This window comes from Neltuma alba, unplaced genomic scaffold (genome assembly GCF_004799145.2).
Source record: "Neltuma alba isolate B1F8T4 unplaced genomic scaffold, ASM479914v2 tig00003664_pilon, whole genome shotgun sequence".
Lineage (NCBI taxonomy): Eukaryota > Viridiplantae > Streptophyta > Magnoliopsida > Fabales > Fabaceae > Neltuma > Neltuma alba.
Genome location: NW_021633376.1, coordinates 1 through 66,196, shown reverse-complemented (window position 1 = coordinate 66,196; position 66,196 = coordinate 1). Strand labels below are relative to the sequence as shown.

The 66,196-nt window shown below is 32.3% G+C and overlaps 4 protein-coding genes across 6 annotated transcripts; 2 read left to right on the top strand and 2 right to left on the bottom strand.

The window, feature by feature from the left end:
• Positions 1–5,278: 5,278 nt before the first annotated feature.
• On the bottom strand, positions 5,279–7,993 carry LOC114742150 (TSC22 domain family protein 1). The gene is made up of 2 exons (XM_028930412.1): positions 6,725–7,993; positions 5,279–6,534 (listed from the first exon to the last, which is right to left on the bottom strand). Exons 1-2 carry the CDS (start codon positions 7,903–7,905, stop codon positions 5,568–5,570), a joined length of 2,148 nt encoding a protein of 715 aa, XP_028786245.1. The 5' UTR covers positions 7,906–7,993; the 3' UTR covers positions 5,279–5,567.
• An 18,340-nt stretch (positions 7,994–26,333) lies between these two features.
• On the bottom strand, positions 26,334–29,073 carry LOC114742147 (pectinesterase-like). The gene is made up of 2 exons (XM_028930406.1): positions 28,818–29,073; positions 26,334–26,440 (listed from the first exon to the last, which is right to left on the bottom strand). Exons 1-2 carry the CDS (start codon positions 29,071–29,073, stop codon positions 26,334–26,336), a joined length of 363 nt encoding a protein of 120 aa, XP_028786239.1.
• A 5,358-nt stretch (positions 29,074–34,431) lies between these two features.
• LOC114742148 (lipid phosphate phosphatase 2) lies at positions 34,432–39,165 on the top strand. Of its 3 annotated transcripts, XM_028930407.1 has the most exons (9): positions 34,432–34,512; positions 34,801–34,918; positions 35,611–35,835; positions 36,184–36,271; positions 36,366–36,478; positions 37,421–37,511; positions 37,790–37,978; positions 38,090–38,149; positions 38,666–39,165. In XM_028930407.1, exons 2-9 carry the CDS (start codon positions 34,856–34,858, stop codon positions 38,884–38,886), a joined length of 1,050 nt encoding a protein of 349 aa, XP_028786240.1. In that variant the 5' UTR covers positions 34,432–34,512; positions 34,801–34,855; the 3' UTR covers positions 38,887–39,165. The 3 variants fall into 3 exon arrangements, with proteins under 3 accessions (XP_028786240.1, XP_028786242.1, XP_028786241.1); XM_028930409.1 differs by lacking the exon at positions 34,432–34,512 and having other exon boundaries at positions 34,678–34,918; positions 35,614–35,835; XM_028930408.1 differs by lacking the exon at positions 34,432–34,512 and having other exon boundaries at positions 34,680–34,918; positions 36,369–36,478.
• A 14,736-nt stretch (positions 39,166–53,901) lies between these two features.
• LOC114742149 (lipid phosphate phosphatase 2-like) lies at positions 53,902–57,547 on the top strand. Its single transcript, XM_028930411.1, has 7 exons — positions 53,902–53,910; positions 53,948–54,035; positions 54,148–54,257; positions 54,385–54,478; positions 54,943–55,131; positions 55,229–55,288; positions 57,053–57,547. Exons 1-7 carry the CDS (start codon positions 53,902–53,904, stop codon positions 57,199–57,201), a joined length of 699 nt encoding a protein of 232 aa, XP_028786244.1. The 3' UTR covers positions 57,202–57,547.
• Positions 57,548–66,196: the final 8,649 nt, after the last annotated feature.

Genomic DNA, 66,196 nt, shown 5'->3' with positions numbered 1-66,196 from the left:
AATAAAAAGCACACACATACACATCTTCTGAAAATACAAAGCATGCATATGTATGATTTTAATAAATTTTTATATAATATAATAACTTTATCTTTATTATGGGCAAATTTTTAGTTCGAGTAAATTATGGTGAGTCTCTTATACAATGAGATATTTATTTATGACTTACTATATTTAAAATAGTTATTGGACTGAGCTTTCGGCGCGGGCTAACCACGGATGAACTTACGAGGAAAGGGAACAACAAAAGACGCAAGGAGAACCTTGAATGAAGGTCCTGTTGAGGGAATCATTTATTTTCTACGCCATTTCATGTTTATCCTATTAATGTCATGTCATGCTTGCAAGGGTGGCGTTATTTTCTAGGCAAATCGAAATGGAGAAGGTGATAAGCTAATATATTTTTAAAAAAATACTATGTTTGATTCTTAATATAACACAAGAGTCTGTTTAATTTTTATTTTGATTTTAAATATAAATTTTAATTTATTTTATTTTTTAATATTTATATTTTTTTAAAGAAAGTCTTTATAATAATAATAGTTTTACTCTATACACTTGATTAGCAATGATATTTTAAGAAAGACATACATATTTATTACAAATAACTAACTTAGCTGATTTTTTTAATCTACTTAAATTAGTCAACTAGCTCTTATATTAAAGACCTGAGACAGTACTTGTTTTTGCTGGCAAAAAAACTTGTTTAAAAAATTTTAAGAATTTAAATATTTTATATAAAAAGAAGCAAATAGTCATAATATTTTTAACTGGTGATACATTATTTGTTCTTCGGTGAGAAGTCCATTTATAAATCTTTCCTCATTTAATCTAACTACTGTTATTAATTTCAAATTTGTTTACTTCCTTAAAGAATATTACTTCAGATTTTTATATAAGAACTATTGATTAATTAGATAGATTAAAAAACTTAGTTAAATTAGTTATTTATAATAAATAGGTATTGTCTTTTCTAAAATGTCCTACTAATCAAATGAAATGGCTAGAATTATCATTACTACAAGAACTATTTTAAGAAAAATAGATAAATATAAGAGATAAATGGATTGTAGTCTTATATTTAGAATCAAAATAAAAGTCAAATAAACTCTTATATAAAGGACCATGGTCTTAATAAAGCTAGTTAGATATTCAATTTGGTTATAAATATAAGACTTTAATCTACTTTGTCTCCGATATTTCTCCATTTTGTTCCCATGTAATATATGGTGATTGCATATGTTAAGAAGTTTTTGGTAATTCCAATGCACATAATAATAAAGGTATTTTAAGAAAGAGAACATCCATTTATATAAATAACTAACTTAATTAATTGTTTTAATATCTACAAATTAATAATTTAGCTCTTATATTTTCAGTCATGTTCATGTGCTTACAGGGAGAATGACTACTACAGTAAATTAATGAAAGCAGGGGTGTTCACGGGACTAGACGGAATCGGGACAGGCCCGTCCCGATCCCGTCTCGATGAATAGGGATGGGACAAGAATTTTGTCCCATGTCCCATCCCATCCTGCTTTCCCCTTTTTTAAACAAAAAAAATACTATAATTTTTTATATGAATTTTTTATGTTATAATGCTTATTTGTTATTGGGCTTCTAAAGATAAAAAACATCATTAAAAAAATATTATGTAGAAAGCTCAATTATATAGTATAAAAAAGATGTTAAAAAAATACAAGAAAAAAACACTATATAATGTCTTTATGAATTATTTTATTGAGGAATGAGATTTTGTTAAGATAATACTACAACTTAAGAGATAAAAATCACTATAAAAATAATAATTATTATTAATAAGTAAATTAAATAATTTAATAATAATTGTTAATAAATAATTTTTAAAAAAAAATACCCCGGGACGGGATGGGACAGGGCAACCCTGCTTCGTGTCTCGTCCCGTCCTTGTCACTATTCCCGTCCCGTCTCGTCCCGAACTCATTGGGACCGGAACGGGACAAATTGAATACCTCTAAATGAAAGTAAGGTCTCCCACAAATTTTCTTAAAAAATGAATTGCAAATATCATTCAAGCAGCTGCAAATTTAAGAGTTTCAATTGCAAATATGACTTGCGGGGTGTTTGGCTATTATCAAAAGCACTTCCTAAAAGTATTTTTTTTAAATCGAGATAAACTCTTCCATATATTTATTTTGTATACCATAAAGTCACTTTTAAAATTATGATTTTGTTTCTATCTAAATCCCCTCCTAAAGGTTTCAAATGCAACTCTCTATCCGCAATCAGATTCCTATTTACAATTAACTGAATCAATATTTGCAACTCATTTTTTCAGGACAATAAATTTGCCGAGATCCTAATTGTCTTTTTTTTTTTTAATATGAGCACCGTATACCGAGTCAAACTCTCATGAAATCAAACTAATTCGAATTGGGTCATAATAGGACTCAATGCAGCCATCCTACTATCTTTGCTATTTTGTTCCCAAATGATTGAACATGTGAACTTTGTTTAAACTGAAACAACTACCAATTAATCCAAGTTCGATAATAAATCCTAACAATCATTCATTTAACTTTTTATAGAACAAATACTCTTCCGGTTATAAATGTAAGACCTATTTTTATAGTTAAGATGGGTTTTACATTTAGAAACGGAGAGAGTAAATATTAAAAAATTATATTTTTTTCCCCTTTTGCAACAAATTTTGGTTGACATTGTGACATACCCAGTTTGAACAGCTATTCAACAGATCAAAGCGTACAAAAATTACCTTCATTCAAGAAGATCCATCCCTTCAAGCTAAGGAGAGTTTGAATAGTTGGAGAAATGAAGAACGGATAAAGAGTGGGCCAAGTAATACGCAAGCATGGGGGGAGGTCCCTCAGCACGAGGCTGTGGCGTGACAAAATCAACTTCCCGTGCGCGTAGTGGGACCCCTCTAAATCCTTTGACTAAATTGTTTTGGAGGACCATCACATTATTAATAAGCAATAATAATGTGAATAGTGGGTAGCATCTTCTTCCCCATCACCCGCAACCATGTTTGAATCTCTTTGTTTTTCTTTTTCTTTGTTTTTTTATAAAGAATACATGAGGCAGGAAAATTTGAAAAAAAAATTATGTTTAGTTTAAAGTTTGCAAAATAGACATTTGTTAAATTGAACTGAAGTTCACCAAAAACTACCTTAATTGGCGTTTATAAACAAGGAAAATTGCCAAAAAAATCTTTCATTATATAATTTATTGCTCAAAAATACTAAATGAGTGAAAATCTTTTGCGGTTGTGTGAAACGCACCTTTTAACTGTATGTAAAAGTTTTTTGTTTTGCACATAGACAAAAATAGGTTGTACACAACTAAAAAATAATCACAAATGTTAAAGATAGGCTGTAATTGGGTGTTTAAGTAAATTTAAACTATCAGTTAGAATAAAAGTCTGGTTTATAAAAGCTTACAAAAGATAGGCTGTAATTAGGTGTTAAAGTGTTATGTTTGTCTAAAATTCTATCAACCCAGCAGTAAGAGTTGAGTTTAGTGAAAAGAATTGGTTACTTGAACTAAAATTCAAATTTCTACAGTAAGAAATACTTACATTGAACACTGATGGTACCTAAAATATGTTTATAATAAGAGGATACCCATGAATAATTAAGAGAGAAAAAGTCAATCAACCCTTCATAATGGTAAGTTGATTTATTACTAATATAAAATGATTTACTTATGCGTTAAGTTTTTGGATAGACATTTTGAAGCTTGAGGTTGCTCCCAACTCTGAGTCACAGCTGCCCCCACCATATTGTGGCATGTGTGACGCTTTGCCAGCAGCATCACACCCACTTTGTTACTAAATCTCAAACTGGCAATCCCGTGGCAACGTAGCTGTTTGGATCAGTTTAAAATAGATACTTTTACGCTTTACCAAACAAAATTCTTTTTATATATTTTTTTCATACAGCACAAAATCACTTCTCTCTATTAATATCCTTTCTAGTTTCCCCTCTTCTAAATTTTGACAGCATTTAAATTTCAATGGACAATGAGGACTATCATCTTAAGTGTTTCCTAACACATTATCAGCTCTAAATTTTGCACAAGGGCTTGGGTGCTTGATAACAGTTTACAGTGGACCTCATACATTTGTATCATGTTTGAAATTAACTTTATTATGATTTACAAATACTGCTGGGTTTTTTGGCCATAATACTTCTAGTTTTTATAAATTATTTATATACTGATATTGATAATATTAATACCAAAAAATCTTTAATTACGTTCATTTTTTTCTCATAATTTTATTAAGAATACTTTTGAGGTGTTACAATGACTTTTGACAAATCAAAAGCTTTTAATTAATTCGAACTATATTCCTTAATCCATATGATTCGGTTAAATTTTTCAACAAAAAAGATTAGAGGGAGTATTGATGCTGAGACTTCGAATATTAGGTAAATAAATACTATTAATTAGACCAAGATCTTTAAAAAAGTTAAACACCAGATGGGAAGGCTACACGTTTTCTTTGGTCGCTTGTTTTCGCCAACAATGACCAATTTTATCAACCAGAAAACCCTTGGATCTTCTTTCTTAATAAATAAAACACTGAACCTAAATGAACTTGCACTGAATGTCACGTGAACTAACGTGCCTCTTGTGAGCAAGTTTGATCGTATGTATACATATCTTAAAGTTCACCGTACGTCAAAATTCTCCATCTGAACATCTTTGCTTTGCTGCTCATGGTTTTCGTTGTTTTCTGATGTTGGTTGAGTTGAGTACCAACAACCATTCTTAACAACGTCGTATTCACGAAAAAGCAAGGAGACATTGAGAAATGGCTCAAAATGAAGCATAAGGAATTGAACATCATTTATGAAAGGGAACAAACCAACACACGCATCATATGGAACCATCTAGTTTAATCCCCGGATAACGTTATAATCTGTTGCTTGAAATGCCAAAATAAACTAATAGCAATTCTTACGCAGTTTCAACTAGGCACCTCTTGATAATTCAAGGGTTAGTTTCCATCAAAGATGGTCCGATTCAAACTTGGCAACGACAAACCAATCCATCAGTTGGCAAAAATATATGATTTCCTATTGAAGACAAACTATGACCAATGTAAAGTCTCGATAAACGCGCTAATTCATTATGTATGCCCAGGGTAAACTAGTGGTCCTTTAAGGTCCAGGATGCTAAAGGGACCAGGGACTAGTTCCTAGGCTTCTAAGGACATACCCATTGTGATTATCAATGGGAGAAGCATATGCAAAAGGAAATTATTAACAGAAAAGAACCCAGGAACAATGCCTGCTAATTTACACAACAATAATTCATGAATCAATATTTGGACTTGACAAAACAATTTTGAGTCTTTGACCTTTTACAGTATAACCTTGGACTATCAATTTGTATAAATTATGACATAGAAGAAGTACAAGATGAGATGAGTTTTTAATAATCTATCACAAATACAAACCCACAAACAGGTACCAATAACACAACAGAAACAGAAAAATTAAAGGGAAAAGAATATATCAAACCCATTTTTCTTCAAAATTGTTTCTTTACTTGGGACTGACTTACTGTGGCTGTGATGTTCTTATCTGCTGCTTCATGCTGTCTGAGGGTGGCTGGGCAGAAACATCTGGATGTCCTGCAGCGGCAGCACCCGTCATAGTTTGGTACTGTGAAGGCATTGTGGGTGCCAGAGGCTGAGAGAAGTATATCTGGGCGTGAGCAGGATCTGCATACTCGTAAGCATAACTAGCCGAGGCAGCAGAATTGGGGGCAGCAGCCTGAGATGGATGATGATACTGGGAATAGGCAACAAATTGCTGCTGAGGCTGACCAGAAGCAACTTGAACCACTTGAGGGGTGGCCGAATATGCTGTTCTATATGCACCTGCTGTCATTTCAGATTTAGGCACCGGAGCATTTCTGATGGGGTTATAAGCTGCAGATGGCTGAACCAAAGCAGGATTCTGTGTTGTCTGGGCGCGGTTAGAAGGAATTGTTGCAGGAGGTTCACTAATATTAGGCTGCTGTGAAGACAAGTTGTAAGGTTGGGTCTGTCTGCTGGGAACATAGTAAACCTGATACTGCTGTTCAAGCTGATGATGATGCTGGGGATGAATCTGCTGCTGGGAAGGATATACAGGATAAAATGCAGACAGTGGCGCAGCACCAGAAGGGGCATGGTGAATGAAATGTGTGCCATGTATAAATTGTTGCTGTTGTTGATCAAATTGAGGTTGTAATACATATCCTGCTTCCTGTACTTGTTGCTGTGTTCCATGTATAAATTGGTGCTGCTGTTGAGGTGGTTGTTGTTGTTGTTGTTGATGATGATCAAATTGTTGTTGCAAAACATATCCCTGCTCCAATACTTGTTGCTGCATTTGGATCCGACCATGAGAATCAGACATCAGTTTCGGATCAACCTGATTACTAGGAACCCTCGCAGCTCCTGAGGGAATTTGGAGCTGGGCTTGGTCTTGATAGACCATAGGTTGTGGGCGCGACATTGCATTTTTCATACTACTGTCACTGAAGAATTTAAACAAGCAATCAGCAAGAAGCACCTAATACAGAAAGCTCTAACAAGTAACCCATTAATATGATCGAACCAAATTAAGCACTAAACAACTCAATGTCGTATAAAATTAAGCATGCAACACCAGAAAACCGGTTGGACAAAATGAGAAAGGCAGAAAAACAGGAAAGGGTTTGAAGATACCTTGAAACTGAATCTGGAGAAGGCAGATCAACGCCTCCAGTCGGCTTCTGCTGCAATTGTGTATGCAGAATCTGAGGCTGAGGCACCGTCTGTGGCTGCGGTGGGGGAGGTTTCCTGTAACCCCCAAGGACTCCATAGTCTGATCTCTCATCATCAGAGACAACACGATTCTGGTATTCGCCGGGAGGGACCGAGGAGCCAACAGGCACGCCGGCCGGGACGGTGGATGCCGGCATAGTAGGAGGTGAAGACATCAGAAAACCCTCATCTTGCTTCTGTCCGCCACCCACACCCATTTGAGCGAGCTGATCCTCAATCCCCACCGCCTTCTGATCCTGTACCCTTGCTCCCCCACCACTACCATCATCAATATGAACCCGAATTGGCGGCAAATTCGCCACCGACGGCGATGAAGAAGTGGACCCAAAGGAAGATGTGGTTTCCAGCATAGGTGAATCGGGCACAGAGTGAACATCCTGACCATGCTGCTTCGCACTCTTGCCATTTCCAAAAGATCCAGAACTCACAGGCTCGACATCTTTCGAACCCCCATCCAGATTGCCCGCACCAAGCTCATCATCAAAACCCATCAACAAATTAACAGAACCAGAATCCGAAAACCCTCTATTAAGCATACCCAGAAACCAATCCTCTGACTTAGCGGAGCTGTTAATTATGGGTATCGATTGGGTCGAATCGGGCTTCGCCGTGAACAAGAAGAGGCGGATTCTAGAGGGTTTCAGTGACGAATTAGAAATTCGATCGTACTCGTCGATCATGTTATCGAGGTCTTCATCGGTGGTCACAGAAATAAGAGAATCAAGGTCTTCAGTGGGAAGCAAGTACTTGAGAGTAAAGGGACGGCCGTTGAGGAAGGTTTTAGAGAGACGAGAGGAAAGGTCAGAAAGGGAGGTGTTACGTTCAACAACAACGATACGCGTTTCCCCACCAACGTAACAGAGGGACTTATCATGGGGACGAGGGACGATGTGGCCACCATAGCTGCACATGAACCGAAGTTTGGAGGAGGCCGCGGCTGCGGCGGCCGGAGGGACAGGCTCATCCCATGAATCAGTGTTCCGGGATCGAGGAGAGGAGTCGACGGACTCGGGATAGTTGAGATGAGGGGTTTGTGGCGGTGGGGCGGATGAAAGGGGCTGAACGGCGGAGGGAACCTCCATGGGCGGTGGCGGAGGAGAAGAGGTTTGGGGGAGGTTTTGAGGGATACTTGCTGCTGTGCTGCCTCCCTGGCAGGAGAGAGAGAAGGAAAAAAGGGCAAAGAACGTGGATTTTGACGTTATTATAGTTACTTGCAAAGCCTCCACAACTGGACTGGCCCTCCCTTGCACCTTCTTTTTTTCCTGAAAAGAATTTACAAGAAAATGATTAATACCTCCGTATAAAAACTAGATAAAAAAAATTGGATTTGATTGTTTCAATCTATCCCGTCTTTCATGTTTATAGTCTTTTTTTTCAAATTAATTTATAATGTATTTAACTTATAAATTAATATATAATTTAATTTAATATATAAATATTTTAAAAGGTTTAAAATTTTTAATTTAATTAAATTACCTGACTGATGTTCTTATATTCAGAATTAGATACACAGATATTAATATTATTAACTACTATTAATAATTCATTAATATATTTGCATATCTCAAAATTTATTAGCTGAAATCACGAAATAATAGAATATTTTCTCGCTTTACCCTTTTTTCTAATTAAATACTACTTTCGATCTTAATTATAATATCTCATTTATAAACTATAAATTAAGTCTTATAATTAGAACCAAAGTTAGTATTTCATTATTGCTTTCCTAGTATTATATAAGCCAGAAAAAATGATAGGTGCGTATATTAAGATTGAGAAATTGCTGTATCAAAAAATGATTAAAAAATTGTTTTGTATGTTAAAAAAAATATTTTCGCGGTTTTTGTCGCTTATAAATATTCAGCATACATCACTATGGCACAGAAAAATATGCAGCAAATATGAAAAAGCTACAATCATAAATATCAATTTTATGGTTACCTCAAAACAAACACAGTTGCTTCATAGTACCTTTAATCAAGGCACAAGAGATGCTTCGGATCTCTCTATTATCTACAGACACCCTAAGGCTTCGACTCGTCGCATCCTGTGGCAGCAACTCGAGGAAATAGAAGAAAAGGTTGTCAGCAGATGGTGCATTGGTGGTGATTTTAATGCCACATTAAGAACTAATAACAGAAGCACGAATGCATACTATATGGTTGGCCCTGACCACCTGTTTAATAACTAGATCAACAGAAGCGGGGTTACAGACATTGCCTTCCAAGGTCCTGATGTTACCTGGTGTCGTGGTAGGTCTTTTAGCAGAATTGGTTGCTTTTTTGGTAACCCAAACTGGTTCGAACACTTCTCGAATGCATCGGTTCTTCATCTTCCCAGAATGAAATTTGATCACTGTCCCCTGCTGCTGAGTATGGGAAGAAGAAACCACCAAAACTGGGCAAATAACTCTTTTTGCTTTTTCCCTCCTTAGTTTGCCCACGACAGCTTTACAGAGGTGGTTAAGCAAGCCTGGAATATTAATAAACAATGGGAACAGAATGTTGATAATTTTCAAAAGGAAGTCTTAAAGTGGAACAAAAAGACATTTGGTAATATTAACAAAAGAAAGTATGATTTGCTGAAAGACATGGAGTATATGAATCTAAATAGAGGCAAGAATGAGTATTGGGAAAGGAAAAAAAACAGGAAAAGTGGAGAGAACTCAAACAGTGTCTGGTTCAAGAAGAGATCATGTGGCTCCAAAGATCATAGTGTAATTGATATACCCATTGTGACAAAAACACTAGATATTTCCACATAGTTACAAACTGTAGAAGGAAAAAAAAATTTTGTGGAAGCCTTACAAGATGAAAAAGGTGAGTGGTGTTATGACCAAGAGGAACTTAAGAAAAAAGGTACGTCCTTCTTCCAAAATCTTTTTCTTAAGGAAACTAATGCTCTGGCTTCTGTGTTATTTGGTAGTTCTTTTCCACAGGTTGATGCAGGGACTCTTGATGCGCTAGGTCGTGATGTTTCTGCTCAAGAAGTCAAACAAACCATCTTTAGCATAGGCCTCCTCAAAGCTTTGAGACCGGATGGCCTTAATCCCCTCTTTTACCGGTCTCAATGGGAAGTAGCAGGTCCCTCAGTGGTCAAAATAGTGGCACATATTTTCTCCAACCCTGATGAGATTAGACGTATTAATAGCACCAATATTGCCATCATTCCCAAGATAGATAATCCGTAAAGTCTTCGAGATTTCAAACCTATCAGCCTCTATAATGTTATCTACAAAGTGGTTATAAAAATTTTAGCCAACAGACTTAAGCACGTGCTTCCAGATGTTGCGGCTCCCAATCAGTGTAGCTTCATCCTAGGCAGGCAAATTTCAGATAATATTATCTTGGCTCAAGAGATATTTCATTCGATGCACACTATAAAGAGGGATAGGGGATATATGGCTCTAAAAATTGATTTGGAAAAAGCTTATGATCGTGTTAATTGGAGCTTTGTCACTAAGTGCCTTGAGGAGCTGGGCTTCCTACAAAATTTATAGAACTAATACATCACTGCTTATCCTTTGTTGAGATGCAAATCTTATGGAATGGCTCTAGGGGTGAAAGCTTTAATCCTTCCCGTGGCATTCATTAAGGAGATCCCATATCTCCCTACCTGTTTGTGCTTATGATAGAGAAATTGGCACACCTCATCTAGAATGAAGTTTTAGAAGGACAGTGGCAGCCTTTTCAACTTAAGAAAAATGGTTGTCAAGTTTCACACCTCCTTTTTTGCTGATGACCTTATCCTATTTGCTAAAGCAAGCATAGAACAAGCTGGTCTATTAAAGCTTGCTTAGATGACTTCTGTTTGGCCTCCAAAGAGAAAGTCAACGAAGCAAAATCTAGGGGTCCGATGGCAAATTTGGGGAAGTATCTAGGGGTCCCTTTGAACCACCAAAAGGTTTCCAAGCTGACATATAAATATGTTCTTGAAAAAATAGACAAAAGATTGATAGGATAGAAGGCTAATACTTTATAGACACATCCTTGTATCTTCTATTATTGTGGCTATTCCTCAATATACAATGTAAACGGTGCTATTATCTCTCCACATCTCTGATGAAATTAATAAATGATGTAGGAACTTTATTTGGGGCAGTACTAACTCCTCGAAGAAAATTCATCTTGTGGCTTGGGATGATATTTGCAAATGCAAGGAAGAAGGAGGATTAGGTCTTCAGAGTGCATGGAAACGAAATAAGGCCTATATGATGAAGCTAGGTTAGGGACTAATGAAAAGAAGAGATGCCCTTTGAGTGAAATTTCTGAGAGAAAAGTACAAATGTGGCAATGACATTATACCCAAAGTTGTAAAAAAGAAGGAGGCTGCCCAAACGTGGAGAGCTATCCAAAAAGCTTGGGATTAGACAACGAATTGGGTGGAATGGAAACTGGGCAATGGCTCCAAAATTCGGTTAAGGATTATTGGCTACCTCACCACAACAGACTCATTAATCATGAGGTTAGAAATGGCCCAGAAAACCTTTTAGATGATATAGTTGCAGATTGTAACAATGAATCCGATGAGTGGATCTGGCAAAATTTTTCCTATTTCATTCCAAGCTCGGTTACCTCTTACATTGAGCGATTGTATCTGACTGTTCATCGCGTGAACCTGGATTCAATAAGTTGGAGAGGTACTTCAAATGGTGAATTCTCCATCAGATCAGCTTATTCCCTTGTGTGTAATCAGAACCCGTCCCCGGTACGTATGGGGTGGGGTAGACTTTGGAAGCTACCCATACCACAACGTTGCAAAACTTTCCTCTGGTTGTGCGCTCATGGCCGCCTGCTTACAAATGAGTTAAGAGTGGTGAGAGGTTTACAATAAGAAAATAGTTGCACTTTCTGTCCAAGCAAAAAAAAAAGAATATCCTTCATGCCTTAAGAGAATACGATCAAGCGATAATCTACTGGAAAAGAATAATGCCTGCTGAACTTAGCGAGAAATTCTTCTCTTTCACTAATGCTTCAACCTGGATCTCCTGGAACATAAATCAAAGGTCTAAGTATATGGGCACTTCATGGTGTATTTGGTTTGCCATAATGAGCAGAAGGCTGTGGATTAACAGAAATGAGGGGATCTTTAATGATAAAGCTAAAGGGCCGATCCAAATCGTTACTCAGGTACGTGCTATGGTGGACTGGTCAGAGTTTAGACTGTGTGGAAACTCAGATGGGGTGCATCATCACTTCAAGTAGAACTCGCCGTTGGTGGGGTTTGTTAAATTCAATGTGGACAGATCCTACGACCCACTTAGGAATAACTCTGCCTGTGGTGGTGTTGCTCGCGATCACAATGGCGAAGTTCTGTCAGGGTTTCTTCTCAACATCGACAGAGGTAACAGCTTTCTAGCTGAGGCTTGGGCGATGATGATGGGCTTGCGTTGAACTTGGGAGATGCAATGGAAGAAAATAGTGGTGGAGACCAATTGCTTGGAAGTGGTCGAATGCTTAGCAAATGGTTGGAGCGAGGAGCATCCTGACTATCATCTGCTTACAAAAATTCACAAACGGCTGGAGAAGGAGTGGGAAGCTAGTCTTGAATGGTGCAATCGTGGTTCCAATTATGTTGCGGATTGTCTTGTGAAGAGAGCACAAGAAGTAGCCGAAGGATTTGTTTGCTTCAGTTCACCTCCTGATTTTCTTAGGTGCCTTCTGGATACTGACGTAAACGCTTAAAGCGTAGTTCGTTTTAGTTTCATTAAAAAAAAAGATAATAAAAAATATTTAAACAATGCGAATATTAAATATTTTTAAAAATTTTATTTTGAAGTCTCAACTCTCACACAACACCCTAAGTCATTTTTAAGATCCTTTCAAATAATTAAGTTATTGTGGAGTCTCGTAAGCCTTAATTATAAATAAATTTTGGTGTGCATTTATGAAAAATATTCTCAAATTAAAAAAAATAAAAAATTTCCTCCGATGAACTCACAGGTTCATAGCCTCTTCTTTCAAAGTGAAAACTTATCTGTTACTATGTTATAAGGTGATTAATAAATAGTAATAATAAGTTAGTATTACTTGTGAATATATATATATTTTTTACACCAAACTTGTGGATATCTAATAGGTAGTTGTTTTTATTATTTGCTCCAACTTTTTTTTTTTTGCCAACTATTTACTCCAACTATTACTCATATAGTCATATATAACATTCTACAACATGATGATAATTAATAAGATGGTATTAATGGCCCATTTTGTTGACATATTTTTGGGAAACAAAGTCTTGGATCTATACCCACCAAGGCTATTGTAGGGATTATGAAAATGCTTTATACGATACATAAAAATGAAATATATAGATTATGATTGGGGTTAAGAAAATCTATTAAAAAAGTGCTTAACATGAAAGATTGCTTGTTATATGGGGATTGGACAAACCCCTGTATGTGAGATTGAAGAATATCATCCCCTCATAGTATTTTCCAATTCGACATATATGGATTTGTATAATTTCACATAACAAACAATTACTTATGTTGAAGACTTTTTTAATGATTTTTCTCAATTGCAATCATAGTGTCTATCACTTATTTTCAATACATGGGATGTTAAAGTAATTTCCCCAATATTTATCACAAACTGGTTTGTAAATTTCATAAAAACAATTGATAAATAATTTAAACATTATTAATCTTCCATGTGCCTTTCAAGTTTCAAACATTTTTTAGCTTCATGTTATTCATGGACTTGTTTGGAATGGTTTAAAAATAACTTTTCAATCATGATTTGTGAAATACAAACTAAATATTAAGTGTGTAAAGAGAGCTACTTCTCAACTTAATCTATTCAAATCAATCTATTAGGCTCTTATATTAAGGAGCGAATTTAATATATCATATGTGTACAATTTGATAAATTTGAGAAAAATAATAAATTAAATTAATTAATTTTTATTAGTTAATTTTTTTGAAAAAAAAATTAGATTATTAGGTTAAGATTAAGACCCACTTAAATACCACTTATTTTTCTGCTCATCTTCATTTTATCTTCTCTTTCCATGGTGGTAATGGGCAAAAAAAATAAAAAGTTGGATGGGAAAAAAGTTGATCAAAACGACACTCCATCTCTAATCACACCACCGACCAACGTTTTGCAGTTTCCAATACACTTTTTCATGTTCAAACAGTGGCCAAACATACTCTTAGAGCTTGTTTGGCTAAGCGTTTGAAGGCAAATAAGCTATTTTTTTTTCCAAGTATAAGCCCGTTTGAAGAATTTGTGCTGTTTGGCTTGGTAATTGAGCAATTTGGCTTTTACTTAAAAAGCTACAATAAGCTATAAGCTAAAATTAACAGCTTATGACTTATAACTTTTAAAACACTGAGAGAGAAAAAATTAAAAAATTTATTGCCTCATTTAGTTCTTATTATAAGTCTCAAATAACTAATTTGTGGATAATAAAAAATCAGTTAGAATTAGTTGAAAGTAATAAATAAGTTAGAAATATATTTTTGTTTTTAAATATGCTCCTAGAAATATTCTTTTATTTTCAAATATGTCCTTATAATAAATAATAAAAATAAAAGAAAATATATGAGATCAACAAGAGCTTATAAATGATTTAAAATTATTATATTATGTAAATTGATAATTTTTTATTTTTTATTATTTAATAAAAGTCTTACTTATTTTGATAATTTTACAAAGTAAAATTACTTACTTAATCATTATTAAAATATTTTTTATAATTTCTCTAAATTTTTAAAATTTAATTCACTTATTAAATTCATTTCTTTATATTAAATTAATTTAAATTTATTGTATTATGTAAATTTATTTTTTGATCATGTTTCACTTTATATTTAAAATATTTTTTATGATTTCGTTAAAGTTTTAAAATTTAATTCACTCACTAAATTTCACTTCTTTATATTAAATTAATTTAAATCCATTGTATTATGTAAAATTTATTTTTTAATAATGTTTCATTATTTATTAAAACTCATAACCATTTTGATAATTTTATAAACAAGTTTACTGTTACTCAATCATAATCTAAATAACTTTTTACCAATCTCACTTTTTACAAACTAACTTTTCTTAACTTCAATTCAAATATAATTCAACTTATCTAGTTTAACTTTTACTCAACTTTACTTTTTCAAAAATCAAATTGATAATAAACTACTTTTTCAATCGCTGATCCAAACGGACTTTTAATTGGTTGGACTTCCTTGGTTAGCCTATACCTTTTCTTCTTCTTCTTCTTTTTCATTTTTTATTTACTTTATTTCATTAGTATTTTCATTAAAAAAATTATTCCGCAAATCCTTATAATTTCACCTAAATTTTAACTATGTCCTTGTGATTTTTTTCCTTCTTATCAAGTTCTTACAGCATTATCTGATATTCAATTAGGTCTCTATATTTTTTATCAAGTCTTTAAAACTATACAAACTTAATTAAAAATTTAAGCAGGGGAAATAATAGCAACTTACATATTAATTTTTTTGATCAGATGGATTTGGTTCGTTGTGTCTGCGGGAAAGAAGGAAGGATGCAAGTTGGTAAAGAGAATTGGTATCTTTACCAAAACTGGAACATCTGATCTCCTTCGGCAATTGGGACCACTTTAAAAAGATATTTTTTATATAAATTTTTTAAAAATATATATATAATATCTCTCACTTTTATTATTTTTTAATAATTAATTTTATTGTTTGTATTCAAAAACATATTTATATTTTTCATTAGGAAAATTTTAAAAATTATATTACCTCATATTCTTAATATAAGATCTTGTTTATAGTTCAAATTTTATTCTTTCATAACATAAAAATTGTCCGGTGTAAAAACAAAAAAGTCTATGACGCTGAAATAGGCTCCTATAGATTAGATAAAATCAAAAATACCTATTTTCTCATATCACTCTTTCAAAACATAATTAAATACAAACTAGATCTCTTTTTTTTTTGGGTGAAAAACTAGATATCATATTAAATATTGGAGGTTGTGTAATTATAATTTCAAATAGGAAATGAAATATGCGATTGAAGCCTTAATCTAGTAGTCATTAACTATGCTTTACACTTGAAGTTATAATATATAAATATGAAAATTTGGATGACATGAGAAATATTCTTTAATAATGCATAAAATATGAAGGATAAATTAAGTTATTTTATACATAAAATTCTAATTAAACCTTAATTCCTTGTTTCGAATAACAATATTTTATAAAATAATATTTTGTTTATCAAATTATTAGCAAATTTAATAAATTTTACTTATTAAATTTAATGTAAAATATTTTCTTGAATTAAACTTGAACATAAAAATATATAGAAATTATTTTAAATAGTGCTCCTTCATATTCTTAAAACAAAAGCTAATTAGAAGGTTAAATTTGATTCTAACAATCCACTTGTCTTCTCTATTTATTATTTTTCTCCAAACTTTATAAACTAATATACAATTTAATGTTACACATAAATATTTTAGAAGGATTATATTATATTTGTTATAATTAACTAATTTATTTAAATTATTTAATCTATGTGAATAATTAAGTAGCTTGTGCTGCATTGAGATGATCAAATTTTAATTGAACTATTTAAGGAAATAATTTTTAAAAAATTAAAGGAAAAATGGCAATTAAGTCCCACTCAAGGAAATTAAATACAAAAAGGTCCCTTGAAATCATGAAATTATATTAAAGTCCCAAAAAAATTTTTGCATTAAATTTTATTTATTCACTTACCAAATTACTCTTCTTTTTTTAAAAAAAAAAAAAGTTTGCATTGACAACTGAAAGAGCAGTGGTTGACAACTTAGGGTACAAGGATTGACAACTATCACGGCTGGTTTGACAATACATTTTCTCAGCATATCACACCATAAGTTGTCAAATTAGTCACGATAGTTGTCAATCCTTACACCCTGAGTTGTCAACCACTGCTCTTTCAGTTGTCAATACAAATTTTTAAAAAAGAAAAAGGATAATTTGGTAATTAAACAAATAAAATTTATTATAAAAAAGTCCCTTGAGATTTCAGAATAATTTCATGATTTCAAGGGACCTTTTTATATTTAATTCCCTTGTATGGGATCTAATTGCAATTCTCCCAAAATTAAACCTTTTTGGTCCTTTATGCTGCCCACACTCCACATCATAAGGCGCGTTTCTTTGGACCAACCACGAAGCAAAGAAATGCAAAGCGCGGCCGCCATGTATACGGCCACGAAAATCTAGCCGTCTCAGGTTGCGGCGCCGAGAAGGGGCGCCTTTTTGCAACTGCCACGACAACGTTTTTACCTGACGACATTACGTTTTACAAGGTGGCAGAGAATCAGGTGCTTCCGAATTAGTTCTGATCTGCACTTTACAATTTTTTTTTAATAATTACAATAAAGTAATATTCCCATGCAATAATTTACATATTGCATGTTTCAGGGGGCTTATAAAAATCATCAGCATTGATATAAATATCTAAATGAATGATTAATATAAATTGTCATAAAGTTGCGAAAAAGCAAAACACAAAATGTTTCAAATAGGTATCTATACATAAAAAAAATTTGTTTATCAATATGAGGTCATATCATGAATAATTTATAAGCATTTTCTAAATCATGAAATTAGTTTTTCTTTTTAATAAGATACTCCTCCGGTCCTTAATATAGGACCCAATTCTTGAGTTGGTTTTGGTCCTAAATATAAGACCCATTTATCATATTTATCAATTTTTTCTAAATTACCCCTATGGATACTCCCTCAACCATAATCAAGTAGAAGAGGGAGAGGAGGTATTAAGAAAGATGATTATGGTGTTTTAGGAAAAATGTGTCACTTTTTCTATAATTAACTAACTTACCTAACTTCCTTAATATAATCAAATTAGTTAAATGGGTCTTATATTAAAGACCGGAGGAGTATCATTAAATAAAAAAGTCACGTGGTGAATATTGCCCCATTAATTTTCAATTCCCATTCAAATGTACAAATCCCACAGTTTCAATATGACAAATTTATTTAGAACTGCATTATTTACAAGGCATCAATAATATCGTCTGTCACTCACGGATTTCTTGCAATTTTTTATCCTTACAATTTTCTTCAGACTCTTCCTGGAATTTGGTACAACTTTATTTTTATTCTTCAGTATTTCTTTATATATTTCAATGAAATTCAATGTTAAAGAATTTGCCTTGAAATTCAAACGTACCTGAGAAGGGAATAAAATCGTTACAATTTTCTTAATACTTCTCGTGTCAAAATATAAAAGCTAGTTAAAAAATAATTTTAATTAATTTCATTTTTCATATTTAACATTTTTCTCAAATTAATTTTTGTAAATTATAAATCAATATAGTATATTCTAATATTCTATGAGAGTATTTTAAGGAGATCAAGTTATATTTATTATGGTTAAATAATTTACTTAATTTTTTTAATTTACTCAAAATTAATTAAGTAAGTTTAAAATATTAAAAAGAGGAGGAATATGTAATATTTAAAGTAAGGAATAAACTTTTTTTTTGAAATGATTGACAAGTGATGGATATTCTTTTTTTTTTTTTAAGGATTGGAATGGATATTTTATTCTAGCCCCGGGGGGAGTACTTTTCTCTTTCTTTCCCCTTTCAAGATGCACCTTTGCTGTCCCAAAAATAAAGAAGAAAAACAAAGAAAAGGGAAAAAAACAGTCAATTGGAAATATTTCAATACCATGTTCCCCTATTATAATTAATATTACCTCCAATTATTAATATAAAAACAAGTTAAGAATTAAATTTGATCATAAATACAAGACATTAATCTATTTTATCTCTCAAATTTATAATTTTCACCTCAAAATATTTCTATTGATTATAAAAGATTTCATAAAGAAAAATTACTAATTCACATAATTAAGCAGATAGTTTAAAAAAATTAACATGTATTTATTACAAATAACAAACTTAATTAATTTTTTTAAGATCCTCAAATTAATTATTTCTTTCTAGGAATAATATCAAATCATAGTTGTTCTTGGAGGATGCTCATTTTGAAATCAAATCTTTTACTATTAAACAATCATATATCTAAAGAAAATGGTGGGGACTGACGGCCATAAGAATTAAAAGCTTTTCAATGCTTAATCATCAATTATTTCATTATTCAAGCAATTAAGTTGAAATAAGATGATATTGTGGAACCCACACTCATAAATACACTGATCCTTTGCCTTTCTTCTCTGTCTCTATTTTAACTAAATTGCTAGATGAAAAATCTCGGATACCATCACATGATTATTCGGCTGGAAGAAAAAAAAAATCACATGCTAAAGTTATTGTGCATAGAAAAATGAGGGATTCTATAGTTTTTTTTTTTTCTTTTGCCAGCAGGGATTCTATAGTTTAATAGTAGTATGTAAGGAAGAGATAATGTAGGATTTCAATAAAATTTTTAATGATTCGATTTTTCACAGTTGAAGATAGAAAAGTTTATCCTCACCTGAGGGTGGAAAATGGATTGACTCTTGATAGGCTTAAGTTTATATTACCTTGATATAAAATTCTGTTTGATTTTTATTTTAGTTCTAAATATAAGACTTTAATCTATTTTGTCTCTCACATTTATATATTTTTTTTAAAGATAATCTTTCTAATAATAGTATCTTTAGCCAATACATTTGATTGCCAAAGATATTTTAGGAAAGACAACACATATTTATTACAAATAACTAACTTAACTTATTTCCTTAATCTCCTCAAATTAGTCAACTAGCTCTTATAATTAGGACTGGAGGTAGTATAAAAATTAGTTTGACTTCTATTTTGTTCCTAAATATAATACTCCTCCGATCCTAATTATAAGACCCAATTGACTTATTTGAGGAGATTAAGGAAGTAAGTTAAGTTGGTTATTTATAATAAATAAGTGTTGTTATTCCTAAAATATCCTTGCTAATTAAGTATATTGGCTAAAACTATCATTATTAGAAGGATTATCTTGGAAAAAAATGCATAAATATAAGAGAGAAAATGGATTGGGTCTTATAATTAGGACCAAATAAAAAATTAAATTGGGTCTTATAATAAGGATCGGAGGAGTATTACAATTCACTTTGTTTTTTATATTTATTCTTTTTTAAAGGTAATCCTTGTAATAATAGTAGTTCTAACCAATACACTTGATTAGTAAGGATATTTTCGAAAAAATAACACCTATTTATTACAAATAACTAACTTAACTAATTTTCTTTATCTACTCAAATTAGTCAATTAGCTCTTATATTAAGAACCAGAAATGATATAAAAAATGATAAAATTTACAAGTTTGAATCATGAGAAGTATACTTGTTTAAAGAGGTGAAAACTCTTTGCACTCTAAGCATCAAAAGAAAAAACCCTTAATCAAATAATAAAATAATAAAATTTATGCCAAGTTTTTCAATCCATGTATCCTGTTTTTTTTTTCACATGGGTTTAGGATTAAATGGTGATATATAAAAATAAAATAAATGATAAAATATGATTAGAAAACTTAATATAATGATTATAAGAAATTTGATTTAAGTATTATCTGATAAAAAATATCTTGATGGCAAAGCTCTTCTCTCATTCTTATAAGGCCCCAGGCCTTAGGAGCCTTGGACCTTTTTACATGTTTTCAATTTCATTTCTTTTCAATAAATACACACACAAAAATCTCATAAAATTTTTAATTTAGATTATACATATTACTATATTAGCAAACTAAAATACTTAACCATTGGCCAAATGTTCAAAACCAGACAAACCAAACCAACTCCATTATGTTAATAAGCCGTTGTTCAGATAAACCATTGTCAAAGCTAAAATAAACCGAACATTTCTTCTCTAAATACCTATAAGACAATAACAACTAAACATTTTTCTTTTTTTTTTTTATAATTATGTTTTCTATACTTATCTCACGTTCAGTCTTATTTTTTATTATATGTTAAAAATCTTGCCTCACAAGCAAACTGGGATACAAGTTGGTGTCACTGGTGGAAAGTAGCTCGTTTAGGTTTCCACGAAGAAGACGAAGTTCAAATTCAAATTCATGACGCTCCATTACAAAAGAGCTGCTTACCAGCTAAGCAATAAAGCAAACTCATATTGGGATTTTGAATATCTTCCCCAACTTATGGTCTGTATATAATCATGTTGAATCATACATTTCTTTTCAAATTCAAGCCCAATGGGCTCAGTCCAGAATCAAAGAAGCCCATATAAACCCACCAACTCTTACTGCTCACTTTAATTCAAATTCCATGACAATCAGCCAATATGAGTTGAGTCTAATAAAAAAAATAAGTTTTTTATAATGTGATAAATTAATATTTGAATTTTTGCTAAAAAAAGGTTCCAGCTATGTGTAAGAGGGGGAAAAAGTCACTATCAAATTTGAACTACTAACTGGGTGGAACATACTGGAGGGCTAGGTACTTGCAATTTGTCAAACAAAGGTTCAAATCTCGCTAGGAGAGGTGCGGGTGCTCATTGCTTGCATTTAGTGTTAAATAATACCGTAAACAAGATTGCCTTTAATAATTAAGAAGATACCTATACTTAAAAAAAATGAACAACTGGAGAAAAGTTATAAAATAAATAAAAGTAATATTTACAATTAAAAATTATTCTTTTGTTTTTCTTTTTGGGGCCTGCAACAATTAAAAATGATTCAGTCAGAATTAATGTGAATTAGTTGAACGTTAAACAGGTTCCCTTTTTGTGAGTGATTATGATTGCACCTACTAATAATGGACAAGTTTGGTAGGCATTTAATAACATGTTTTGTCAATTATTTAGAGCTCATTTAAAACAATTTATAAATAATTTTTTAATAATAATTTACAAAATATAATGTAAATATGTGAGAAGAGTTTTGTTTTAATTTATATAAAATATGTATATAAGTAATTTTAAACATGAAGGCCAACGGGCCTAGTAGGCGTCTCTTAAATTAAAGTACGATGATGAGTGCAAGTAAATAACAATATCCTTCCGTTATGTCTATCCTGATGAATTCTTTTTTAATATAAGTCATTTTATAAATTTATTAAAAATATATATAATTTTTTTGGCTAGTTTATTGTTTTTGCTTAAAATTCTCATTAAAATATGTATATGCGAGTATTGAAACAGAATAAAGTTAAAAAGTTTTACTTTTTATAACAAAGTTAATAAGGTTGAAAAGCTATTTCTATTTCTAATAGAACATGTTGAAACCTGAAAGTAGCTTATGATTAGAATTATAAAAGAAGTCTTAAATTTAGATTTTATATATTTTTAATACGACTATCTTATATTCTATATTATCAGTTATAATTTGAACTTGTCAGCAAAATTGGGAGATAACTCTCCTAATATTTCTTATGTATTAATTTATCCGTTCAATATAATATAAATCTTCTCATGTTTTATTTGTGTGCTTTTAAGCTTAATATAAGAAATAGAGGGAAGAGCAAAAAATGCTTTATCTAGGAATTATTAAAAAAAAATAAAGTGTTATCTTTAGTCCTTAATATAAGACTCAATAATATCATAGCATATATTAAGTAATTTATCTAAAATATTTATGTGCATCATTAAATTATAAATCAATTTACTAGTTAGGTAAATTAGTTTGAAAAAAATAATAAATATAAATACTTTAAGTTAATTTATTTAGTTTTCTTAATCTTTTTAAATTAATTAACCAAGTTGAAGATTAGAGGTAATATATAAATTATAGTGAGCGATGAGCCATAGAAAAAGTGGTTTTGGAATTTGGATCATGAAATGGTTAATAATTAGTGTGTTTGTTTTGGTGTAGGAAGTCATAGCAGGAACCAATCTTGAACAAGGGATGGGACACCACTGGGCTTCCAACCTGTCCCATTCTCACCAACTTCTTGTTTTCTCACTATTAAATAGTGGCATTTGATTTAATTTAAACCCATATGAGATTAGCCAATGCACCAATGAATCGGTAGTTCTGAATCAATTGATTAGGTTAAGAAAGAATAATATTTGATATACATAAATATAATTAATGTTTTTATTATATATAAATATTTTACATATTTAAATTAAATTATATTATTTTAATTATGATTGAGTTGAGTTTAATTTAAGATTACTAGGACTCCGGTAAAAAAAAAGTTAATATAATTTTTGGTTCATCAAGTTTCAAAACATAGGTTTTAGTTTCTTTAGGGACAAAATAATCCAAGTTTTTATTGAATTATAGGGACTAATATTTTTTAAATGAAAAGAAATTTGAGAGATCAAAACCAAAATAAAGATAAACTTAAAAAACTATAGTTTGTATTAACTCAAAAAAATAATACTAGGACCATTGACCCTTGGGCACTACTTCCACCATTGATCAATCTAGTTTTTAGAAGTTTGCATGAAATAGAAGTTTTTACTTCTTGCCCAAAAAAACGGTTTTTTTTTCACTACTACTTCTGATCTATAATATAAGAGTTAGTTTAATATTTAATTTAATTTTAAATATAAGACCTCAATTCGTGTTGTCTCTAATATTTATTTATTTATTTCTTAAATAATCCATATAGTAGTTGCATATGTTAAAGAGTTACTATTAATGAGTAATTCAAATATACGTAATGAATAATGATATTTTAAAAAGAAAAAAAAAGCACTTATTTACCACAAAAAATAAACTTAACTAATTTTTTTAATATAGTCAAATTACTTAATTAAGTTTTATACCAAAAACTGAAACCGGAGGTAGTATAAATGTATAATTGTAGTCTAATTAATGACGCACTATGCGGAATTATTGAGCGGTGTGAGCTAAGCACCTTTATCCCAATCAAAATCAACATCTGAAAACAAGCGGATATTATTGATTATGCTTTTGCATTGTAGCCGGCCACAATTGGAATTTTCAACGCTTCATTATGTTCATTAATAATGTGATTGTATTCCCACGCATAATTAACAGTTTATAGATAAGGATTTAAGTATTGAACACTTATCCCAACACTGCAATAGTGCAATTGGACTTGTTTGAGATTGATAAAAGTAGTATTTATAAAAATAAATAATAAAAAATTGGGAGAATCCCAATTAATTCTACCTTAAATACCGAAGTCTATATTTAAGTTTACATTATTAGCAAATTCCTAATCAGGCCAAGAGATCTAATCATATTGTCAAAACACCAAAGTGCCTCTTTATAATTAAATTTAGTTGAGATTTTTAAAAAAAAAAAAATTGATGAGCCTAGCGCGATTTGCGAATTCATAACTTAATCTTGATATATCCTATCTCCAATCCTAATTATAACACATCGTTTATAAAAATAAGATCTTATAATTAGGATCAGAAGTAGTATATGAGAAATCTTTGAATCTTTAATCCGTTTTTTAAAAAAAAATTTCAATCCAATTAATCTTTAATATTCGAAATTGTAAACATTTTTTATTAGCCCTAGTGTCTCTGTAATTCCATGAATCCCTAGAAATTTGGTATTTTTTTAATCTTGTTTTTCAATTTTTTTTTATTGGCCATAATTTTTTTATTTATAAAAATTTTAATGATCTAAAGAAGAACAAAATATTATTTAAATCCAATTGAAATAATTAAAATTGAAATTAGGCATGCACCTACTTTCATTTTTCTTTTTTTAACTATATAGGGACATTAGGTCTTTTAACAACATTAAAAAAATTCTAATTAAGTCTTTTAGCTTGATTAAGAATTTGTTAAAAGTGTAGACTTGAATTTGAATTTTGATATTTTAATTAGATTTAATCAGGATCATTAAAAAATTTGTCTAGTAAATCTTATATAAATTTTTTACTTTTTCTTTGGCCGACATAAATTCTTTGCTTGTTTGGCTATGTATAGTAATTCATGAATGTTGATCCTCAGTAAAGGGGTTTTGGCGAGCATCAAATTTAAATTTATGTAAATGCAAAAAAATTCTTTTAAAAGATGTTCCCCGGTTGAACTGGACAGTGTTCAAATTTGAATCAGTTTTATACTGCCTCCGGTTTCTAATTTATAAACTAGTTTAATTTTTATTTTGGTTCTAAAAATAAAATCTTGATCTATTTTATTTCTCATATTTGTCTTTCTTTTTTAAGATAGTCATTGTAATAATAGTAATTCTAGCCATTACACTTGATTAGTAAAAATATTTTAAGAAAACACATATTTATTACAAATAACTAACTTAACTAATTTTTGTAATATCCTAAAATTAGTTAACTAGCTCTTATATTAAGGACTTGAGGTAATATATAGTTCTATAAAAAAAATTGAAAATAAAAACAAAAATTTGCTTGAGAAAAAACTAACATATAAAACAAAAGGAGGGAATGAAAATTGGAAAAATGACAAAAAAATAAGTTGAAAATTATTAAATTCTAAATCAGGTTTGCTAACAATACTTCATTTGGTATTGACAACATTAAATTTGTAAATGACAACACATTTTTGTTGACATACCTTATTTGGCATTTACAAATTTGACATTTATTACAAATAACTAACTTAACTAGTTTTTATAATCTACTAAAATTAGCTAACTAGCTCTTATATTAAAGATTGGAGGTAATAGTTCTATAAAAAATTGCAAATAAAAATAAAAATTTGCTTGAGAAAAAACTAACATATAAAACAAAAGGAGGGAATTATAATTGGAAGAATGACCAAAAAAATAGTTAAAAATTATTAAATTCTAAATCAGGTTTGATAACAACACTTCGTTTGATATTGATAATATTGAATTCACAAATGACAACAAATTTTTCTTAATATTCCTTATTTGGTATTTACAAATTTTTAGTTCATTTTTTTCTGGTCATTTTTTCATGATAATTTGTATATAAACATTAAACAATTAATAATGAAAAAAGTCACTCTCTAGACCTTCGGTTATGAAAGTTAGAGGCATTCAAAAATTGAATTTCAGGACGTTGGCAAGCATTAATGCATGGAAAAGGATTGATGAAGGGATAATCCTGATTTAACGAGAAATAAAACTTTCCCAACATTGAGTAACCTTTGGCTAATTCAAAAAATAAACTAATAAACAAAGATTTTCTGTTAAGCTCTCTTAATATAATTTTATAATTTATTTTTACAAAAGTATTTTGTAAAAAGGGAAATCGTTAGTTTTCAACTGTGTTTCCCTTTGGTGATCCTCCTTCTCCTCTAGCTAGGTCCATTCACTAACTCAATAATATAAGATAATATATATACTACTTCCGGTCCTAATTATAAGACCTAGTTGACTAATTTGAAGAGATTAAGGAAATAAGTTAGGTTAGTTATTTGTAATACATAAGTGTTGTCATTCCTAAAATATCCTTGTTAATTAAGTGTATTGGTTAAAACTATCATGATTAGAAGGATTATTTTGGAAAAAAATATATAAATATGAGAGATAAAATGAATTAGGGTCCTATAATTAGAACCAAATAAAAAATCAAACAGAATTTTATATTAAAAACCGGAAGTAGTACATTTGAGCTCCTTTTCTCTTGCACAACATGCGACTTCACTTTTAAAACACTCACTTGTATTCACAAGAAGGCAGAGGTGTCGGCGCCGTTTCTGAGGGCCACCACCTGGTGCTTGCTGGGCCCCGCCGGGTTCTCTATGGTTATCCCTTCCACTATGAATCCGTCTCCTACCACCGTTATCAGATCATTATCATGCTATCATCATTTTTTTTTAATAGAAAGTATTACTTGTCACTGTCAACTTTCCAATTTAGAATGCCCCAAGTACTGACTTTTAAAACCATGAAAGACTGCTCGCCACGGAAGACTTCTGATGGGATGCTTTTTGATATCAAATGTTTCTGTGGGATGTGGTTTTTGATTGGGTCAGATTGAAAGCCATGAAAACAAATAAGAAGAAACAGAGAGAGCCGAGATTGGCGTTCATGATGAAAAATAAGGTGGGTCATTTGGAAGATGGGTACAAATGGAGAAAGGGAGGTGGATCCAAGAACACTGAAAAGAAAACACAGATATCGGACTCTTGGTGGGGGAAAGAGAGACGGAGAGAGATTGAGAAAAGCAGGAGAAAGCGGAGAGCTGAACTGGACCAAGTGGCCCCGTAAAACACAAAAAGTGACGGACGTTTGGAAGAATTAACAGAATATTTTTGCACCATTTTAAAATGTTTAAATGTATTTTGCTTTTTTTTATATTATAATGGGTAAATTTACTCATTCACCCACTTATGTATATAAAACTTTTCTAAATTTGGAATTATAAACAAATAATAACTTTTAAAAATTTAATAATAAATTACCCTAAACTTTGTAGATAATCCCAAATTTATCAATTTTATATCTTTAAATTTTATTGTTATATGTATATAATCCCTTTAAACTTTTTTTTTGGGCCACATAATCCTTTCAAACTTTGAGTTATATATGCGTGTATAAAATAGATCGAAATTTTATATTTAAAATTAAAAATAACGGACGTGTGTGTATATATAAAACACTAAATTCCGGTTTTACAACTACCAATCAAAGAAGCATAGCTACAGCCCTTCCTAACAGACAAAGGAAACACACAGCCCCCACATTGTCCATAACTGAGACTATAATTCAGAAAAGGGATTTTGGAGAGGCCTCAAATTTAAATTTATGTTCAAGGTAAAAAAAAAATTTAAATTTATGTAAACGCAAAAAAATTCTTTTAAAAGATGTTCCCTAATTAAACTGGACAATGTTCGAATTTGATTCATTTTTATATTACTTTCGGTTTTCAATATAAAGGCTCATTTGATTTTTATTTTAGTCCTAAAAATAATATTCTAATATATTTTGTCTCTTATATTTATCTATTTCTTTTAAGATTGTCTTTGCAATAATGATAGTTTTAACAATTACACTTAATTAGTAAGAATATTTTAGGAAATACTCCTCCGGTCCTTAATATATGACCCAATTTTTGAGTTGGTTTTGGTCCTAAATATAAGACCCATTTCTCATATTTATTAATTTTCTCTAAATTATCCCTATAGATACTCTATCAACCATAATCAAATAGAAGAGGGAGATAAGGTATTAAGAAAGGTGATTATGGTGTTTTAGGAAAAATATGTCATTTTTCTTATAATTAACTAACTTACCTAATTTCCTTAATCTAATCAAATTAGTTAAATGGGTCTTATATTAAGGACCGGAGGAGTACAACATCTTTTTATTATAAATAACTAACTTAACTAGTTTTCTTAATCTACTAAAATTAGTTAACTAACTCTTATATTAAGAACCGGAAGTAATATTTCTATAAAAAAATTGAAAACAAGAACAAAAACAAAAATTTGCTTGAGAAAAAACTAACATTAAAATAAAAGGAGGGAATGATAATTGGGAGAATGACAAAAAAAAAAAGGTTAAAAATTATTAATTCCAAATCAGATTTAGTAACAACATTTTATTTGGTGTTGATAATATTGAATTTGCAAATGACAACAAATTTTTGTTGATATTTTTTATTTGGTATTTACAAATTTTTAGTTTCTTGTTTTTTTGTTATTTTTCCATGATAATTTGTATATAAACACTAGACAATCAAAAATGAGAAAAGTCAATCTCTACATTTCGGTAGCTGTGAGTCAGCAGATCATTCATTCGCCTAGAATAATAAAGTCAATGTCTTTGATTTTAAAAAAAAACATATTCATAAATAAAAAATTATACTCATAGTCCTTTCGGGTTCAAAGGAAGAAATCAACGGTATAAACTGAGTGTCTGACCGGGTCTATTTTTGACAGACTAAATTATTCAGGACAAAGGGCCAAATTTACGTATTGTAATATCGAAATAGTGGTATCATAATAAAATGTTCTCATTCTCTTAAACGTTCTTCATTTTTTTTGGGACCCACTTTGTCCAGTCAGCTATATGCTCTCTCCTACCATTCTCAATCTCTCTCTTATTCTTCCACCTCTCTCTTCTCTCTTTTTCGGTTTTTCCACCCCAAGCGTTCAATATCTGCCTTAAGCCGTGAACAGGTTCTTCTACCTGTCATTGGGCTTGCCTGCGTACAGGTTACAGAGCACGGAGGTCGCGTTGTTGCCAAAGATGAAGTCGACGTTGCAGTAGATGTCGCATTCACGGTAGAACGTTAACTGACGGAGGGAGCGGACGTAGAGGGTGTCTTCATAGCCCACAAAGATGCATTGATAGAAGGCGGAGGTGTCGGCGCCGTTTCTGAGGGCCACCGCCTGGTGCTTGCTGGGCCCTGCCGGGTTCTCTATGGTTATCCCTTTCACTATGAAGCCGTCCCCTACCATCGTTATCAGATCATTATCATACTATCATCATATTTTTGTAATAAAAAATAATTCTCAATATAAGACATATTTAACTAACTTGATTAGATTAAAAAAGTTAGGTAAGTTAGTTAATTATAAAAAATATGATATGTTTTTTTCTAAAACATACAATCATCTTCCTTAACATCTTCTCTCCTTCCCTCTTCTATTTTGTTATTGTTGAGAAAATATCCATAGGGATAGTTTAGAAAACATTAATAAATATAAGAAATAAGTTTATATTTAGTATCAGATTTAACTTAATAATTAGATTTTATATTAAGAATAGAAAGAGTACTTGCCAACTTTCCAATTTAGAATGGCCCAAGTACTGACTTTTGAAACCATGAAAGACTGCTCACGATGGAACACCTATGATGGGATGGTTTTTGATATCAAATGTTTCTGTGGGATGTGGTTTTTGATTGGGTCAGATTGAAAGCCGTGAAAACAAATAAGAAGAAACAGAGAGAGCCGAGATCCGCGTTCATGCTGAAAAACGAGGTGGATCATTTGGAAGATGGGTACAAATGGAGAAAGGGAGGTGGATCAAAGAACACTTAAAAGGAAAACAGAGATATCGGACTCTTGGTGTAGGGAAGAGAGAGGGGAAGGATGAGAGGGAATGAGGGATAGAAATTGAGAAAAGCAAAGAGAAAGCAGAGTTGAACTGGACAAAGGGATGTTTGGCAATACTAATAAGTGTTTTTAAAAAGCATTTTTTTTGTAAAACAAGGTAATATCCTCAACATATTTATTATTTTCAGTCTTAATTATAAGATCCAATTGATTAATTTGAGAAGATTAAAAAAAGAAGTTAAGTTAGTTATTTATAATAAATAGGTATTACTTTTCCTAAAATATCATTACTAATCAACTATATTGGCCAGAACTACAATTATTAGAAGGACTATCTTGGAAAAAAAATACATAAATATGAAAGACGAAGTGGATTGGGGTCTTATATTTAAGACCAAAATAAAAGTCAAACAGGGTCTTATATTAAGGACCGGAGGTAGTACGTCGTATACTGTAAAAGTACTTTTAAAACTATGGTTTGATTCTTACTCAAACACTCTCAAAGTGATCCCGTAAAAAACAAAAAGTGACGGACGTTTGGAAGAATTAACATAAATAGTATTTTGGCATCATTTTGAAATATCTATATGGGTTTTTACACACAATATTTTATTGATGCTTCTTTTTGAATTATAATAGGTAAATTTGTCTATTCATCCAATTATATATATAAAAATTTTCTAAATTTAGAATTATAAACAAATAATACCTTTTAAAAATTTAATAATAAACTACCCTAAACTTTGTAGATAATCCCAAATTTATCAATTTTATATCTTTAAATTTTATTTTTACATGTATATAATCCCTTTAAATTTTTTTTGGCCACATAACCCTCTTAAACTTTGAGTTATATATATATATATATATAGACAAAATGAATTGATATCTTATATTTAGAATTAAAACTAACATGTGTGTGTGTGTGTATATATATATATAAAACACTAAGGGGGTGTTTGGCAATTTGGAGAAAAGTGATTCTTGGCCTCAAACCATGGTTTGAGTCAGCTGACATCCAAACACCCACATTTTTCTCAAAACCTTGGTTTGGGTCAAAACCAAGGTTTTGCCCGCTGAAACCTTGGTTTGCAAAAAAGCCAGAATTTTTTGCTTTTGAGAGTAAGAAATTAACTGTTGGAGTGATATTTGACCAAAACAACCATGAGAATGGTCACAAGCTTCGCCTGTTCTCCCATTCCTTCACCGTCCTCCATCGTCCCTAACCTTAATCGCAGCCCCCTTCCTCCATGACTGTCACCATTTTACTGTTTCTCCTCCATCAAGCTTCATTGCAGCACACAACACCATCAAATCTGAACCTCGTTTCCTCCGTGATCGTCCCGTTCTGCTTCTTCTCCTCCATCAAGCTTTGCTGCAGAGCACAAAACATCTAAATCTGAGCCTCGTCTCATCTATAGCCATCACCATTCGAATCTCATCTCCCACATCGTCGTCGGTTGAATTGGGGTTTTGTGGTGTGCGATTTTCAGATATGAAATTAGTTCTTGTAATTGCTTCACGGTCGAAGAGAAAGGAGGAGGACACGATGGAAGAGGCATTTGGGTTAGAGGAAATGGCGAAAGGCCGGGCTGAAGAAAAGAGCTTCGCTGGCATACTGGTCGAAGAGGAATGAGGAGGTCACGATGGAGAAGAGGAAATGGGAATTATTGATGAGTTTTTTTTTGTTGGAGAACAAAATAATCATTCTTTTATAAACATACTAAATCTTATATTTTATAAATATATCTACACATATTAATTATTTATTAATTACTTTTTGTCATATATTATTTATTATGTTAGAAAAAATATATTATTAACAAATTTATTATTTCAAATTAAAATATATTATAAAATATATTCTTTATGTAATTATCATATTAACTTATATCCTTTTTGGTAATTTGTACATATAAAAAGTATTTCTGATAACAATTATCCAAACACTTTCATTTTATCAGAATCACTTTTTCAGAAAATCTATTCTCTCCAGAATTTATTCTTCAAAAGCTATTCTCTAAACCATGGTTTGACCTTATCTAAACACCTCTTACGTTCCGGTTTTACAACTATCAATCAAAGAAGCACAGCAACAACCGTTCGTCACAGAGAAAGGAAACACACGGCCGCCACCTTGTCCATCACTGAGACTATGATTCACACCCTCCCATTTAGAGGAACTATGATTCGCCAATTGAATCACATGATCTTGGAATGGAAATTTGTATTTAGCCTGCTTATATAATTACATACCCCCTCATATTCAAAATATAACCATCAAAATTTTGAACGGTTTTTGTTTTTGGATTTATAATTTGGATTCGTTTGACCATTTATATGCATATTTTAATTTTTATTTCTGATTAATTATGTCTCTCTTATTTTTTAACTTATTTTTTCTTCTACTTTTTCTCTAATAAGAATGTTTTAAAAAATAAGTTATAATTTTTTTAACATATTTATTATTTTTAATTAATTTTTTAAGATATGTGATTTAATTATTTGAAGTTTATACTTTGAATTTGAAGGAGTATAAATTTTTTTTTTCACTAAACGGCTATTGAAAACAATGTAGAGTAATTATACCAAACCATAATTTTAAAAATAATTTTATGATATATGAAGTAAATATATGAAAAATTTAGGGAAAATGATAGATAAAGAAGGTAGAATATCTGAAATTCCAATTTGGGAAGCTAAGGAAATATAATAACAGAAAGGGAAGTCCTTCCCAAATTAGAATTTTGAAATTCAATGAAATGACAAAAATACACTTTGTCTTTTTTAAAAAAAAAAAAACTCAACCCCTCACCGATGGCCGGGCGCCGGTAGCCACTACCAGCACCGGCCACCGGTGTGGTGGCTGCCGGTAGAGTTTGTTAGTAACAGCTTTTTTTTTTTGGCATGAGAGAATATTCCAAGAAGTGGTGGGGGTGGGATTTGATCCCACTACCCCTTGGCCATTTGGGTCAACAAAAGGACAAATGACCATTGAGCCATTAAAAGCTTCTTAATCTTATAATGCAAACAAAAATATAAGCTGACTCTTTTACTGTGACTCCAACCCATGACGACAATTTACTTGAGGAAAAGACATATTGTTAGTCTCACATTTAGACTTATCATTTTTCAGTAAAGACGTGTCATTTTCAAATAAATTGTCATTTTTAATTAATATATATGCTGCTACTTGTTATGTATTAAGAAAAGTTGCTTTGGTAATATCAAATTTAGACTTGTTATTTCTCAATTAAGACCTGTTATCCTCAAGTAAATTGTCATCACGAGCTGGAGTTACAGTAAAAGAGTCAACTTACATTTTTGTTTGCATTATAAAATTAAGGGCCCGTTTGGTTCAACCCCATTGCAGACATGCAATGGTAATCACAATTGCATTACCATAAGTAGGTTGTTTGGTTGCTCTTTTATCAGGTAATGGAGTTTACAATGACAATGATGATTACCAAAAATTTGGTAATGCTTATTCATACCTCACCCCCTATGAATGAGTATTACCATCCATGAAAATATTTTAAATGTCTTTTTTACCCTTAATATCTAAAATGAAAAGACACAAAATAGCTCAAATCAAATCCTTCCCTCCTCTTTCCTTCCGCTTCTTCATCTCTGCCTCCACCCTCCCTCCTTCCCTACCATGCTGGCGTCCACATCGACATCACGCCCCTCCTCCTCCCCCAAGTTTGAAGCCATGAAGGTACCCCTTGCTAGCATCACTCATATTCATCGTTGCTCTCCTCCTCTTCCGATGTTAGCAGAGCTAACGTCTCTGATGTCGGCCTCTTTGAAAATACAAGTGTCAGCCTCTTCAGATTTGAGTATCACAAAAAACTCACGACCACATCTCCATCTCCTACTTCCATAGTCGCGCCTACTGTCAACAAGTTTTACGTTTTTGTTTCAGATTCGAGTTTTGGATCTGATTTGTATGTTATGGGGTGCTGCATTTGAACGTTGATTGTTAAAAAGAAAAGGGAGATTGTGTATGAACCTTGCTTCTGCCATGGGTGAAAATCGAAGGAAAGGGGAAGAGGAAGGAAGAAATTGTACAGGGACATGTTGGTCATTACATTCTATTTTAAATATGATTAAATATAAAAATTAAATTTTCTGCAACATTCTTAGATATCAAACCAAACAGATTCATGGTAACGAGTATTACATGTCATTACATGGCAATCCATTGCATTACAGTCGTACGGAGGTATGCAATTGATCCAAACGAGCTCTAAGAAGTCTTTGATGACCCAATGTTCATCTATCTTTTTATTGGCCAAATGGCTGGGGGTTGTGGAATCAAATCCCACCCCCACCACTTTTTGCAATATTCTCCCATATAAAAAAAAAACTGTTGCAAAAAAACTCCATCGGCAGCCACCACACTGGTGGCCGGTGCCGGTGCCCGTGCCTGGCAGTGGCTACCTACAACTGGCCACTGGTGAGGGACTGAGTTTTTTTATTAAAAAAAAATAAAGGGTATTTTTGTCATTTTACTAAATTTTAAAATTCTAATTTGGGAAAGACTTCCCTCTCTATCATTATATTTCCTTAACTTCGCAAATTAGAATTTCAGATATTCTACCTTCTTTATTTGTTATTTTCCCAAAAATTTATCTTAATTCACACAAAAAAAAACTTTTTAAAAGTATTTCTATGTTACCCAACAACCCCCAGACAGTCAGTTACTTCGGTTTAAGTTTATCGTGACGCGATCGCGCAAGGATGAACGTTGAAACAACCGCTCCGCGCCAAATCGTCTTGCTTCGAACTTGGGAAGTTGAAACTTCCTTCTCTGTCTCTCTTTCCGTCCATTCACTGGTGAGTGACCGGTAAATTCTTCTTGTTCTTCTTCACGGGTGGAAAATATGCCGGAAAATTTTTTTCTCCCAACTTTCCGAGAAAATTTTCTCATTTTTTCTTTTTTAATTTTGAAAATGGGATAATCTTTAAGGGGCCGCTTTTCTTGGTCTCCACTCCTTTGTGTTTTAACTTTCACTTTCGTCCTGTTTAGGATAATTTTTCTCACTCTCTCTCGCTTCTGGAACGATGAACCTCTTTCGCCCTTCCCCCTCACTGTCGGCTAATCTCAGCGTTGTTGTACTATAGGCAAAATTATCGGGAATTTCGTGACTGCGCTCACAAACTGCCTCTTTTTTTTTTTATGGCGTGGAAGGATGTGCTGCCATCTCTCTTTCCGTTTGGAAGATTCTTGGCGTTGTTGAAGGTTAGTGATTAGTGAACTGCTTTCTGATTTTCTTTCTGTTTTCTTGATTAGGTAGGGAGTGGTTTTACTCTATGAAGTAACTTTTCAACAATTATCCATTTTTGTCTAGCGCTATTGTTTTTTGTAGTTCAGTTAACTACGCAAATCATGGTCCTCAAATTTTGCGGGTTTATGAAATTTGGCAGGTAGTGTCATATTTTAGAGCGAAATTTTATGCCGAAATAGAGCTTTAGAGTTTTTCCAAGGTTTTGTATTCGGCAATTGGGATATTCATGTTTTGGTAGAATTAATCCTATCCTGGCTTAGCCTGCATGACCTGCACGCTCTTCAATCTTCATTTTTTATTGATTCACAGATTCAAATTGTATAATCGCAGAGTTGAACAGAATTCTGGAAATATATGCATCATAGGTAGGGACATAAGTGTGAAAGTATGTCTGCTATTATTACCTAAATTTGACATGAGTGAAGCAGGGTTTCTTCTTCATTCAGAAGAGGAAATAACAAACGTGTATATGTGTATCAGCCTTAGCTTATTACAAAGGAAAGCCTGGTCAAACAATAAGACTTTAAAGCCATCTTGGAAGTATCTGATATCTCAGTGCTGGCAATGCTTTAGAGTTTTACTATGTCCCAGCCTTGTAATTAGACGATTCCTTTCCAATTTCACTGTCTGCCTTGGTTTCTTACAGCAGGTAAGCATGGGGCAAGTTGATCCTGCGGCTCACACTATCAAATCTCATGGAGCTTCACTTGCAAGAAATCACTTGCAAGACTGGCTTATATTGCTTTTTCTTTTGGTGTTAGAGGTCATTCTGTATGCGATTCATCCATTTTATCGCTTTGTTGGAAGGGACATGATGGAAGACCTTAAATATCCAATGAAAGACAACACAGTGCCAGTGTGGGCTGTTCCTGTAAGTTTTATTCTTTATCTGAAAAATTTAAAATTTTCGTCCTGAAAGCTTTGTCCTCTTGTCATGGGATCTGTTCTGTTGGGTCTATAGGTTTGTTCTGCATAAGATTCACATGTTATGGTGTCAATTTAAAGTGCCAAGCTGACTGATAATTGTGCTCATTTTTTATAGTTCTCCTTTGAAAATTGCTTGATTTGATGCTTTATTAATTATTATGATAACGAACAAATTATTGGCATCTAGTCATGTACCCCGTTTGTTTCTAACACTTCTCTTTTTTAGCAAGTTAATAATCCCTGTTGTTGCAAGTAACACAGTGAATTTAATAATTTTTCTCTTAATGGTCAGCTCTATGCAGTTTTGTTGCCCATTGCTGTTTTCCTTTTCTTCTATATGCGTAGGAGAGATGTTTATGATTTGCACCACAGTATTTTAGGTAAATTTTCTTTGCACTTTCATATACGTACATTAGTACTCAAGAGTCGTTGAAGAATTGTAGAAATGCGGTAAGCAATGTACTTCATTGCTAGCAGGTCTCCTATATGCGGTGCTGGTCACTGCAGTCATGACTGATGCAATAAAAGATGCAGTTGGCCGACCTAGACCTGACTTCTTTTGGCGTTGCTTTCCTGATGGAATAGAGGCAAGTAACGTCTATTTCAAATTGATTGTATAGTTAATATCAATATCAACCATAAAAAGTGGAAGAAGCCATTGTGCAAAAATTATAAATAGTATAACTTATTTTGAGTGTAGTACAAATGCATGGAATACTTTTTTTTCTTTTTTTGAATAAACGAGATACAGTGTCAAGCCGTAGAGGCAACTCTTGGGAGCAACATGCTTAATACACACGTTAGCCCACGAAACATTCAACTAACCTAAGGATATTGTCTGCATCATTTGAAACTCTACGACGGGCATGGTGAGTTAATCAGTCAATGCAAGAATTGGTCTCCCTTAACCTAAAAGCATGGTCAAAAGTGATTGTCCAATCTCTCATAATAGACGTCCTTATTTCAATAAGAGTATTGATTAGAGGGCACATGGCATACACTCTATTTCTTGTATATACTGCATTTTCTCACATTAAATGATTTAGTATTAACCAGAATGTTTTGGACAGAGAGATTGAGAGGTTTAAGATCATGGGGACTTGTGCCCAATTATGTGCAAATGTAACAAAAATTTTCTTATCTTAATGGGTCCGTTTGGAATGGCTTATAGGTAACTTTTCAATCGTGATTTACGAAATACGAGGTAAGTATGTGAGATAAGTTTTGTCTCGACTTACGTGAAACGTGCTTATAAGTGATTTCAATCGTGATTCCAAACAGGACTAATATTGGACACTTTTGCATATTCCGGTCTTCATTAACTCAAGCTGCCAAATGTTTTCACCAAACTATCTGTAGCATGTAAACCGCCAATTTTTTTTTTTTTGATGGAAAAAGAGGGCCTAGGTCCACCTTGACAACTTACAATATGGGGGAATAGTTCCCCAAATAATCAATTTATATAGCAAATGATAATCTACTTTGGAAGGTGGTCATTATAATCATCGTCTTCTTGATTACCCTCACAGGTTTACAATAAATGGGGAGGTGTGGTATGTCATGGCAAAGCTGGTGATATAAAAGAAGGACACAAGAGTTTCCCAAGCGGCCATACATCTTGTGAGCAACAATATTTCAATTATAGTTGTTTTAATCACTAATTGACTGATATGGTAAACGTTTTGTACCATTTTCACTTATATTCCCCTTTTCATTTTAAAAATAGAGGGTCAAAAGTGGCAATCATATAGTTTTACACAGTAACTACATTCATAGTATAAATTGAGTTCATAACTCTTACTGATTAATTACTTTTTACTTCATCGTGTTACTAGCTAATTAGTAGACAAATATATGTTATGCACGAACCTCTGGTCTAATGCAATTCAGTTCCGCAGGGTCGTTTGCAGGCTTAGGTTTTCTTTCTTTGTACCTATCTGGGAAGATTAAAGCATTTGATCGGAGAGGCCATGTGGCAAAGCTGTGCATTGTTTTTCTTCCTCTACTTGCTGCTTCTCTAGTTGGCGTGTCTCGGGTAGATGACTATTGGCACCATTGGCAGGATGTGTTTGCTGGAGGTCTTCTAGGTCTTTTTCTACTCTATTACACTGCAAGAAAATTTATTTCGTATCATATCAATATTAGAACTCAATTAGAGAAGAAGAAATAAACTATCTCCTCTTATATGTTTCTTCCAGGGCTTGTTGTGGCGACCTTCTGCTATCGGCAGTTCTTTCCACCCCCTTATAATGACGATGGTAACACTTTTATGTCTGTTCTTTGGACATTTTGATTAAAGCAAATCCCCTCTGTAAGGTTCGCATTATCAAGTATTGGTGGCCATCTCTGAGGCATATTTGATCGTATCATGTTCTTATCTCAACATGGTTCAATCAATACATTGGACTATGATAATAGTAAACACGTCCATGTTAACTAACTATACTTCAAATGTTTAGTAATAGATGTGCCACTTTTCCTCTTCTTAATTCGCCCGAACCACTGCATCATGGGATTTTTGTCTTGAAGAGCACTTTGTCACCTGAATACAAAGATTAGATGTTTCTGTGGTCAGATCTACATTGGTTGTCACTGTCTGATTCTTGCCCGTTCTTTTCCATTTTATATAAAAATTTAAAATCATGCAAATTTTAGCTCTCCAGGAACTGGTGTTCGGCTTTTCTTCCCCATGAGTGACTTATTTTTCAAATCTGTGCACCTAAGAAATGCTGTGGTTCCTCCATGCTTATTTTATAAGTCTGCTGATTTCCCAGGGTGGGGAACATATGCATATTTCCAAGCAGTGGAGGAGGAATCGCGAGCTAATGCGAACAGGAATAACCAGAATACTGCAGTAGGTGAGCAGGACATGGAGGCTGGGGCTGTGAATCCAGGAGCACGGCGAAATCGTACTGATGCCTTCACTCATTTCCCTTTGCACTGCGATGACATTCATAGCCCTACATTGGAGGCCATGGAGCTTGAACGCAAGTGACCGGTCTCATGTACAGCTTTAGGTGCTTTTCCTTCATGTCCTCCTTAGGCTGTGATTGCTTTTTCTGTATTCATGTATATGTGATCTTCCACGCAGCCAATTGTAGTTATAATTTTAGCTGCCAAATGGCATGTAGCATTGTAGCTAGCCTGTGTGTTGCACAAGATTGAGAAATTAAGTTGTTCTTGGAAAATATTTCATATCATAATTTTGGATGTGTTTGGGGGATGTTCTATTATCTCTAACGTATAATAAATCATTTATGGTGCGTTTAGTTAATGATTTGAAGGAGTGAGGAATGGAAGGATTTTGCTTCTTCTCCCCTGTGATAGTTAAAACAAAAATTGAGGGAAGGCGCCTGGTACCAAATGAAAAATGAAAAATAAAAAATAGAGGCTATGATGTGAAGCCAAACCAAGAAAACAGAACCCACCATTTTAACCTCTTAAATTATTTATCATCCTTAAAACTCTTGGAAGGCGATTCACATCTGCATCTGCGTTTTTCTGGTACGAGCTTGACTCGAGAAAGGCATGATCCAGTCTCAGCATATATGTGTTTTGCTTCCTTAATCATTAATTATCTTGTTAATTATTCAATCGTACACATTCATCTTTTCTTAAATTAATTTGACCCGTTCAATATAACTCTTAACAAATTTGGTGTTTATTGGACAATACTATTACCTTTGCTTAATATAAAATTTATGTAACTAATTTGAGTAAATTTAGGAGACTAATTAAATTAGCTGCTTGTCAAAAATATATGTTAGTTTTTTTCTAAAATATCCTTTTAAATTATTTATATTAAAACTACCTCTTGGTGCAAATTTTCTCAACATATTCAATTAATAGAGATACTTTAGGGGGAAAAAAAAGTATGAAAGACAAAATATATTGAATTCTTATCGTTTAGACCAAATTCAACCTCAAACTAACTCATTATGAATCGGAGGTAGTAATAATTACATGATAGTTAATAAATTCATCAAATTAATTAAGTTCAAGTGTGATATTATTATATTATTTTTGATCTTTAATATAAAAGTTAAATAACTAATTTGAAGATATTTTAATTATTTGTAATAAATGTGTGCAACATTTATGACCAAATTCAAATCCAAAATGACTGTTATATTAAGGACCATGTTTAATATATTAATAAACATGCTTATTAGAAATGAACGAATAGTTTCTTATTTTATGTTCAACTGTTCATCAGATCTCAACTTTCCATCCTTCTCGTTAAGAACTAATTAGCAAGGGTGAACAAACAAGGAAGCGAATTTTTAAAAGGAATTTTTTTTTTGCCATAGAAAAAGTTTAATTGAATTAAGTCTCAGAAACTCACTAGGATCAGGATATACTTACAGGTTTAGAGTGCCCATCAACAAAAATTTATGTTAGGTTTTGTCTAAATAGACTTGTGCCCGTGTCACATGCTTAACTAAAAGCCTATTTAATGATTTCAACCAAAAAAACAACGAAAAATATTTGATTCATTCATTTTATTTAATTAACTATTGGTTAAATGTATTATTTCTGGCAAAAAAAAATTGAAATTCAAACGTTAACTAAATATTACTCCCTCCGCTCCTTATTATAAGAGACATTTGATGCTTATGGCATGTTCTTATATATAAGAGACATTTAAAAGTTGTCTCTACTTTTTTATGTTGATTTTTTATTTTACCCATATTTATTGTCTCCAACTCACACTCTTTCTCCCTCCCACTTTTATTTCTTTTAATAATTTAATTATTCTCTCTCATGCTCTCTCTCTTTATTAATAAGGGCATTTTTAGAAAAAATTATACTTTTTACACATTGATCATTCTTAAATAATTTTAACTGTTTTTTTATTAACGTAATTCGGTTATTCATTTCTTATAATAAGAAACGGATGAAGTATTATTTATCAAAATGATTAAGAGGTGCTTTTAAAAATGGGGATGGACGTCGAGGGAAAATGGGACCGAAGCGTTCGACGTAGGACTTCGTTCCCACATGTTTCTTCCTATCCTTCTTTTCTTCTTTTTTTTTTTGGGTTCTGTTTGAATTTTTTTGGCCTTTTTTGAGTTTTTAATTTATTTCTTTATGCAATGATGCAGCTTTTATCTGTATGATTCCAATTCCAATAAATATCAATTAAAAACAAAGAAAAGGTGGGAAGTGAAGTTTGTTATTAAGCATTCCAACAAACTAAAATTACTGCTACGCACACAAAAACAAAAGTTCCCGACACATGATATAAAGACAAAGATGTCTTTAATTATTAGACAGGACAAACACTTTCAGACTTAAAAACAAATTTAAAATAGACATATGATATGAATGACACTTAAAATAGATTCTTAATGGTCACCCTTATCTCTAGTCTTTAAAAATAAGTTCATGACTCAGAAGATAAATTCATATAATTTTTGGAAAATTACGTACAGGTTTTACAGAAGATAATTTATTCATCTAAAGTCTTACGAAATATCAAAATCACTGACAGATCCCAAGAGATCTTAGAGTAATATATTCTACTTGTAAAATTACATTACTGCCCTTCACATTCCAAATTCACATTTGCTCTGTCATTGTGATTTACAACCTCAGCAGAGACTATTAACAACTTAATGAGAGGGCGTTAACAACCTAAATAGTATCCGTTAACAACTTACTTTATAGAATCATATAACCTCCACATAAGAGTAAATTATAACCAATTAGTATAATACAACAACTTTAACACTAAAATGGGAAGCTTTTTGATATCATTAAGAATTTTAACTAAGCCTGATAGGATTATAGCAACATTTTAATGCGAAGATCCATTTACGACCTCAACGGTGAGTATTAAGAACCTAAGGAGAACTGTTAACAACCTTAGCAATGTCTGTTAACAACTCACTTTATCGGATAATATAACTTCTAATTATAACTAACTAAATTATAACTAAATAGTGTTAAAGTTAATCTTATATAGTTGTTAGAGGTTATATTATCCTATAAAGTCAGTTGTTAACAGATACTGTCTAGATTGTCAACAGCTCTCTTTGGGTTATTAATACTCACCGTTGAGGTTGTAAATGGATCTTCGTATTAAAATCTTGTTATAATTCTATTAGGTTTACTTAAAATTCTTAATGATATCAAAAAGCTTCACATTTTAGTGTTAAAATTATTGTATTATACTATTTGGTTATAATTTACGCTTATGTGGAGGTTATATGATTCTATAAAATAAGTTGTTAACAGATACTGCTTAGGTTGTTAACGCTCTCTCATTAGGTTGTTAATAGTCACTGCTGAGGTTGTAAATCGCAATAACAGAGTAAATGTAAATTTGAAATCTGAGGGGTAGTAATGTTATTTTACAAATAGAATATATTACTCTGAGGTCCCTTGAGACCTGTCAGTGATTTTGACATTTTGTAGGACTTTAGATGAATAAAATCTTTTCTAGACCTGTACGTAATTTTCCCTATAATTTTCTGTCAGAATTGCCTGGATCAGAGTTATAGATTGCGATAGATATACATTAATTGAATAAATAGGCCGGCCTCACAAACGTGTAGAGTAGACTTTTTGTTGACCAGCAGCTTGTGGAGTAGACTTTAATGTAGGGAGAGAAAAGTATATGGTAAAAAAATGGAAGTAAAAAAGAGAGAGAGAAAACTCGAGGTAATGCCACCATCATTTCTGTTTGGATTGATGAGAAAAAGAATTTAGAGGTAAAAATGGACAAATGTCACCATGACAAAAGCATCACACATGATTTATTATATATCATGACATTATCTATGATAAAATTATATAATAATAGGATTATCCACATATTATCAATTAAAGACGACGAAGAAACAAATTCTATTTTCTCTACTCTACTATTTACTACGGCGACGAAGAATTAAATTATTACTATATTTTTTCCTTTTTCTACTTCTTCTTTCAAGTGCAGGATAACCCCAAGGAGTTGTGGGTTTTTTTCTACCAATTGGGGCCCTCCCTTCACCACCCCCATGGGAATGGTCTACAATATCTGTATGTTATAAAATCAAATAATTTTGTATGTTTTAAAATATATAATAGAAATCAAATAATAAATTAAAAGAAAAAAGTGATATATGTTTGAGAATATATTTTTTGTAGGGAGAATATAAAAAAATGCCTTTAAATTTTAAAATCCTAAATTAGTTTTGTTTACCTCACTTTAATAATAATTGACAATATTTGAAAAATCAAATGATAATATATTTTTGTAGTTATTCCTGATTTGAAAATTAAAAATTTTAAAGATATTATTTTTGAAATTTTTTCTTTTTCATATCTATATATATTTAGAGACAAATTGAAAAAAAAATATTCCTTTTATGCTTGTGAAAGTGAATAGGGGCATTAGGTGTAGGGAAAAGACAGTGATGAAAATCATGCGTGCCTTCACCCATAAGCTATATGTTTAAAACGGCAATATTATGAAGAATGATTGACTTGGGGTTCATATAATCAAAAGGCTTTTAGATAATTCTCCACCAGGTGTAGTTCCTATATAATGAGTAAATGAGCATTTCAACACATTATTAATTGTTAAATGTTTTGAATTGTCCGGATCGGTTCGATTAGATTTTTATTTGTCACTAATGTATTTATGTATGAATATTAATACACATACTGGGTAATTTTTTTTATAAGAAATAATCTCTCTTATAATGATGCCTTCACACATAAGAAACATATTTTTTTAATAAAATTTTAGATTAATCTTTTTACTTTTATTTTCAGTAAATATATGTCACTTATTATCTTTTTTTAAATAAATTTTCATTCATCAACTCTAATCTACTCTTTTTACAAAGATATAAGTAAGAAAAAATGAATGTGACAGTCCTTATAATTTTATCAAGTTTTGAATCAGGTCTTCAGTTTTTTTCTTTTTATTTAATTCTTATTGTTTACTCCGTTAATAAAATAGTCCTTCTGTCCTAAATGTTTGAAGATGCCATTAGTTTGGGTTGATCCTGTGGCACTAAATAGGTGTTTGGGCAAAACTCAAACAATAATTTAAAAAAAATGATTTTACGGTCTACAATATAAATATATAATAAAAATTATCTTAATTTATATGAAAGCACTTTTAAAAAGTAGTTATGGAGGCTGCCAAATGCCTCCTAAACAAATCATAAGTCCACTAGTCTCCTTCATAGCAAGTACCGTTATCTCTCCACCATAACCAGGGACCTCGTGCCTTCTCCAAGCTAAAAGCTATTCGAAAAGAGGTCAAACATGGTGATTGTGTCTTGTTCCACATAAGCCTTGTTTTGGAGTGCTGCTATTACAGTCTTTTTCTCCATCGAGAGGCTTTGGTTAAAGCAAAATCAAGATCTTGACTTCCATCAATAACACTCTAAAATAATGTCATAAAAAAGAAAGTAATATATAAACATTAAAAAAAAACTGGATCTTTACATTCATTTTGGAACAAGAAATTCAAAAGGGCTATGAGTTTGAACTTACTATGTGTAATGGTATTTTTCGAATCAAGAACAATGGGTTAGAGAAAGAAGAAGACCGAAAGAAGAGAAGCTCGCATTCCGATCACTAATTCTGATATTGGGATAATCCATTATATGTGTCTTCACAAATTTCGATATTCGCTGTGAGGTTATGTGGCAAAGATAATTTGTTGAATGGAAATTTAGAGATACAGTAAGGTTGTTTGAATTCATTTATCATTATCTCTCTCATCTAAGCTGCAGAAGAGACGCGGCAGGTTGGCTTAACAAGAACGGAGACGGAATGAAGCTTGTGCAAGAGGAGGGTGAAAACGATGAAGGTGCAGAGAGAATACATGGACTATGAGTTTCGGCGCATATCCTGGTTAACTTTAACGGCATCTTCAATATTTTTGTATGGAAAAAAAAAATAAGGATTGAATAACAAGGAAAAAAAATAGGGATCTGATTTTTTTTTTTTAATATAAACTGAATAACAATAGCTTACAACAAGAAATCCGAAAAACAAAGCAAATTAACTTCCTTCGTCACTCTCCACCTCTTGACTGGGAGGTGGTGATCGATCAAGGAAACACTAGTTGGTATCTAACCTATGAGAGAGTTTAGCTAACCTATCTGCAATATTGATCTCTTCTTTGTTAATATTATATTATCTCTAATTTTTAATATAAGAGCTCGTTTGACTTTTATTTTAGTTCGAAATATAAGACCCCTATTCACTTTGTCTATCATATTTATCCTTTTTTTTCAAGGTAGTCCTTATAATAATGATAGTTCTAACCAATACACTTGATTAGGAAGGATATTTTAGAAAAGACAACACCTATTTATTATAAATAACTAACTTAATTAGTTTTCTTAATCTACTCAAATTAGTCAACTAACTCTTATATTAAGAACCAGAGATAGTACATAGTAAAATGCTAGTCCCTCCCTCTGAAGCAATAATCTAATGTTATCAATGATATCCTTAAAGGGTTGATCATCATTGCAACCTTGCAAAATAATACTCACAGCCTCTGTACAATCGGAGTAAAGTGTAATTTTCTTGAAGCCTTTCTTCCAACAAATGTCAAGCCCATTGAGAATACCCAAAAGTTCTGCAATCATGGACAGGACCATAATAAGTTTGCAACTAAATTCGCTTATCCATCTATTTGCAGGATCTCGAATAATCCCTCAACATCCACTTCTGCCCTCTTTAAGTATTGAGCCATCCACATCTAAAAAGACCTGGACCTCTTGCAAAATTGCTCTGTGGGCGCTGTGCTTCATCTACCTACATAAATCATACATGTTCCTAGCAAATCCTGATCCTAACCAGCTCTTGTTTTAACAGCTGAGGTGTTTGGGTTGAAAAGTTTGTTTTTTTTTTTGCATCTATCCAACCAAATATCCTAGTAGATATACCCAAAGAGCTTCTACTAGTTCACTTTTCTTGTGTGTTGATCTCCTGCTTCATTCTTTAAATTCCATTTGACTCAATCCAGCCCTTACAGGGTTGAGAAGACCTACCACATTCCTTGTGAGACCACTGACTTCCATCTGTCTATTGCATTAACATAGTCGCTAATCATATGCATTGAATTTTCCACTTGTGCACATCCAAGAGGGTAGCCACCTAGGCTTGGTAATCCTCTTTTTGCTTTGGGATCCGCCATATGAACTCTTCTATGGGAGAATAGCCACATAAAAGTCTTGATTTTCTCTGGTACTTGCCATCTCCACAAATTATTCCAGAACTTGTCTATTGTTGTGTGTGTCCCTGCAGTGAGAAAATGATAGGTAGATTTAACAGAAAAGCAACCATCATCCAGGGCTTATCCTCTCCTTTCTCCTCACAAGGTCGGTGCACTTGAGTGATACGATCAATTACATCATGAGTAAAGTAAAGAGCCAACTTCGCATTGTCCCAATCCCCTTTATCATCAGTGTAGTCCTTTACTGTTTCTTTTTTGTTCACAAAACCTTATAACCAGGAATCAAATTAATTAAGGGGATGTTCATTTGAGACTAATTCTCCAGCAAAAAACATGAAGAAGCTCTGTTGCCATTTTTTTTTTCTTAATTTGCTCTTTGAATCTTTGCCATACCTCACAAATACCCATCTAGGTCAGTGAAGAAACTGATTTTTTTTTCTTGATATCCAGGAAGCTTATAGCCCCACATTTATATTTGCTCTTCACTACTTTCACCCATAGTGCATCAGGGTCGGATATGAGCTTCCAACAAAGCTTCATCATATAAGCTTCATTTTGCCTTCTCATATTCTTTATACCCAGTCCCCCAATCTTCTTGTCTTTCATGATCAAATCCCAAGAAATAAGATGGAGTTTTCTCTGTTCATCTGTGTCTCCACATAAGAACCTCTTACTAGTGCCCTCTAGTTCTCTTAACAAGCATTTTGGCATAAGCATTGTTTGCATATGGTAAGTAGGTAGGGTTGAGAGGATTGTTCTAACGAAAGGAGCTTGGCCTACAAGATTAAGAAAGTTCTTTTTACAACTTGAAAGTTACTTGTGTCGTCTTTCCAACAAGGGGCAAAAGTTATATACGATGCCTTTTTGTGTATCAATAGGATACCTAAATATTTACCAAGATACACTGTGAGACCTACTCTCATCCTTTTGCTCATCTTAATCGCTTTTGATCCATGCACATTATTAGAAAAGCACATTTTGGTTTTGGATTCATTCATCCGTTGCCCAGAAGCTTCAAAAAATCTATTCAAGCATTGCAACATAATATCCACTTACCAAGTTGACACCTCACCAAAGAGGATCAGGTTGTCTGCAAAGAATAGGCGTGATATATAAGGCCTGTCAGAGCTGAGCCTAATAGGTTTCCACATCTCATCATCAATAGCATCCTGTATTATGTGGTGTAACCTCTCTATACAAAGTATGAAGATATATGGAAATATCGGATTACCCTATCTAATACCCCTAGAAGAGCAGAAAGTATCTGTTGCTTCGCTGTTCCATAGCACCTGGAAGGAGGGAGAGGTGATATCGGCCATGATTATCTTAATCAACTTGTAATCAAGGCGCAAACATTCTAGGGTATGTATAAAGGTCCATTCCAATCTATCATATACTTTCTCCAAATCCACCTTACAACCATCTATCCATTTTGTCCTTTTCTGCTGTTCATGGACTGAATCACTTCTTGAGTGATAATAATGTTATCGTTGCTCTATCTCCCCACTATAAAGTTGTATTGATGTTTGCCAACTACCTTACAAATAACACCTTGCATTCTCTTGCTGATAATCTTGGTAATTATATTGTAGCTAACATTACATAGTGATATCAGCTGAAAATCTTTCATCAGGTGAATCCATCTTTGGTATTAATACCAAATTCGTATTGTTGAGCCTTTGGATTTTCTTGGTTCTAGGAATATTTCCTTGATCACCTGAATAATTAACCCTCCAACAATGCTCCAGTACTCCAGGTAAAAGAAAGCATGTATACCATTAGGCCCTGGTGCTTTAAAAGCCCCTAGATCAAACATTTTTGCTTTGATCTCCTCATCTGTCACTTCAAAAGGTAATAATTGTCTATCAACATCTAGCAATTTAGGGAATAAGCTTCTCACAGTAATTTGGGCATGACCACCCGTTTCACTAGTAAACAAAGACTTGTAAGATAGAGCCATTGCCTTGAAAGCTCGTTGTTCAAAGGACTACTCCTCACTGCTATTTTTCAGGTCCTCTATATGATTTTTCTTTCTTTTGATGATTGCAGAAGTGTGAAAATTTTGCTATTCCCGTCCCCCCATTTCAACCAACTACATCTTGACTTTTGATGTCAAAGAAGTTCTTCTTGCACAGGCACCTTGTTATATTCCCTCCAAAGTTCTTTTTTTGTGTTCATCAGGAATTGACTGTCATTTCTTCTTCTTTTTCTATCCACTCCCTCAATTCCATTCAACAAAGTTTTTCTTTTCCACTAAGTTTCTTGCATGAGTCCTATTCCATTTTTCTACTTCTGTGGTAAAACACTTAATTTTCTTCTCCCAGTTTCCTTGTTTCCAACTATCTTTTACCACATCAATGAAGTCATCTTAAGGTAGCCAGGATGCTTGACATCTGAAAGGGGGTTTTGCCTATCTATGTTACTTGAAAGGTGAACATTTGACAAGTAGTAGGTGATGTTCAGAACCTAATCTGTTTAAGTGATGACCTTTGGAGAATGGGTACAAATTCATCCAGGCAGTATTAGAGAAAGACCAATCAATTCTTTCCTTTATTAGATTCTTTTCCTAGGTGTATCTATTCCCAACCCATTGTCTTTCTATTACTTGTGAATTATGAATACAATCTTCAAAATGCTTCATGAAAAGAAAATTCAGTTGAGCACCCCTAGATTTATTAGCTACTAAAAAGTAAGCATTAAAGTCACCTATTACAGTCTAAGACTGAACAAAGTTCTGGATTGAATTTGCTAAATCCTCCCAAAGAATTTTTCTCTTGCCAATTGAAGTTTCAATGTAAACATAGGTAAGGTAAAACATTCCATTATTTTTCTTCTCATTTACTCGTACATGTAAGAGTTGGGCGGTGGAAGAGATAGAGTCAATCTTCACAGTATCACTATTCCATAAGAGCCATATACCCCTAGCAAAGCTAGTAGTTTCCACTCTGATCAAATTCAAGAACCCCAGATTCTTGACTATTTTGTTAGTTTTTAACTACTAAACTGGGTTTCCAGTACTATCAAGATATTAATCACTTTACCCTTCAATAAATCTTTAATTCTCCTTGGAAAAATTTGAGGTGGTGCCTCTACAATTCCAGGCTATTAAATGCATAAAAAGAAGGGAAGCTTGCAGATCACGAGTTTCAAACCATAAATCTAACACTTCATTTGTGGCCTCTTCTACTTTATGCTCCCGCACAGTTTAAGAGGGTCTGGTGGTTTTAGGGAGCTCACCATTTGATCATCAATTTCCAAGTTCACGTGAATGTCTGTTACAACAAAATCGACTGTACTCTCTTGTATATTTGTATCCTTCTTGCTAGTGCATGGTTGGTTGATGATTAGCTTCCTTTTGTCCCCCTCTTTCACTTCTTCATTCAAAATGTCCAACAAGCTCTTTGCTATCACTGAGCCAATTATGAGTTGATGGGCCCTTGAAACATGCATTCTTTTTTTAGAGGAGAAACAACTATGGGCCTCGTTATTTGGGCTCTTTTCATTCCAGTCTGCATTTTCCTTTCTATGCCTTTATGTTTGTTGCTTGGACTCTGGCCCATTTTACTTTAGGGTGAGTAACACTTATAAACCTAAAAACCTTACTTTCTCCCTCCTTGACTTGTTTTTTCTCCTTTTGGCTGCCATCTACTTCCATCTCTCCAGCGTCCTGGTAGCTACTCTCACCTTTCTCAAAATCTCTCTTTTTTACCATTGATACTGCTATCTTCTCTTCTTTCCTGATTCATGTCACTCGTGTCCTCCTCTTTTGTCTCCCAATCTTTCATTTTTATTTTATTCTTCAAAGAAGGTTTTTTTTTCTCTCTTAAGGGTTCTGCAAGTTTTGGCTCATTGAGGACATCAAATTGGGTAGCAAAGCATGCTTTTTGCTCTTTACTATTTGACTTTCCTTCTGTAGGTATCAATTTCTGCCCCTTTTCCTTATCTTCTCTTGTAAGTTTCTGTTTGATAGGATATTTTGCTTTCATCCACACTCCATATACCTCGTTAGTGGCGTCTACTGGACTGCTAAACAGATTTTGCTTTTCCATGTTGTCAGTCTTCTTTTTTGACAACCTTTTTGCCTGAGGCTATATTGCCAGAGGTGTTGATTTTGTGTTTGCTGGGGTGTTTAGTGGGCATTGTTCTTGGTTGTGGTCATATCTCCCACATTTGAAGCAGATGATCTCAAGCCCTTCATACTCCACGTGATAAACTCATCTCCTAAGCACAAATTTGGATTTTAGGGGTTGATTTAGATTTGCCTTCACACTAACTCTTACACATTTTCCTCTTTCAACCGTGATATTCTGATTATTACAATGAGCTAGAGCATTTAGGTCCACCTTTAAAGCCTTTTCAATAACCTGTCCTAGTTTGACCATGCACTCTTCTAAATACACATGGAGTGGTAGAGTTGGTATCTTCACCCAAATAGCCACCTTCCTTACCTTAGTGCAGTACGGATTGAAATTTGGGCTCTACCTTTGAACTGCAAGATAATGCCCTAAATCACCCAAGGGCCATCAAATAGTAGCTGTCTACACAGCTCCTTATTGGTGTTTTGGACACAAAGTAATTATTTGGTAGATCAATAAGCTCAAAGTTTGTGGATTTTAAGAGCCATTGTATTCTATCCTTCATTTTCTCTAAGCTTGTGAATTATCTTAGGAGGGTAATAATCAAAGCATCTTTTCATGGTCTATCTAGATCCTTCAATCTCTTATTAGGCATATTTAGCCTAGGTAGACTTTTGGTTAGTTTCTACTGCTCCTCTGTTAGCGTTGGAATCATCTCTTCCTCTTCCTTCAACCAGTTTGCCATTTGCTTATCAAAGTCTTCATCTAAGTTTTGTTCTTCCTCTATTCCTAGAAGCTTAGCTTTGTATGATATCTGCATTTTGGGAGGCCTTTTTATCCCCTGTTGGTTACTTGGTCAAGATGAAGGAGTACTCAATCCTCCAGTGTTCGGCTTCAGGTCATCATTTTTATGACCCACCTTGTGCTGTTGTTTACTTAGATCCTCCATAGCTACATCATCAAACATTTTCTTCGTGTTTCTTTCTTGCAAGTCTTCTTCCTCCTTAGACTAATCGAGATCTTGCAAAGGAAGCTCCTCAGAATTGATTGAGGCACTTGTATGCTCACTCGCTCTCTCACTAGTACTCCTACTCTCACTCATCTCTCGCAGGACCTCATTTTCTTTTGTCCGCATTCATTCTCTACTCGGGGATCAGATTCAAAACTCAATAAAACTATAAGGATTTTCAAATTAATTTTTCCAATAATTAATATATATATTTAAAACCAAGTTCAAAATTGCGTGATTTTAATAATAGGAAAAATTACAATCAAATCCCAAAAAAATTAATTATCTTATAATCTATTGATAATTTTAAGAGTATACAATGACAAGTTTTAAAGTAAGAAATGACAATAAATTCACATTGATCCCTTATTATTAAGATTTTTTAATAATTAAATTTCTTTCTTGACTTCACGTTAATTTCCCTTAATAATAAGGACGGAGGGAATTAAAAAATAAAGTTATGCAGATCTTGGGAGAAGCCAAGGATCCTGTCTGCTTCTTTCCTGACCACTTTTTCATTGCAGTGCTCACTGACGAGGAAGAACGCGAAAGCCGTCAAACCTTTTTTTTTTGGAGTGAACAGAAAAATATATAAATTAGAACAACTGTACAAAGTCAACAAGAGCAATAACATCTAAGCTTCGGGATTGACAGTACTAAGGAGATCCAGAGCAGAGATAGTGTGGCGTACAATGGTTTGAACAAAAAAAAAAAAATCTTTAGGGGAAAAGCCATCATACCTTTAAGCACTGTTTGGTTAGAGATTTTTTAAGAGGAAAAGAGAGGATGAGTTAAACATTTTTGGTTTAGAAAAGAAAAAAGAGGGAAGAAATTTTTTTTAATGTTTTTTTAGTGCTTCCCTCCTCTCTTTCTGCTTCCCTTCAAATTTGAGATTTTTTAGAAGATATAAAAATCCTGATTAAATTATCCTTAATAATTATTTAATATTACAAGTTTGCCCTTTCTTACTAAAACCACTTTTTTCACCTCCTCTTTTTTCTCAAATCCGCTGCTATTCTTTTTTGTCATTCTCAATCTTTTGCGTCCAAGACTAACAATGAATATATACAAATATTTTGCATGTAGGGACAATAATCCATTTTATTTTTTTATTTTTATCATACTTTTAGAAGTATAAAATTTTAACAAGCATATTGAAATTAACGAAATGATATGTTATAATTAATAAAAATTATTATTTAAAATGGATATAATTTTTGTGTTACATGCAGGTATGGTGATTAATTATTTGAGATTCATAAATTAGAAAATAATAATTCTAATTTAAATATTATAATAAAATGATAAAAAAATTTTAAATAAAGAGATAAGAGCATATTTATCACTTTATAGCTAGTTCTCATTCCACGCTCCTTCTGAACCAAACAAAAAATATCCCTTCTTATCCCTTTCCTTTGAACCAAACAAAATCATAACCCCATTTGGCCAATTTCCCTCGTTTCCTCTCCCCTCTTTTTAATTAACCTCCTCTTCCCTTCTTTCTATTGAAGCAAACAAAGCCTTAATTTACTAATCAGGACCTGATTTCCATTTTGGCGGCTCACGCGTCTCGCGTATAACGCACGCGTCTCTTTTCCACTCAACGTCGTCTTTTGTTTTTTCAAATCCATCGTTGATCGCCGCCTCCTTCTCACACTCCTCGCCTGCTTTTTCCTTCTACGTTTGAACCATCTTCTTCGTAGCGCATTTCTAATCGCTCCCTCAAAATTCAATTCTCACATTCCTAACTACCCCGGATTCCGCGCTGGTTTGTGCCTCTGGTCATTCATCTCTCTGTTCTCTCGTGCGCATTGTGTTCTCTGTGTGTTTTATGAAAAGAAATTACGAGCTGTTTTTCGTTTGTTTCTTTCTTGGCATTCATCTTTACCGCTCTTTTTTTCTAAAGCTGCATGCAGAGTCCATTGCACATGAAACTCCTTTAAAATAAAAACGGTGGGAAGATCACTGAATGGGTTGTTCCATTTCAATTAGGATGTTTGGTGATTGTACAGTTTGATATGTTTAGTTTGATTATGGATTAAATTAGTATTTCATATTCAGGCAAAGAAAAAGCATTTTATAACTTGACTAAGCATATGTTTGCTTTTGTTTGAGCCTTTTTTGCTTCTTCTTTTTTTGTTGCCGTGTTGAAAAGTTGCATTTTCGAGTTGCTGATAGAGCATTTGGTTTTCTCCTATCTTCTGTTGAAGTATGTTCTTAAAGTCTACCATCTGTGTCTTAGATTATGATCCAAATTATTCTGGCCACAATGGCAGTCCCCCGCTTGTTAGTCTCTGTTTTCCGCTCTGTTCTGTTTTGATGTTTTAACTCGACATTCTTTTCTAAACACTTTAAGTTTGTGATGTATCTTTATTCCTTTAATTTGTGGCGATTTAAATTTTGAAGAAGTTTTTCTTATCGTCCTATTTTGTCATTTGCAGAGGAAAATGCCAGAAATTCAGTTGGCTACGCACACCATTAAATCACATGGAGCTAAAGTGGCAAGAATACATTTGCATGACTGGTTAATTCTTTTGCTTCTTGTCGTCATTGATGTCATCTTGAATGTGATAGAGCCGTTTCACCGCTTTGTTGGAGAGGGGATGCTGACTGACCTCAGATACCCAATGAAAGATAATACCGTCCCCTTTTGGGCTGTCCCGGTTTGTCTTTCTTTGAGGAATTGTTTCATTCAAAAATGAATTTGCATCTTATCTTGGCCTTTGTGGCATGATCTGTGTAAATATGAACTCTTGAATTTTAATTTCCTGGATAGATCATAGCGGTATTGCTGCCACTGGCGGTCATTCTTGTCTACTATATCAAGCGAAAGGACATTTATGACTTTCATCATGCTATATTGGGTACATTTTTTATGCTTTAAAAGCCTTTTCCGTCTATCTCATTTGTGCGTCACTCTGCCATAATTTTTTTTTTTTTTTTTTAACATTATGTGTTGCCAAATGCACTTTTCAGGGCTTCTATTTTCTGTTCTAATTACTGTGGTGATAACTGATGCTATCAAAGATGCTGTTGGACGGCCACGGCCTGACTTCTTTTGGCGATGTTTTCCTGATGGCAAAGGGGTGGGTTCTTTAATTTATCAACTAACCATTTTTTTCAGAAACAACAATAATGTTATTTCCATGATGCACATTGCTTTAGTTAAGTTATCTGCACAGTTAACACGGCGTTAGCGCATGAGATGTTCAGGTGTTTGATCCAATAACAAGTAATGTTTTGTGCACTGGAGATAAGAGTGTCATCAAGCAAGGACACAAAAGTTTCCCCAGTGGACATGCCTCTGGTAAGTAATCTGATGGGCCTATCTGCAATGTACCCTAGTTTAAGGGTATTGTGTTATGTGGTTGACAGAAAGTAGGAGAGACATAGGATGCCATAACAGCTATAAACTAGCTCATATCGTAACAGACTATCCTCACTAACTAACTAGCATTCTTTTTGTCGTTAACACATCATATTGTCGCTTAGTTTTTTGGTTACATTGTTTAAAACCTCAGATCTTCACTTGCCTAACCGCAATCATATGCTTAAATTTCATAAAGTGCTTCAAATTATCCCAAGTTCTGGACCATACATGGATTAACATGTCCAGTGTGAAGTTACTTTGGATAATACTAGAAGAGAATAACACTGTCATGACTCAAATTGTCATTGAGAAACAGGCTAGCTACAAAAGTAAAAATAAGTTACAAGCTTCTTGAGCTGCCTCAAAATAAGCTAACCGCTATTTAATTGTTCTTTATGCAGGGTCTTTTGCTGGTCTAACCTTTCTTGCATGGTATCTATCTGGAAAGATTAAGGTATTTGATCGTAGGGGTCATGTTGCAAAGCTCTGTATTGTTCTCTTACCAATCCTCATGGCAGCTATGGTTGCAGTCTCACGTGTTGATGATTATTGGCATCATTGGCAAGATGTGTTTGCTGGAGGTCTAATTGGTGTGTTGTTTGTGGTCTGAAAATTCTTGTTTGTATTTGACTAATTATTCACGCTTGCGTTTTTCCAAAATTCCTTATGTGAACTTCTTTTATGCAGGAGCGATAGTTGCTTCTTTCTCTTACTTGCAATTCTTTCCTCCTCCATATGATGCAGATGGTAACGCACATTGAATTGTGGTGACAGGCTGCTTTTGCTCTTTCTTTCTTTGTTTATTTTTTTGCCAACCTGCTCTTCTTCTTTCAACGTATATGTTCTGTGATAGTACTTTGGTTCAGTATGTTAAAGTTGTGCTACAAAGAAACATGTTAATCATCCCTTGAGTTGAGCCTGTTATAGATATTAATAAAAACCGATCATGAAACCCTTCTTAACTGCTTAGGCCTTGGCTTGAAATTATCCTAAAATGGTATTAAAGCTTTTAAGTCTGAGTGGACAAGAGTTCAATGGTTGTTGTTCCCATACGTTCTGTTTCAAGTTAAAACTATAAAGAAATGTATGATCGCGCGTTCCATTAACCACATCTATAATTTTTTTTTTTTTTGAGTTGAATTAACCTTGACCATGCTAAAGGATGGCGGAATGTTATATCTAAATTTCCATCCAATCTATTATCATGGAAGTTGCCTCTAGCATCATCTTTAAGTTATGGAGGAGCTGCCTTATGATTTTAGCTATAAACTATGACTGTGATGTTGGATTTCTCTTGAATATTTTACACTACATCTTCTCCTGGTACAACCTTTTCAATAATTTTTCATAAAGCTATATTAGTAGGAGTATCTAATAATGTTTATGTTTGCTTTTTATATTTTAATTCCTTGGGGTGCTGAAACTTTGAAGGACTGATGTGATTAGCATTTGTTTTGCATCTGGATAATATTTCTTTGAGCTTGACTATGCTGCAGGTTGGCCTTTTTGTTTTTTGCATGGTCAACTGTTAATGGTATATTTAGGATCCATTTGGATTAGCGATTGGAAAAATAGCTTATTGTCAATCTGAATTTTGAAAAAGTGAGATTGAGTAAAAGTTAAATTGGGTGATGTGAGTTGTGTTTGGATTGGATTTTGTAAAAGTTAGTTTGTGAAAGTAAGTTGTTTGGATTATGGTTGAATAAATAATTTTATTTTGTAAAATTACCAAAATGAGTAAGACTTTTATTAAATAATTAAAAATAAAAACTATCAACTTACATAATATAATAATTTTAAATTATTTATAAGCTCCTGTTGATCTCATATATTTTCTTTTATTTTTTTTATCATTTACTATAAGAGCATATTTGAAAATAAAAGTATACTTCTAGTGGCATATTTGAAAACAAAAGTATATTTCTAATTTTTATTACTTTCAACTAATTTTAGCTGAATTTTTGTTATCTATAGATTATTTATTTGAGGCCTATAATAAGAATTATAGGAGGTAATAAATTTCTTAACTTTTTCTCTCTCTTCATGTTTCAAGAGCTATAAATTATAAGTAGCTAGCTTTTACTTATAACTTATTGTAATTTTTTATACAAAAGTTAGATTGCTCAATCATTAACTTAAACACCACAAAATTTTTAAGCATGTTTATGCTTTAAAAAAAGCAACTTATTGCCCTCCAAACGCTGAGCTAAACAGGCTCTTAGCTTGTGTGGCTTTCATTTATGTGTTTAGCTTAATGTTATTGCCAACAGATTAAAACACTGTATGGTGTTTATAGCAGCACGTGTTCAAAACATTCCATCAACCTACACTAAATGTTCATAAATATTGTCACTTAGGATTAAGTTTGAATTTTGTGTAAAGGCCTTGCTAGTTGTTAAACCTGGCGTCTACTCTCTTGTGCTCCACTATGTCTTCTCCGAGGGTCAGGCTGTTGATATATACGTTCAGGACTTTCTAATATCTATATCATTTTCACATATTTGTGTATAGGCTGGGGCCCTTATGCATATTTTCAGATGTTGGCTGAATCTCAAAATGGTGCTCAAGTTTCATCTACGAACAATGACATTATCAGCCCACAGACTGGTGAGATCCATATTGTAAGTATTCCGCCTCAACATGATGGGAATATTGGTTGAAGCAATAACTGGGATTCAAGTTCGACTCCTATATTTGATGGATCACAAAATGCAAGGAGACAAGGACTTTAGTCTCTTAGTGAAGAGACACGTGAAAAGATCAGATGTGCATATGGTCTGCAGATTTCTGCTTCTGTAACTTCCTGGAAGACCTGAAATTGACATATGCTCATTTCCTCAGATTAGATAGGATACTTCCAGTGTTTGAGCTCTGAACAAATGTGATTCTGAGATGATTACAGAGGAGTGTATGATTTTTGAGAAGTTCCTTGAAGAAGGGGCTAATACCATGTATCCTAAAAATCAATCAATTAAAATAAATCATAAAAATATGATACTTTTGTCATTTTTATCTCTAATACCATCATTTTCAATTCAAATTAATGATAATAAATGCAATTTAGCCTACTACGCATGATAAAATTCCCAAATAAGATATGAAAAACTATATTAAGATAGGGACTTCTCGGCGGCTGGCTTGGAATAGCAGGTGTGAAAAAAAGAAAAGAGGGGGTGGGCGAGCCAAACCAAGAAAAGATACACCACCATGTTTAGCCCCTTTAAATTATTTGTGATCCTCAAAAAGTCATAACACGTGGAGGGATATTCATTCATGTCTGCATATTTCTGGGAACGGCCTTGACTGGGAAGGGCATGATCCAATCTCGCGTTTTGCTTCCTTAATCATTATCTTGTTAATTATTATTCCATCCTGCAAATTAAATTAACTTCTCCTGTTCAGTCTAATTGTAAAAAACAATTTGGTGTTTAATATTGGACAATACTGCTAACTAGTTTGTTATTTATATTCAATTGTCCATTAATCTCGTAGCTTTCCACCCATCTCTTAAATCGTCCATGCATGTTAGGTTTTGACTCAATAGGCATATGCCTGTGTTACATACTTAAACGCTTGAACTTGGCTTCTTAGCTGATGTAAGACATTCTTTCTCTGTTTTTTTTTTTTAAATTTTTTTCAAAGCAAATTTCATCTTGTGTGATTCCAAATCCAAGGAAGAAATAAAAAAAATTAATAAAAAAAAGATAAAGCATTAAGCACTTGAATTTTATTTTCCTAGTGCATCCAACACCCTAATCATATTTTTGAAACGCATTCAATATCATGATATTATTTTTTTTAGCTATATTGAAAACCCTAATATTTAAGGCATTTATGCACTAAAAATAAGATCAGTATGTTGGATGTACCAAGAAAAACAAAATTATCATGAAAAAATAGGATGCTAAAACCATTTTTAAAAAAATGATCGAGGTGTTGAATGCACTTCTTGTTTTTTTTTTAAAAAAAAGGTAAAGATGTAAAAATAATGAGAGGAGAATAAAAGGCAAGAGCGTGTTTGCCTTCACCGTTCAGCCAAATGTTTAAAATGACAATATTATGGAGAATCATTGACTTGGGTTTCGTATAATCAAAAGGTTTTTAGATAATTCTCCGCCAGATGCGGCTTCTATGCTATGAATATTTCTAACGCATTATTAATTCTTAAATGTTTTACGTAATGAGACCATCCACTTCACTATTATTTTACTCCTCCGGTCCTTAATATAGGAATATTTAATTAATTTGAAAAAAGTTAGCTAAGTTAGTTACTCATAAAAAATATGACATGTTTTTCTTAAAACACCATAATAATCGTTCTTAATATCTTCCCTCCCTCTTCTACTTGATTATGGTTGATGGAGTATCCACCGGGGTAATTTAGAAAAAATTGATAAATATGAGAAATAAGGTTTATATTTAGGATCAAAATCAATTTAATAATTAGGTCCTATATTAACAGAGAAGTACTTTTTTTTTTGGCATGAAGGAAACTCACCACTCATATCCAATGCTTTTTTTAGATCCTGCCCCTTAACATGAGTTAGATATCCGAACAATTGACAAATATGGATTTGAGAAGTGAGAGTATGTCATTTAAAGAGTTACCTTCTTAACTAACAAGTGAGTTTTTTGGGATTCAAACCTATGTTATCTTTTTTAAAGTTAGTAAAGCTACTTACCACCTAGATCAACGCTTATTAGTAATTATATATATTTTGAAAAAATAGTAAATAAAGACCCTTAATATGTGAAATTGTTATTTGGATCCCTCAATTTGGAAAATGGTTTCAGAACACTTGGTCCTATATTGCAAGTATGAAATCTCAGTGAAATGTTTGAAATCACAACTTAGATATGCTAGATGACAAGTTAACTATGAGACATGACAAGTTCATTTTGGCAAATAATGATTTTAGTAGACCAAATAACAATTTGCTTAAGGATATACTAAATGACAAGTTGATCATAGGAAATGACAAGTTCACTTTAGCAAATGACAAATTCAGTAGACCAAATCATAACTTGGCTGAGGGGTATTTTAGACATTTCACTAAGATTTCATATGTACAATATGGGACTAGGTCTTCTGAAGCCATTTTCCAAATTGAGAGACCCAAATAGTAATTTCACATATTGAGGGTCTTTATTTGTCATTTTCGCATATATTTTTTAATCACATTCTCCCAATTGTACACATGCCAATTAGATATTCAAGGTATATTATAAATTTAAATTGAGTTTAAAATTAGTAGGTTAATTAGTTAGAGTTTTTCAATATGCAGGTATATACCATTTTTTCCCAATAATATTCTTTGAGAAATTGCATGGGAAATAATAAGTGAAAAGCAATAAATACTTAAATAAAAGCAAACTATTGACTATAATAAAGAAAAAAAATTACATTCCTCCCATAATCTTATTTGTTCTTTATTGCGATATTCATTATGCTTTTATTATGTGTTTAATTTTTCATTTTTAATATCCAACATGTTTAATAAAATATAATATCGTCTGGGAAAACGAGTCTCAAGAATGGAAGAACAATTTGAGAAGTTATTTTATTTCCAAAGACCTCAAATTTGCCTCTCACTTAGTGCCATTTTATCAGGTAAAATACAAATTATTTCCCATTAAAATAGTGCAATTTTATAAGTTGAAGGATATTTACTATTATTTATTGCTCAAACAGTACAAATTTATAAGTAAAATTACGAGTATTTACTACTTGGAGTCCTTAAAGCATACTTTTAAATTTAATCCTTAAACATACCTTTTCTCCAATATAGTTTTACCTATGTAGATACTTGCAATGTATACTACCTTCAGTCCTTAATATAAGACTTTATTTGACTTTTATTTTAGTGTTAAATATAAGATCCCAATCCACTGTCTTTCATATTTATGTATTTTTTTTTCAAAATAATCATTCTAACAATGATAGTTATAGCCAATACACTTGATTAGCAATGATATTTTAGGAGAGACAACACTTATTTATTACAAATAACTAACTTAACTTATTTTCTTAATCTTCTCAAATTAGTCAACTAACTCTTATAATTAGGATCGGAGATAGTATCATTTTGTAGGAAGGCCAGTGCCCCTTTCCCATATAACTTCTTCCACCCCACCATAAAAGAACTCGTAAATAATGTTAATTAATTAATTAAGCTGTAATTAAAATATCCACTTAAAACATTTATGATTAAAAATAAAAATATACATATTTATTAATAAACATGATCGTTTGAGACTTTAGGTAACAGTTCAAACCTCTTTACTTAAATAGGCTCATCTGTAGGATCAAACCAACACAAAATATAGGCCTCTAACAGACCTCTAACCTATTTTGACCCTGTTAAACAAGACGTGTTATATTTATAGTTTCGTAGCATATCCAAGCTTTTCCTTGGCATTATTAGTTGTACATGCTAAATACGCTGTAGAAATATACATACATACATGCATACTTAGAATTGTATTTCAAAACATCTAGAGGCATGAGCATATGATCCTAATCTATTAAAAAACATTATAAAAAAAAAAGTTAAATTCAACAAATTAATAAAAAACAATGGGAAGAGAATAAAAAGTAAGAGCATGTTTGCCTTCATCGTTAAGCCAAATGTTTAAAACGACAATATTATGAAGAATCATTGACTTGGGGTTCATATATAATCAAAAGGTTTTTAGATAATTCTCCACCAGGTGTAGCTTCTATGTTATGAATATTTGTAACACATTATTAATTCTTAAATGTTTTGCGTAATTTGACCATCCACTTCACTATTAAATTATCTTTTCTTTTTTTTTGCATGAGGGAAACCTACCAGTCAGTACCTGAACAACTAAGTAGTCTGGATTTAAGAAGTGACTACCTCCTTTACTAACAAGTGAGTTTTTTGGAGTTTAAACTTATGTTTTCATTCTTACATCTAGTAAAACTACTTACCACCTCGATCAACACTTATTGGTAATTAGCGTGTTTTTAATCACACTCTCCCAATTGTATGCATGCCAATTAGAGATTCAAGGTATATCATAAATTTAAATAGAGTCTAAATTTAGTAGGTTAATTAGTTAGAGTTTTTCAATATGTAGTTATATACAATTTTTTTCCAATAATATTCTTTAGGAAATTGCATGGAAAATAGTAAGTGAAAAACAATAAATACTTAAGATAAAAGCAAACTATTGACTATAATAAAGAAAAAGAATTACACTCCTCCCATAGTCCCATTTGTTCTTCATTATGATATTCATTATGCTTCTATTATGTATTTAGTTTTTCATTTTTTTTAATGTCCAACATGTTTAATAAAATATAATATGGTTCGGGAAAATGAGTCTCAAGAATGGAAGAACAAATTCAGAAGTTATTTTATTTCCAAAGACATCAAATTTACCTCTCACATAGTGCAAATTTATCAGGTAAACTACAAGTATTTCCCATTGAAATAGTGCATACAATTTTATAAGATGAAGGATATTTACTATTATTTATTACTCAAAAGTGCAAATTTATAAGTAAAATTACGAGTATTTACTACTTGGAGTCCTTAAAAAAATACTTTTAAATTTAATCCTTAAAAATAATTTTTCTCCAATATAGTCTTATCTACATATAAATACTTGTAATGTACCATTCTGTAGAAGGGCCACTGCCCCTTTCCCATATAACTTCTTTCCCTTCCAGTATAAAAGAACTCCTAATGATAATGTTAACTAACTAATTAATTAAGCTGTAATTAAAATATCCACTTAAAAAATTTGTGATTCAAAATTAGAACCGTCAAAACGGGCTGGGCCCATCGGCCAACCCGTTTAAGTCTTTTTAAATAAAAGATTGGGCTTGTATTTAAGGATGCTGAAAACAAAATTGGGTTTAAAAGGGTTAACTCTTTAGGGCTCAGAAATAAAAAGGCCAGCCCTTTTAAGCCCACCTAGTTTTTTAGTTATCAAGATATTTATATAATTATGGATTTGTTTTTTTATGGATAAGTCTGAATTAGAAAATTATTTAGAAGAACTAATATTTAATCCATATAATTGAAAACAATTAGATGTCTTGAACTGGTGGAAGGACAATTAAAATCAATTTTCAATTCTTTCAAAGGTGACAGTTAATATTCTTAGCATTTCAATCACTACAGTAACTAGTGAATCTTTTTTACTATCGATTCACATGTCTTAAAGTATAGAAATTTTCTTATTCTAACAAATATTTAGGCTCTCATTTGTATTCGTAACTACTATATAGTTTTACTTTAGACAAAGTGATGAAAACAAAAACCTTGATATTTTTATCATGAAAAAAAGCACACCTCTAGTGAAGAACAATCAAATATTCTTGATTTTGATGATGGTGATGAAGATGAAGATAATAATTATGTTGATGTTCTTAATGTTTAGTTGCTTGGTTTTTATCATTTTGCTTTCCCTATTTTATTTGGTTTTTCTTAGTTTGGATAATAATTCATTAATGTTTGATGTTTTTCTTTATACATCATCAGTTTATTTTACTAATATTATAATTTGAATAAAAAAATTTAGAATTTTTATTGTTTTATTTTTTTTAATTTCAAAACGATTAAAAAGAATTTAAATTTTAAAAAATAACATAAAAGGGCCAGTCCTTTTAGGTCCTGAGTCCACACTTCCGAGGGCCGGCCTTTAATAATATGGTAATTTTAAGGCATGCGGGTTCTAAAAAACCAGTCTTTTTAAGCTTTGGTTCTTATTGACAGTTCTATTCAAAATTAAAATATACTGTTACTCTGACTCTAAAATACACAATATATTAATAATCCATGGACCAACTGGGACGGGTAGCTGCGGTTCAAAAAAACCGGGACGGGTAGCTACTAGCTAGGCGTGTGGCGTGTGGTCCATTATTCGGTTGCCTTTCTTTGAATTGAATTTTGTTTTTGTTTATCTAATCCACAGAATTTCTTGGAGATTTCCTCCAAACAAGCAAGGTATCTTAGCTGCTTTTTATTTTTTTTAATTCCCCTTTTTCAGAAAAAAAATTTGATGATGGCACTCACGTACAAAAAAAAAGTTAATATTTTTACTTTTGAGAAATTTAGAGTGGGGTAATTTTAATATTTTATTGAGTGTATATATTAACAACCAACTATCTAAACCTTGTTAACAAATTTTTATTTATTTGGGTGAACAAAACTACCTAAAGCTTGTTAACAAATTTTATTTATTTGGGTGAACAAACTTTATTGAAAATTTCAAAATAGAAATAACGAATATGAAAATATAAAGGGAAAGTGCCAATTTAAAACCTGATTGGAAAATTAATGCTAAATAAGAACTATTCCATTTGTGGAAAATTGTAAAAAAATCATAAGTTTCCTTAGTAAAAATAGAAAGTTTAAAGTATTGAGGATGTTCTTATTTACTATTAAGTCAGGCCTTGGATTAATTCCCTTTTAAGTATATAAATGCATAAACATATGAATTTAAATTTCTTTGGACATTAACCCCTGCGTATTAAAATAACAAGAAGTAAGTAAAAAATAAAAAGTGATTATAAAGGAATAAATAGTTATGTTTTTATTTAACTATGCCACAACGTGTATTTTCCCCCCTAAAATGCCTCAATTAATTTTAAAATTTTAACAAATATTTAACGAGACTCATAAAACCCAATTATATATAGCGAAGGGCATGGTCAAAATGTCGAAGTGGATAATTAGTCTCTTATATTCGGATCTCTTGACCTAATTTACAGTGATTAAAAAAATAAGTAGTTTTTTCTTTTGTAATTAACATGTCAATAATTTATGATAATTATTCTAAAACACCACTTCTAAAACACCTTTCATTTATTAGACTATTGACTTCCAGTGCGTTAAATAGAGAAACTTAAAATTAAAATACTGAACGAATACGTGCATTCATGGAAAATTGTGGATAATTATTGGGTGAAAAACAAATTATGATTTTAATTTTTAAAATTTATTTTACTATATACAAAAAAAAAAGTATATAAGAAGAATTTTATATCAAACGCAAAACACTTTTTTAATGTACTTTAGCCAAACATTTAAAAAAATGTTGATTGTTTCACATTGAGGATGATTAGAACTTAAAATAGAAAATCTAGCAATTTACAGTTTAATTGGTTAGGCCGGATGTTGAACTAATAATATAATAATTAAATAAAATTTTTATAAAAATAACTGTACATAATAATATATATGAAATAAACTCATAATAAGTTTAATAGCAAACATAATAACATTATCATTTCGGTCTTTAATATATGCGTCACTTGTAATATATTTTTGCATAAGAAATGTATTAAATTGATAAAAAAATTTTAATTTTATTCTTATTAAAAAAATTTCCCCTCACACTCACAAATCATTCTTATATTTTTCTATTCTTTCTTTTATGAAATAAATAAGGGTGAAATTGATTAAATTGGATCTGAACTTAAGAACGTTTAGAAACCCAAAAAAATCCAAATAATTTGTCTCTTATCTTCCCACTTAAAATCCAGTCAATGGTTATATAATACGTTAGTTGAACCATCTGGTTTTTTTGACACTATTGTCTGTTTCCCGGCCGGCTGGCCCTTCAATATTATCACAAACGGGAAGAAAAGTTGTTCAGATTTTAGCAGAAGCCAAGGATCCTGTCTTCTTCTTCCCTGACTACTTTTTCCTTCCAGTGCTCACTAATTAGGAAAAAACACAAGAGCGATCACACCTTTATCTTGCTCTAATCAAAACCTGATTTCCATTTGGTGAGGCTCACGCGACTCATAGGTCCACATATGACCCACGCGTCTCTTTTCCTCTCCGCGTCGTTTTTTCTTTTTTAAATCCATCGTCCTCTTCGCCTCCTTCTCAAACTCCTCGCTTGCTTTTTCCCTCTACGTTTGAATCTTCTTCTTCGTAAAGCATTTCCAATCATTCCCTCAAAATTCAATTCTCGCATTCCTGGCTACCTCCGATTCCGTGCAGGTTTGTGCCTCTGGTGATGAACCTCTCTGATCTCTCGTGCGCATTGTGTTCCCTCTGTGTGTGTTTATTAAACAAAATATGAGCTTTTTTTCTTTTTTAAAATTTGTTTCTTGGCATCCCTCTTTCTCGTTCCTTTTTTTTTTTCCTTTTTAAAGCTGCATGCAGAGTCCATTGCGCATGAAATTCATTTAAAATAGAAACAGAGAGAAGATGACTGAACCGTCCGTTCCACTTCAATTAGGATGTCTCGCGATTCCACAGTTTGAGATATTTTTACTACGCATATGTTTGCTTTGTTCGAGACTTTATTGCTTTTTTTTTTTTTGGCTTCCGCTTTGAAAAGTTACATCTTCCGGTTGCCGATCGAGGATTTGGTTTTCTCTTATCTTCTGTTGAAGTTTGTTCTTAAAGTCTACCATCTATATTGGATTATGATCCAAATTATTCTCGGCACACTGGGAGTCCCCTCCTTGTTAGTCTCATTTTTCTGCTATGTTCTGTCTTGATGTTTTAACTCGACATTCCTTTTATTTTCTTATTACTTTCAATCTTCGATGTCATTGTATTCCTTTAATTTGTGGTGATTTAAATTTTGAAGAAGTTTGCTAATCTTCCTATTTTGTCATTGACAGAGAAAAATGCCAGAAGTTCAGTTGCCTAGGCACAC

What these genes read in the sequence shown, in the direction of transcription:
- LOC114742148 (XM_028930407.1), top strand. Translation starts at nt 34,856, where the DNA reads ATGGCGTGGAAGGATGTGCTGCCATCTCTCTTTCCGTTTGGAAGATTC. An exon ending in TGCCAGTGTGGGCTGTTCCT is followed by an intron (nt 35,836 to 36,183) that starts GTAAGTTTTATT and finishes CTTAATGGTCAG; the next exon opens with CTCTATGCAGTTTTGTTGCC. An exon ending in GTTTGCTGGAGGTCTTCTAG is followed by an intron (nt 37,979 to 38,089) that starts GTCTTTTTCTAC and finishes TGTTTCTTCCAG; the next exon opens with GGCTTGTTGTGGCGACCTTC.
- LOC114742147 (XM_028930406.1), bottom strand. Translation starts at nt 29,073, where the DNA reads ATGGTAGGGGACGGCTTCATAGTGAAAGGGATAACCATAGAGAACCCG. An exon ending in GCTCTGTAACCTGTACGCAG is followed by an intron (nt 26,441 to 28,817) that starts GCAAGCCCAATG and finishes TAACGGTGGTAG; the next exon opens with GAGACGGATTCATAGTGGAA.
- LOC114742149 (XM_028930411.1), top strand. An exon ending in CTTTCATCATGCTATATTGG is followed by an intron (nt 54,036 to 54,147) that starts GTACATTTTTTA and finishes TGCACTTTTCAG; the next exon opens with GGCTTCTATTTTCTGTTCTA. An exon ending in CCCCAGTGGACATGCCTCTG is followed by an intron (nt 54,479 to 54,942) that starts GTAAGTAATCTG and finishes TTCTTTATGCAG; the next exon opens with GGTCTTTTGCTGGTCTAACC.
- LOC114742150 (XM_028930412.1), bottom strand. Translation starts at nt 7,905, where the DNA reads ATGGAGGTTCCCTCCGCCGTTCAGCCCCTTTCATCCGCCCCACCGCCA. An exon ending in TCTCCAGATTCAGTTTCAAG is followed by an intron (nt 6,535 to 6,724) that starts GTATCTTCAAAC and finishes TAAATTCTTCAG; the next exon opens with TGACAGTAGTATGAAAAATG.